We start from the raw sequence: 72089 nt of genomic DNA, 5'->3' as shown, positions 1-72089 counted from the left end.
GTGGTTACCTTAATATTTACCCTATTTTTCTAAGTTTAAACCAGTCTTTTATCTCTTTATATCATTTTGATTGCCTGTCCATATGAAAGATCTATGACTACATTTTTTAGTCCCTCTTTTTTGTTTTGTCATCTTTTACATAATGACATCTGTTTCTGTATTTTCAGTATTTTAGTTTTGATTTATTTTTGTGATTTCCATATCTGGGTTGATATATGGTTGGTCTGTCCTGGGTTCTAGTCTTGGGTTGTTATCTGATGTTACTGATTTTCTAACCAGAGGACTCCCTTTAGTATTTCTTGTAATTTTAGTTTCATTTTTGCAAATTCCCTAAATGTCTGTTTATCTGGAAATGTCCTGATGTTGCCATCACATTTGGGAGACAGTTTTGCTGGATATATAGTTCTTGGCTGGCAATTTTTTTCCTTCTTTTTATATGTCATCCTATTGCCTTCTTGCCTGCATGGTTTCTGATGAGTAGTCTGAGCTTAGTCTTACTTTGTAGGTGGCTTTTTGTGTTATCCCTAGCTGCTCTTAAAATTCTCTCTTTGCCTTTGATTTTAGTAAGTTTTATTATAATATGTTTTGGTGACTTTCTTTTGGGATCTACCTTGTGTGGGGTTCGATGAGCATCTTGGATAGATACCTTCTCATCTTTCATGATATCAGGGAAGTTTTCTTCCAATAAATCTTCAACAATTCTCTGTTATTTTCTGTTATCCCTCCCCTCCCCCGCTCTGGTACTCCAATCACTGATAGGTTATTCCTCTTGATAGAGTTCCATGTAATTCATTTTTTTGTAATTGTTTTATCTGACTTTTCCTCAAATATGTTGGTGCCAAGTGCTTTATCTTCAATCTCACTAATTCTGACTTCCATTGCCTCAATTCTGCTCCTATGACTTTCTATTGAGTTGTCTAATTCTGAAATTTTTTTATAGTTAATCTTCTGGATATCTGTTTGCTGTCTCTCTATGGATTCTTGCAGCCTGTTAAATTTGTCATTATGCTCTTTTCTAATCTTCTTAAGTTCCTCTATTGTTTTGTCTGTGTGTTCCTTGGCTTGTTCTGCATTTTGCCTGATCTCCTTCCTGATCTCTTGAAGAGTTCTGCATATTAATATTTTGTATTCTACCTCCAATTCCAGAAAATTCTCTTCATCTGGAAGATTTCTTGAATCTTTGTTTTGGGAGCTTGCTGAATCCAACATGCTCTGCCTCTTTATGTGATTTGATATTGACTTTTGTCTCTGAGCCATCAATAAGTTATTGTATTTATTTTATGTTTGCTGTGTCCTAGCTTTTTGTTTTGTTTTGATATGCCCAAATAGGCTGCTTGTGTGAGCTAGTTTGATTATTGGCACATTTGAAGCTCTAACATCCTGTCACTAGGTGGTTAGAGCTGTTAATAGGTATGTGAGCCCAGGAGTCATTCATTTTTCTTGTATGGATTCATCTCAAGTGTTCAGGTGGTCAGTCAGTCACCAAGTGTGTGATGCATGCTCTCACCTACTGTCCTAGACAGGCAAGGGTGATTGGTGTAGGCACAGGTGTCTGGATGCTGTAGGGGGTCATGCACTGAGCAAGGCAGGGGGCTGACAGCTGCCCGAGTGTCTTGGAGGAAAAAAAAAAAAAAAAAGGAGGAAAGCATGTCCTTTATCCCTTGGACCCCTGTTGCAGATGGCTAGGTGGTGTGGGTGGAGCCACCAGTCCTCAGGCCCCTGATGTGGGTAGGTGAGGTCCCTGCTTGATAGGCAGAGTGGTGTCAAATGTCGTGAACTTGCCACAGCTGTTGAAATGGGACCACACAGTTTTCTACAGGGGTGAAAGGTATTCAGAGTCTGTGGAGCCCTGATGCCTGTGCCTAAGCAAAGGAGCTGTTCCTGCCCAGAGTTCCCAGGTTAGGTGAGCTGGCAGATTATTTTTTCCTGTTTGTTAATTTGTTCCCTCTCCAAGGCTGGAGAATGGCTCAGGGCATATGGTGGGTTGTACTTCCTGCCCAGGGGATGTGACAATCTTTGAAGCTGGCTCAGACTCAGTGCAGAGCAGGAAGGGGGTAGGCAAACGGGAGAGAGGTTTTCCCCAAAGGGGTGTTTTTTGATCTGTGTAGTAGGTCAGACACATGTATTATCTTCTGCGGATTAAGCACTGCTCTTCACTGGTTCTGGAGGTATGATTTCTCCTGATGTGGAAAATGTATCCTGAATGCCACTGTTTATATCAACACACTCATGCCAGTGGATCCAGTCTGCTGGGTGCCGGTTCCTGCTGGGTCAGGTCTGACAACTCCTCGCTGCTTCTGAACCATCTCTCCCTCCCCCTGCCACTCAGGCCAATTCCTCAACTTTGCCTTTCATGTTCAGGGGTCCTAGATTGTCATATAAAATCGATTCACTTGTTTTTTTTCGGGACTTTGTATTAAGAGTGACTACAGGAAGCATCTGACTACTCCGCCTTCTTGGCTCCACCTCCCCATTTCTTCACTTTTTGACCCAGTGTCTCTTCCAGTGCCATGGGAACCCCCTAAGCCTATATGCAACTGCATCCCAGAAGTGTGGGGGACTAATAGTCTCAACCAATGGGTTCGGGGCTGGTGACCAAATACTCCAGCTTCCAGTCCTTCTGGTGGACAGGAGGTCTGGTCCTGAAATCAAGCCCCAGGTACCCAGGATGGCAATCTTGATAATATACCCTTGAATTGGATTTTCTTTCTTCCCTATCTCATCCTCCCCACTCTCTCACTCCTACTTCCTGGGGTAGTCTGGCCTTTGTTAACTGTCTTAAAACCCCTGAAAAAGAAGAGTCCGGCACAGATCAGCCAACTCTCAACTTAGGGTACAATGTGAAAACAAAAGGCCTCTCCGGCAGTGTTTAAAGAGACCATAATCTCCTCAGCCACAGGGCAGCTGTGCTGAAAAACTGGCCCATAATTTAACTGTAAATCAATTAAATCAGGATGAAAATTAGAATTTAATTGTAAGGGTAGAAGAGCTGCAAAGGAGATGAAATCTGCAGCTTCAACAAATCTCCTTTTCCTAAAGTTAGGGTCTTGATATCCAAAGAGTGAGATCTGGAATGAGAAAATTTGGGTGAATGTGGTTGAATAGCTTTAATTCTTGGTTTCCTCTGAACTCTTCATGCCAGCCAAAGTGATTCTTTCTCCCTTAACCAGAGACCAAGCAAAGTGTTCACCTGAGGTTGTTATTGGGTGCCGTTGAGTCAGTTGTGGCTCATAGCGACCCCATGCACATCAGAACAAAACACTGCCTGGCTCCGCACCATCCCATAATTGTTATGCTTGACCCACTGTTGCAGCCACTGTGTCAATCCAACTTGTTGAGAGTCTTCCTCTTTTTCTCTGATTCTCTACTTTACCATGCATGATGTCTTTCTCCAGGAACTGGCCCCTCCTGATAACATGTCCAAAGTATATGAGACAAAGTCTTGTCATCCTTGCTTCTAAGGAGCATTCTGACTGCAATTCTTCTAAGATGGACTTTTTTGTTCTTCTGGCAGTCCCGGGTATATTCAATATTCTTCTCTAACACCTTAATTCAAGGGTACCAATTCTTCTTTGGTCTTTCTTATTCATTGTCCAGCTTTTACATGCATATCAGGCAATTTAAAACACCATGGCTTGAGTCAGGTGCACCTTTGTGACATCTTTGCTTTTTAATACTTTAAAGAGGTCTTTTGCAGCAGACTTGCCTAATGCAGGAAACCCTGGTGGTGTAGTGGTTAAGAGCTATGTCTGCTAACCAAAAGGTTGGCAGTTCAAATCCACCAGGCAGTCCTTGGAAACTCTATGGCACAGTTCTACTCTAGGGTAGAGTATGAGTCAGAATCAACTAGACGGCAATGGGTTTCTGGTTTTGTCTAATGCAATGCATCATTTGATTTCTTGATTCCTGCTTCCATGGGTGTTGGCTGTGATCCAAGTAAAATGAAATCCTTGACAATTTCAATCTTTTCTCTGTTTATCATGATGTTGCTTACTGGTCCAGTTGTGAGGATTTTTGTTTTCCTTATGTTGAGGTGTAATCCATACTGGAGGTTGTAGTCTTTGATCTTCCTCAGTAAGTGCTTCAAGTCCTCTTCATTTTCAGCAAGGTTGTGTCATCTGCATATCGCAGGTTGTTGATGAGTCTTCCTTCAATTCTGATGCTGCATTCTTCTTCATATAGTCCAGCTTCTCAGATTATTTGCTCAGCATATAGATTAAGTATGGTGAAAGGATACAACCCGGATGCACACCTTTCTTAACTTTAAATCACGCAGTATCCCCTTGTTCTGTTTGAACGACTGCTTCTTGGCCTAAGTACAGGTTCCTCGTGAGCACAATTAAGTGTTCTGGGATCCCCATTCTTCGCAATGTTATCCATAATCTGGTATGATCCACCCAGTAGAATGCCTTTGCATAGTCAATAAAACACAGGTAAATGTCTTTCTGGTATTCTCTGCTTTCAGCCAGGATCCATCTGACTTCAGCAATGATATCCCTCATTCCACATCCTCTTCTGAATCTGGCTTGACTTTCTGGCAGTTCCCTGTCGATGTACTACTGAAGCTGGTTTTGAATGACTGTCAGCAAAATTTTGCTGCCTGTGATATTAATAATATTGTTCAATAATGTCCACCTTCTGTTGGATCACCTTTTTTTGGGATGGGTACAAATATGGATCTCTTCCAGTTGGTTGGCCAGGTAGCTATCTTCCACATTTCTTGGCACAGACAAGTGAGCACTTCCAGCGCTGGCTAATAAATACTGGTAGGAAGCTGGAGTAATATGTGGGAATAGGTCTTCAGCATGCTGGATGAGAGAGGCAGAACATAAGACTAAGTAGAGGAGAGTTTATTGACATGGAAGCACTCTCCAATGACTCAAGATTTAAGATCCTCATTAAGGACACATGGAACTAGTCTTAACAGGCTGTTGAAATGGTATCTTAAAAAACTTGGTTATGATGATGGCCTACAGTAAATGAGGCAAAGATGCTGGAATTACTTAGTTAAAGTATTGAAGAAGAGGTCAGAGGCTCAGTGAGGAGGGAATGTTACAATGGATTTATTTCATGTGTCAAGAGGATAAGCTTGCTGTTTTCCCAGGAAGGGTCCAGACAGCACTCTTTACTAAGGTCATACAGAATGTACTAACAAGGGTGTCACTTTGGGGACTAACGTATGCTTGACTCAAGCCATGATATTTTCCATTGCCTCATATGCATGTGAAAGCTGGACAATGAATAAGGAAGACTGAAGAATCAACGCCTTTGAATTACAGTGTTGGTGAAGAATATTGAATATACCAGGGACTGCCAAAAAACCAACACATCTGTCTTTGAAGAAGTCTCCTTAGATGTGAGGATGGAGAGACCTTATCTCTCGTACTTTGGACATGTTATCAGGAGGGGCTAGTCTCTGGAGAAGGACATCATGCCTGGTAAACAGAGGAACACCGAAAAAGAGGAAGACCCTCAATGAGATGGACTGATACAGTTGCTGCACCAATAGGTCAAGTACAACAACAATTGTGGAGATGGCGCAGGACTAGGCAGTGTTTCGTTCTGTTGAACAAAGGGACACTAAGAGTCAGAACTGACTCAGCAGCACCTAACAACAACAACAATGAGGATGTCCATAACATCTTTGAGAAGATCAGTGGTAGCTCTATTCTGTAAGCTAGGATTCACAGGAGGATATGATATCATGGAATCAGACTCTCTATATTAATTGAGATGATGTGTTGAAACTGAGATGATAGGATTCCATAAAGGCAGAGAACAGGTATAATGGCAGAAGACACTTTGCCTCAACCATTAGAGGCAAAGTGGCAGCAAGGTTGAGATGGTAACCAAGGTTCCTCAGGTTGCAGAGATCTATGGTGGTGTCTGGTACACCATGGTGTACTTGGTGCCCAAAGTAGACAGGTAGTAGATTAGAAGGTAGGTTTATTTGTATAACCAGAAAAAGCAAGAGATGGTGAGCAGGTTGATGTCAGCTGCTACAATGGAAAACTATTATAACAATTATGTTCATCAATTGAAACGCAGGCCAAAGCCTTTTAAAGAGTGCCACCTATGCCGTCACAATTATGTACAATAAATGATTACACCATCTTTCTCCAAAGGGCCTTAAACCACTTATCAAAGTAAATAAACACTGCAGAAAGGGGAATACTCAGTTATTTCAAAGCTTGTTGGATACAGGATTGAGCTAACTTAATACCAAGTGACCTAAGATGTTATCATTGCCCCTAAGTAAAGACTCACGGAGACTAGGTAATAAATGCAGCACTGTTTCCAGTCCATCTCACAGCAGTTTCAAGGGGTCGAGATGGGTCCCATGATTATTGCCCTGGTCCGAGTGCATAAGTGGGAGAGCTATTCTTAACAGACTCACATTGGTTCCCTGACCTATGGAATAAAATCCACTGTGGTAGGGAGAATAAAGTGGAAATCCCTGAAATTGCATCCCCTATTCCAGCCAGGAGTGATTTTATCCCAGCCAAGACAGTAAACCAGGCACAATATAGAATCGTGAGCGGAATCAGAGATCAGCATCACCTTCGAAGATTTTAAGAATGAAGAGGTGGGAGCAAGCACCCTCTGCATTCACCTGTATGACACCTGCTAAAACCAGATGGACCATGGTGGATGACAAGGACAACCATAAACTTAACAAAGTTGTGGCATCAACCACAGCTGCTATGCCAGACATGGTACCTTTCTTGGAAGTGATCGACACAGGCTCTGGCACTTGGAATGTGGATGTCAATCTGGCAAACTTGTTTTTTTTCCCCAAATCATTAAAAACATCAAAAGCATTTATAAGGAAAGGATAGTAATGTGTATTTACCATCTTGCTGCATGGCTACGTTAACTCTTCTGCTCTCTCACAGTATAATCTCCAGGGACCTTGTTCATCCTGACATTCCACAGATCATTGTGCTGGTCCTCTATATGGATAATATCAGGATAATCAGATCTGATGGAGAGCAAGTTCTTGGTGCCCTATAAGATAACATACAAGCCAGAAGATGGAAAATTCAAGGCCCTGCCACATTGGTGCAGGTTCTAGGAGTCCAGTGGTCTGGAGAATGCTGGGACATCCCCACAAAGGTAAAGGACAAGTTATCGAACTTAAACTCTCTACCATTATGAAAGAGGTACAGCATGTTGGGCACTTCTTTGGCTTTTGAAAGTATCATATACTTTCTTAGAAACAGTGCTCTGACTCATTTATGGGATGACTTGGAAGGCTGCCAGTGTCAAGTGCAGTGCAGAGCAAGAGAGGGCTCTGCTGCAGGCTCAGCTGTGATGCAAACTGTCTTCTGTTTGAACTACATGACTCAGCCTATCCATTGAGCTAGAATATCTGTGGTAGATAAGAACGTTGTGTAGCATCTCTGGCAATCCCCGATAGATTCTTGCTCCTAGGGTTCTAGAGCATGGTCATATCTTCTCACTGTTTGAAAAGCAACCCAAGGGATACCTCTGTGCCTGGTAGAAACTGAGAACCTGAACATATGACACCAAGTGATTAACTGGAGCTGCCCACGATGAGCTGGGTGTTATCAGACACCAAATGATAAAATCGGATAGTCAAAGTAACAATCCATCGTTCAGTGGAAATTGTACATCTGAGTTCAAGGCTGAGCAAGTCCAGAGGGCACACGCAAGTTACATAAACAAGCGACCTAGATTCTCAAATCATTTACCTCTCCTGCACTAATGCATCTTCTTCAACCTACTCCTACGATGTCATGGGGAGTTCCCTATGATGGGCTGTGATCAGTTATTTATTACCACAATAATGCTGTATAATAAGCAACCAAAAATATCTTAATGACAATCAACAATGAGCATTTATTACTCACACATTTACAACCAACTGGAAATTGGCTAAGCAGATTTCCTGATCTTGGCTGGGCTTGCTCACATGTTTTAGAATTGGCCTGTGGTGACCAGGGCAACTTGGCTCTGCTCCACCAGTTCTTATGTCAGTGGCAGAAGCACAAGAGAGGGCAAGACCAATCACCCAACCAATTTGTAAGCCTCTGCTTGGATCACATTTGCTGAAATTCCACTAGCCCAAAGCAAAACACGTGGCTGAACTAGAGTTAAGGGGTGAGGCAGAGTGCCCCACGAGAGTGGGCAGGCAATGTAAAATTAAGTGGCAAAGGTCATGGATATAGGAAGAAGTGAAGAATCAGGGCTATTTTTTCCAATATTTGCACACCAGCTGACAGAAGAGGCAAAAGTGGACCTTGTTCATGGATGGACCAGCTTGATATTTGGTGTGAGCTAAACATGGCTGCCTACTATCATCTCTCTCAGAGGTGGCCCTAAAGGTTAGTGATGAGGGAAGAGTCTTCCTGATGGACAGAGCGGCAAGCAGTACACTTGGTCATCCATGTTGATGGAGAAAGACATGGCCTTAGTTAAGAATACACACAGACTTCTAATCAGTGGCAACTGGCTTGACTGGTTGGTCAGGGGCATGGAAGGAGCAAGACTGAAAGACTGGAGAAAGATCTGAGGATGAGACATGTAGACAAAACTATGGATATGTGTACAAAGTGTAAAGATCTTTGATCACAGAATGCCAATAAGACAGCAACCATCAGAGGAGGCAAAGGTTAGGTGAACAGGGTGATTCCTTCAGTAGATGTCAGCCAGCCTTGTCCTTGACCACTTCTGGCTTATGCAATGGGCCGTGAATGGAATAATCATGGTGGCAGAGAGAGATGGAGGCTATGCATGGGCCCATCAGCTTGGATTTCCTCCCACTAAGGCTGATTTGGAAACCCTGGTGGTGTAGTGGCTAAGTGCTATGGCTGCTAACCAAAAGTGCAGCAGTTCAAATCCACTGGGCACTCTGTGGAAACTCTATGGGGCAGTTCTACTCTGTCCTATAAGATCACTGTGAGTTGGAATCAATTCAGTGGCAATGGGTTTGGGTTTTTTTGTTAAGGCTGATTTAGTTACTACCACTGCTGAATATCTGATTTGTCAGTCCAGAAAAAACGCAGTAACCCAGTGTCGTTGTCAGCAGCAGAGACTAATGCTGAGTCCTTGATTTCACACTATTCCTCTAGGAGTTAACCAGCCACTAGATAGCAAGTTGTTTATATTAAATATTTTCTATGCAGAAGAGGAGGCAATTCTTTCCTATAATTAATTTCTACTCTGAATATGAGCTTGCTTCCCTTGCAGCAGTACCCCTGTCAGCATTACTATACGATAGCCTACAGAATGTCTATTACCAACATGGTATCCTGCATTACAAGGGGCCATGGTGGTGCAGTGGTTAAGTGCTCAGCTACTAACCCAAAGGTTGATGAATCGAACCCACCAGCCACTCTAAGGGGGAAAGATGTGGCAGTCTGCTTCCATGAAGATTATAGCCTTGGAAACCCTACAGAGCAGTTCTATTCTGACCTATAGGTCACTATGAGTCAGAACTGACTCAACAGCAGTGGGTTCAGGTTTTTTTTTTCTAATCCTGCATTACAGTGCCTCACACCAAGACAATTTTGCAGCAAATGAGAAGCAACAATAGATGCATGACCATTAGATCCTAACCGAAACCAAACCTGTTGGCATCAATTCCGACTCTCAGAGACCCTACAGGACACAGCAGAACTGCCCCATAGGGTTTCCAAGGAGCGGCTGGTGGATTCTAACTGCCAACCTTTTGGTTGGCGGCTGTAACTCTTAACCACTACACCATCAGGGCCCCATTAGGTCCACTGGTCCCATTACTTAACAACTGTCCAGTAGAGCTGTGGCTGATGACAGAAGTGAGCAAGGGCATGTGATTATGAGGCAAGATAGCCATGGATAATCAGCATTATTCGGAAGCAGCCTACCTAACAGAACAATGAAATGACCCATTAAAAGCCCAGCTAGGGCACCACCTCAGAGATAACACCTTGCAGGGTTAGGGTGCTGTTCTTCAGGATGTAGTATACGTACTATACCAATGGCTAGTATATGATGCCATGTCCCCGACTGCTAGAATAGATGAGTCCAGGAACAAAGATGATAGAAGTAGTATTGGACCTTCTTATCACTATTCCCAGCGACCCAGTTGCAGAATTGTGCTTCCCATCCCTCCCACCTTATGCTGTGCTGGATTGGAGGTTCTGGTTTCCAGACAGGGTAGGCAGAAGGAGCTGGCACACTTCCACCAGTGAGCACAGTAAAGGCTGCATTAAACTGAACCATCTCTGCCAATTGGTCACTTTGGGTTAATCATAAAGGAGAATGGACCAAAAAAGGTGTTAATATGTTGATTAACATGAACAGCTAGGGTTGCGACTATTAAATGGAATAGGGAGTATGTCTGGAACTTGAATGATTCATTGGGACATATCTTAGTGCTTTCATACATGGTGTAAACAGCACACAGGCAACTGTGACAATCACAGCTTAAAAAGGACAAAGTAGCCAAGGCCTTAAACCCTTTACGGGATGAAGATCTGGGTCACTCTACCAGGCAGCCAACCTAGATCAATTGAATTTCTGGCAGAGAACAAGAGAAATCTAAACTGGGTGATGGAGGAAGGAGATGAAGAATATCACTTTTGGCTTTGGATTCAGTTGCAGCAACAGGAACTGTAGTTTGTCTCACTAATCCTCCTGTGAAGTCTTTTACAGAGACCGTGCCTGGTCATCACCTTAAAGACATGGTGACAGGGTAGATTTAACATATGGCTCACACATTTCTGAAGAGTCAAGGGGTTAAAAAAAAAATCCTGTTGCCATTGAATTGATTCAGACTCATAGCGACCTTATAGGACAGAGCAGAACTACCCCATAGGGTTTCCAAGGAGCAGCTCATGGATTTGAACTGCTGACCTTTTGGTTAGCAGCCGAGCTAACCACTGTGCCCTGAAGGTTCTCTTGCCCCACATAATCACATCCCCTTGCTCACATCTGATATCAGCCACAACTATACTGGACAGTTGTTAAGCGAGCACATATTGTCTTTTGCTAGTGAAATCCCACCACAACCTTGAGTCTTGTTCTGTCTCAAGGGCTTCTCAACATTGGGGGAGCCTACTTTTCCACACATAAACATGGCCCAGAAGTGAAGGGACAGATAATGCCCCTGAGGGCAACTTTCAACTACACAAATAACACATACCTTATATATTTTTTGCCACCCGCACCCTCCCCCTATGAGGTATTTTCATAAGCACCGCTAAGCCAATTTTTTTTACATGTTGCTGTAAAAAAATTAGCATAGTGTGCTTGTGAAAAGTCTGGGAGGCGGGGTGGTGAGGGCGTGGCTGGCAAACAAATGTAGAAGGTACGCATTATTTGCGTAAAAATAATGGGGGTAAGAGGGGATGGAAACCAATTAAAAAATGATCCCATCTCTGTCCTTAGAACCTTAGCTTTTGGAAACCCTGGTAGTGTAGTGGTTAAGTGCTACAGCTGCTAACCAAGGGGCTGGCAGTTTGAATCTGCCAGGTGCTCCTTGGAAACTCTATCGGGCAGTTCTACTCTGTCCTATAGGGTCGCTATGAGTCAGAATTGACTTGATGACAGTGGGTTTGGTGGTTTTTGGTCTGTCCGTTAGGTAGATGAACAATTCTGGGAGGCATTCTGTAAGCTTCTAAGGTCTTGGAGCACTTAAGCTCACAAAGGCAAGCTTGATAATACACATTTATACTGGTTTCTCTCTCTCACCCTCCCTGTTCTCTAACTCCTGCTTCTTGGGATCACCTCACAAACAGCCTGTGGACACCCAGTCCTTTTCTCAGTCTCTACTTTTCGGTGATCTAAACTGAGTATCACCATTCAAACACATTTGTATATCTGTTATGGATTGACCCTCCCAAAAGATACACTGATGTCCTAACCCAGGTACCTGTGAACGTGACCCTGTTTTGAAATAGGGTTTTTCTTTTGCTGTCAGGTAAATTAAAGGAGGACATACTGGAATAGGGTGGGTCCTAGTCCTAATCCCTTTTGAGTGGTGTCTTACAAAAGGGAAGAACAGACACAGGAACACACACACACACACAAGGGGAAGGCACCACATCTACAAAGATACATCTACAAGCGAAGGAACACCAAGAAACACTTGGGGCTACGAGAAGCTGAGACAAGGAACGATGTTCCATTTGAGCTGACACACAGGGCTATACTCTGTGGATGCCTTGAATTCGAACTAGCCTGCAAAACTGAGAAACAATAAATTTTTGTTCCTTCAAACTACCCACTTTGTGGTATTTTATTATGGCAGTCCTAGGAAATATTTTTGTATGTATTTTAATGACTTTCTAACTATATGCAAATAATTATTTATGAAGTATTATTTGCAAGATGAGGTGAGAAAAACATTTTAAACCTGTGCATATTAAATTTTTTTTTCTGTTTAGGCAATAGTTACTAGTTGACGACAATGATGGTTGCCCAGTCTGACTCATACTGAAACTACCTTCAATTTAATTTCTACCTGATAATAAATATAATAAAAATACCTGACTTTGATAATATATCTACATGAACTAATGGCCAAGTGGTAAAAAGCTCTATATGCTAATAAATACTATCAGTAAGTTCCATATTCACAATATATAACCTTCAAGTTTTCAGAGAAAATTTCAATCCAATCTTATTCTCTGCTAGAAATTTCTTTAACAAGTCTTAGGATATGAATATACATACTTTTCATGCTAAAATATTCACAAAAACATTGAATGATTCACTTAGCCATTTTACTTTTTTTAGACTGAGTGATCAAAAGTTTACTTATTTCAGGGATATTTCTGGGATACAACGAGCATTAAAAATGAAGTCAGTTTACTTTGAGTTTAGTGATCAAAAGTTTACTAAACTCAAAGTAAACTGACTTCATTTTCAATGCTCGTTGTATCCCTGAAATATTTCATCTCAGTCTTTGTAACATTAATTGTACTTAGGTTATTTTATTTTTCAGCTTAGGGCTCTTTATTTTGGTAATAAGACATACTGCCAGGTTATAAACATTTTATTTTTAGAGAAAAAGCGGTGGTGGGTATGTGGTCATTTGATGTTTTTATGACTAAGAGTTTGAGTTTAGGTTCTCTCTCTTATAGAATGTAAATGTACACGTACACACGTATATGAAATTCTTATCAAAATTAAGCTTAGTCACTAAAAGAAGATTCACTATCTGAACTTTCTTCTGCATTTTTTTCACCTTCACCATCAGGCACTGGAGCATCTGGTCGCCTGAAAGAGAAGAAGGAAAAAAATTTTAAAGTTTTCCAGTTGAAAAAAGCACTTACTAACTGTAAATTAAGTTCATCTTAGAATATCGCTGCTAATAAATCAGCCAAGTCTGCCGTCCGTAACTGAGGGAGTCTCCCGCTCTCCACCACGGCATCGTTCTCTCTGGCTTCTTCAGCGTCATGGGGATTAAGTGCAGAGGCCAAGACACTGTTTTCTCTTGCCAGTTCCTGCATACTGTGCTACTTCAGCACTTTCTGCTGCTTGTTACCATGGAGACCTAACTACAGACAGAGATGTGATGTGTAGAGGCTGGCATGACAAGTGCTAAAACCCTGCAGCCTCCAAGGGCAGATGAGGTACAGAGAAAGGAAAGCTAGAAATGGAAAGAAAAGGAAAACTTTGATGTTTAGGAAAGCTGCAGGGAGAAATTCAGAAGAGACAGGGAGCTCAAGAATGGCTATTAAGAACCAAAGGCAATACAGAAATTTTGAGGGGAAGGAGTGTGTCAGGTCAAAGCAGGTTCTTAATGTTCACTGATTGTTTTCACTTACATGTTTTATCTTTAGAGAATGATAAGGAAAAAGTATGAGGACTACACAACTGAGTTGGTAAAAATACTGCTCCAAGATTCCCAGGCACAACAAGGAGGTATGAGAATGGTGAAACTACAACTTTACGTGAAGGTGCTCTAATAAACCAAAATGAAATTTTAATGTCATTAAAATAGTCAATTAGATGGGCCTAATAGAGTTTGTGCCAGTAAATGTTTAATCAATACAGTAACACACTCGGCCTCTATTTACTCTTTCCAAGAAAGCTGAATTAAGCAAGGAAAATATGCTTTTGGGGAAGCTAAGAGGAAAAGGAGACATTATAGTTGCCATGTCTTAATAATTAAAAACTACCAGATTTTTTCTCCCCTAGGCTCCTTGAACGTTATTAAAGATTTAGGGCACTCAACAAATAAAACTTCTTTTTTGCCATAAATACAAATTACCATTACTTAAAATAAGAAAATACACAGTCTACCATTTACTTTGAGTTATTAAAACTATGGCTTATTTTTGGCTTTTATATATATATATTTACTGTGGTAAAAATATATATAACAAAGCATTTCCCATCTCAACATTTCTTAAGTGTACAATTCAGTGATGTGAGCTATGTTCACTATGCTGTGCAATGATCACTACTATCAGTTTCCAAATTTTCCCATCACCCTTAACAGAAACTTTGTGCCCCTTAAGCAATGACTGGTTTATATTTTTTATATCATATTTGACATGTGACAAAAAAAGGAAGAAATGCTGGCATTGCTCTCTAGCTTTCAAATATAAACCCAATTCTCTGCTGTACAATTTTAGATTATACCTATGAGGAAACTATAGGGACCCAAAACAGTAAATTTTAAAACTGAGTACAGCATGAGTGGTTTCTAGGTTTTGACTCATACTCCATCTGCCCAAAATACTAACATGGGACCATAGTCTTCACAGGTCTTTGTAGAAGCAATAACCCCAGAAGTAGTAGGCATAAATACCTAGCACATTTTCCTCAGTAAATTTTGCTTTGCTATATAGTTGATTTCTTACTGTATCCATCTTAAGAAAAAGGAAAAAATTACCAGAGGGAATTATTTGAATATCACCATCAACATTACATTAGTATCTATGGCAACCCAAACAAATCTAATGGACACAACTCCCAAAAAGCCATCCTAGTTAAGAAAAGGGTAAAAACAGCTTAGGTTTAAAACAAATTAAAATTATAAAGTTCATTAATTTATGTGTTTAACCATTTATTGATATATGTGATACTGTATAGCACTATGGTTAAGAACACAGACTCTGGAGTCATACTGCTTGGGTTCATATCCAAGCCTTGGCACCTACTCATTGAATAACCTTGAGAAAGTTAGGTAATCACTTTGTGCTCAACTAACTGGACTGTCATGATGATTAAATGAATTAATAAATGCAAAATTTCTTGAGTAATAGCCGGCATATGGTAAACACTAAGTAAATCTTATCACCATCATGCACCTACTATTTGCTAGGAACTGTGTTAGCTATTGGGGATATAGAGATGGATAACAAGTAGTTCAGCTAGTAACAGCTGATATTTTAGTGGAGAAAACACAATTGCAAAGAAATTATTGTCATACAATGTGATATATACTATGCTGGTATGATAAGAAAGAGGAATCAACTCTACTAGGGTTGATTAGAGAAGACTCCAGATAGGTGAAGATACTTGTGAAGGGTTTTGAGATATGAATACAAGCTTACCAGGAAAAGAAGAGGTGGGATTAAGTGAGGATGAGAATATTCAGGGTAAAGAAAAAAATGTGAATGGTGTGGCATGCTGCTTTTGGGAATTATAAGTCATTTGGTAGCTGGAGTGTAAGATATTCGTTAGGGTGTAACAGTAGATGAGTTTAGACCAACTGTCAGGAGCAACAAGGGGTAGGTGGGAAGTTCTATGAAATTGTTTTCATTGAAATAGCACAACTAAGCTTGGAGCTCCTTTCATTTATTTATTTTAAATGAGATACAGCCCATATACCATAAAATTAACCATTTTAAAGTGTACAATTCAGTGATTTTTAGTATATTCATAAAGTTGTACAGCCATCACCATGATCTAATATTAGAACATTTTTATCAAGCCCAACAGAAACCCTGTATCCATTAGCAGTCACTCTCCATTTCTCACTACCCCCAGCCCCTGGCAACCACTAATCTACTTTCTGTGGTTATGATTTACCTATCTGGACATTTCATACAAATGTAACCTTTGTGTTTGGCTTCTTTCACTTAGCATATATTCTCAAGGCTCATCCATGTTGTATCATGTATCAGTACTTCATTCTTTTTTATAGCTGAATAATATCCCACTGTATATCCATACCACATTTTGTTTATCCATTCATCTCTTGATGAACATTTTGATTGTTTCCACTTTTTGGCAGTTACAAATAATGCTTCTATGAACATTTATGTACAAGTTTGCCTGGGAACGTATGCTTTCAATTTGCTTAGGTATATATTAAGGAGTGGAATTGCTGGATCATGTGGTAATTCTATGTTTAATCTTTTGAGAAACTGCCAAACAGTCTTCTACCTGGCTGCACCATTTTACATTCCCAAGAGCAGGGTATACCAATTTCCACAAATCTTTGCCAACACTTCTTATTGTCTGTCCTCATTCATTTTAAAATAAATTCTATGCTATTTGAATTGGAATCACTATGTGAACAATAGAAAAAAATACACACTAGTTGTCTTAGGATATTAAAAAGAGAAAAACTTTAAGAAACCATGAGGGTCAAATGAGGTAATATATAGAAAAGCATCTTATAAGTTATAAAGCCTTAAATCCACTGCCATCAAGCTGATTGCAACTCATAGCTACCCTACAGGGCAGAGCAGGACTGCCCCACAGGGTTTCCAAGGCTGGAAATCTCTAACTACTGTGCCACCCCCTGACACAAATGTTAATGGTAATACTAAAACTCACAACAATACCATCATTTCCAACCTGGATATTTACTCTCTGGGGAAACAGAAATTTGCCTTTTTATGTTATGATCAGAGTGCTCTTATTTGTTCCTACATATAAACCTTTTAAGATTTTTTCATGGAAATAAGTTTGAAAAGGTTGCTACTGAAAACCTCTTAGAAAGGAACAGAAGAAGGACTAAGTATACACAAATTAGTACTTTTTAGCATACCAGATGCTGTGGGCATATGATATTTCTGGCAGACACATCCTTCTCCCATTTTATGTGGATCAAGTAAAGTTGTCAACCATAATCCCTGTGGCCCTCACTCCTTCCCTACCCGCTTCCTTGCTGCAGCCACATGATCCTGGCCTGGACAATCACTGGGATCTCTTCCCCTGGAGAGAGAGATCCATTCAAAGGAAGGCATATAACCCAAGCAAGGCAATTCAGAATGTTTCCCTAGAGATGAGCTGTGGATTATGGAGATCTCTTTCACTTGGGGGTTGCAAAATAGGCAATATTAAAGCCTTTAATTGCTGGAGGCTACATTCCCTAGCTTTAGAGAAGAAGCCTAGCAACAGGAAGAGAGACTTAGATTATTACAAGAAGGAAGTAAAGGTGAAGTGAGGTGGTAGGGAGAAAGGGAAGAGTGAAGTGAGGTGGTAGGGAGAAAGGGAAGTAGAGCACCAGCCAGCCAGCCCTGATGACATGGAACCCCCAGGTCTTACCCTACTTAGACTTCTCAGCTATATGAGTTAATAAGTTGTTTTTTTTTTTTTTTTGCTTAAGCTAGTCTGAGTTGGTCTCTGTGATCTGGAACAACAAAAGAGTCCCAAAATACAAATATTATTGCTTTAGTTTTTCATTAAATGGAGATTTATATTTGTGCTTAAACCCTTAGCCATTTTAAGGATCCAAAAACCATATAAACATTCTTCAGAAAAACATTTATTTATGTAGGTAAATAGTTTAAAAACATTTTTCATCTGTTTTAAACTTAAAACAGTTCAATTTAAAACAGATGAAGTACCAAAAACTTTGTTAGTAAAAATATTGCTGAGCGGGGGATGGTGGAGAGGGTGCTGTGTTCATCATTCAAATCACTTTCAGTGTCAACTAGAACATATACTAAGGTTATTAATTTATATTTTAAAATAGTAAAACTGTAAAAATGAAACGGAAGAAGTACATTTACTTCATTAGGTATATTAACCCACTGCTGTCGAGTCGATTCCGACTCATAGCAGCCCTATAGGACAGAGTAGAACTGCCCCATGGGGCTCCCAAGGAGCGCCTGGTAGATTCGAACTGCCAACCTTTTGTTTAGCAGCCCTAGCTCTTAACCACTATGCCACTGGGGTTTCCTTAGGTATATTAGGGTTGAATTAATATCTTAATATGTGAATATTAATATAATATTAATATCTTAATATATCTGTAAGTAGTACACACATTTACAAACATTAGAAAGCAGATTTGGGGAAAGAAGACAAGTATCACATGACATCATTTTTGTCAATTAGTGGTGTTTTGTCAGCTCTACGTGATGGCGACAGGTGTTAAGGAAAGAGCAAAACACTACGATTTCTGAACACAGACTGTATTAACTACATAAGGATCTCTAGGGAAGTTATAAATATAACAATTTCAACCTTGAAATTATAGTAGCTGAGTCCCTGGGTGGTATAAACAGTTAATGAGCTTGGCTGCTAACAGAAAGGTTGGTGGTTCAAGTCCACCCAAAGGTGCCTTGGAAGAAAGGCCTGGCAATCTACTTCCAAAAAAATCAGCCACTGAAAACCCTATGGAGCACAGTTCTACTCTGACACACCTGGGGTTGCTATTAATCAAAAGCAATTTTACAACTGGTTTGGTTTGGGTATTATAGTAGCTAATTTATCATTACACTTAAACTATAGATGCTTTGGCTTTTTCTCTTCTGAATGCCTATCAAGATGGGTATATCCTGTTCCTGTCTTGGTAAGTGAACTCTTGCAACCAGGGAAATAATTTAATGCCTAATATCATAAAGAAAGAGAAACCAATCTATCCTAGGAAAGACTGGCATCTGCCATTGAACTTGGGAGCCTCTGTTTCCCAGAAGTTCTGCTATCTCTTCGCTGCTAGCCATTGGGAGACCATAACTGCTTTTTTAACACCACCTCTTTGATATTTGTATTCTCTCTCTCTTGTGGTCAAGGTTCCCAATCACAGTTTTCCAATCACAATTTTTGGCATTGTTTTTACCTGTACAGTAATTTATAGACAAGGTTTGCCAGCTAGTGGTTGAGGACTGGGAGTTACATTGAATGGGAACCCAGGTCAGCAAGAACTAAAAAAATGGGGCCAATAATAACTGCGAATTTTCCAGTTGGGGGATTGAGGTCTACTCTATCTTCAACCAGCCAGAAACCAACCCTTAATCTATTATGTCGTTGTGTATTGGGAGGTAGACAAATATATATGACTAGTAGATAAGGAATTTCCTTAGAGTGCAGGAAAATCCTCTGTACATGTTTTAAGTTACAGTCAATAAAGTTTTCCTGCTTTCCACTATCGTTTTGGTCAACCCTAATAAAGAGGAGTCTCGTCTCAGAGATAAGTAGGCTGAGGTGCTTACTTTTATTTCTGGCAACCACAAGAGTGATCACTGCACAGCTTGGGAGAAGGGTATAAATATCTTTTGGTACATACCTCCAGGACAAATGTCATTTGGGCTGGTTCTGTTCAAAAGCCTGAACAGTACTTTGAACTCAATGACATGCCTTCTTCAGCTAAATCAATGTGCTGCAAACCGCACCCTCCCACTAAGATTGTGACCAGCTGAATTTCAACGTCAGAAGTCTGTTCTTTACTATGAAGCTGAAAATACAGATTTTCAATTTAAGAATACAGAATATAATTTAAAAGGATATTTTGTGCACGTTAAATATGTCTTTGTTGAAATCACAATGGTATATGGGCGACCACAGAATTATAAACAAATTGTGATTTAAAAGCTTGGTAAATCCATTGTTTAGAACTTGTTAAATATTCCTCCATTAAAACATTCATAAATCACAACTAACATTTATTGAACATTTACTGCTTGTCCAGAGCTGTGCTAATTGCTTACATCATTTTCTTACTTAATCTGAACAGCTCTATGAGGGTTGAACTCTTCTATTTCTCATTTTAGGCATGGGAAAACTGATGCACACAGTAGGTTAGCTAATTAATTCAGAGTCACACAGCTAGAAGGTGGCAGGGCAGAATCTGAACCCAAGCAAGCAGAGTATCTCCAAAGTCTGCCTTAGTCTGAAGCTTAACTATCCTGAATCCAATCTCTTGTTGACTGGCAGGTCCAGAGGCTACTTGTCCCAGAGCAGTAAAAGCAGTCATTACTAGCTAGTAACAGTAATTTGAGTCCTGGAACATGAATTCAAGAAGAAAACTTTTTTCCCTGTTAAGGAAATCTAGGTACTGAATGAATGAATTTATAAGGCATGATTTACCTGGTCTATATTGCTGAAAGCAAAATTAAAACAGATTAACCTTTAGACAAATTAAAAATTTTCATTTTGTTTTCCCTTAAACTCCTTTGAGTTTGCTGGTCACAAAAGTGTCCCTTCACGTACCTTTTTATTTCATTGACAATGGAAACCTATTTTGTATAAGCTAACGAGGACTTAATTCTTGATTATATAAAAATGATTCTTACTTTTAAAAACTTGGATTTTTTAAAAGAATTAAACCACCACTTAGAAGTATCAAACAAATACTATTTATTTGGTAGTTATCAGGCATTTCTTCAGTTTTATAGACTTTCTAAACTTCTTTGATAATTATTTTTCTAGGAAATTTCTAGGTTCTTTCCCACCTTATCACGTAAGTTTTCTTAGTTTCAAATTTTGTACTCTTAAATTCTAAAATTTTATTTTCAGATAGGCCAATCAAATAACAATGTATTTTCTGATCAGTATTTATTTCTAAATCAACCTGAGTTCTGCTCTTTGCTCAGTGCAGACAAATCTAAACTATTTCTTCCAAGAGTTGTATGAGTTTGTCTTACTACCTAAGGTTAATAAAAAGAATGTGTACATTTAGACTTTAAAAAAGAAAACAGAATAATCTTTACGGAAACTTCTTCGCTGAGGTTTAAGAGGTACCTAAGGCTCTAAGTAAAATACTTAGTGCCTCCTTCAGATGGCACATTTTCTTCTCTTCCATCATCATACTTTTCTGCCAAAGTGAGACGCCATAACTTTAAACATGATTTCAAAAGTGCCAGAATTCCTCTGTTAACAAGGCGATTGATTTTACTTATCATATCTTGCTGAATGTAGTTAGAGCTGGTTTGCTAGTAGTGGTGATAGGTTACAGTGAGTCACCCTGACTCCAACCAGTGCCCCCGGTGACCAATGGCTTGTACTTATGAGGTAATGGGTCAGAATTCAGGCTCCAAGCTGTGGTTGAGGAGCAGCTTTTCTGTAAGACAATGTTAACTGTTACTGGAATTCTACCCTAAAACTTGGCACCACCTTGCAACTGAATGCTTCCCAACATTTACAGACAATGACATACCCTCAAACTTGCTAAGTGAGACCCATCAAGGAGCATTAGGGGTGGTGGGGGTCCTCCCTAGTAATCACCCATGGACTTCCTAAGATGGTGATACCTAAGGGAAGTCTTGAAGAATAAAAAACTAGGCAGGCCAATAAAATGTGGGAAGGGAGTTCCACGCATGCAGAGGAAAGAAAACATTCAAATTCACCAAAGGGAATAAAAGAATGAACCGTTCACGGAACTGTAAGTAGTTTGTATGACAGACACGTGTGGAAGAGTAGGAAGGGATGAAGCTAAAGAAAGAAACTGGGTCTTGATAAAAGCACTTATATACTGAAGGCAGTTGAGAATCAGAGAAAGATGTGATGCAAGAATGAAGTATGAACAGATCCTCTCAGGCTTTAATGGATGGATTGAAAGAGAACAGGGAAATCAATCATGAGGTTACTATAATAATTCTGGTGAGAAATGATGAAAGCCTCAGCTAAGCAGCAATGGATATGGAGGCATGTGGTCAGATTTGAGAAATATTAAAAATGAGGGAATAGTGACTGACGTAGTGGAAGGTGGGGAAGAGGGCAGAAATTAGGACAGCTTCCAAGTTGCTAGTGTGGGTAGTTGGTTGAAGTAAAGGATTATGAAGCAGGTTTGGGTTGAACAGGGGATGAAATAAAGCCAGTAATGGATAAAGGGACTGGATAGCTAACATATGCTGACACTTATAAGGCTGTGAGTTTTCCATTTATTACACTTTCTCTAGAGAGAAAGATCATCATTTTAAAGGTCATTATAGCCCTCTGTTATTATAGAAGGTGTACTGTGTATTTCCAGAAGCTAAAATGAGGATGGTCAATGTTAAATATAACATGTACTCCAACGAGTACCAGAATGGATTAAACCCATATGTTCAATTCACATTAAAATATATGTCACAATCCATCTGCTTTTATGTCTGCATCAGAAACAATTTCCAGAACAAATGCCAAATATGCTGGTGATTCTTTATTTCAAACTACCAAGCCATGCCATTGTACTTGAACTGTTTGATACTTAGATAAATATCGAATGTAGAGTTAGGCTGGAAATCTGTTCTTGCAGAGTTCTAAAAAATTCTTAAATTTCATATTTTAGAATATAAAAGAAAAAGACTGATGGTATTTTACTCCAGAATGCTCACTTCTTCTTGAGAGGTTGAGCACCAAGAAAAATTCCAAAATATACGGCTAGTAGAGTATGATTACCCAGACAACACAGCTAAATACATTGGGATGAACTAAAACCCAAACTGGAAAGACTATAAGTATCTAGATACTTGCAAAACAGAATAATTCTGAAGAATTCATTAAGATATATTTTACCCTGGATGAACTATGACGATATATTTTAGCCAAGTTTACTTGGGTGGAATGAATTATTGTCAAATTTCTGAGCCACAATTTTTTAGCATTCCTCAAGAAATATTTAATAAAACTCATACAAACCAGTATCTATTTTCGTAATAACTATTAATGTGGACCTAGAGTAGCTTTACCCTATTTACTTATCAATCTGGCTCAACCAAGACCATGACAGAAGCAAATTCCAACATTCTAGGGTTTTTATAGTGTTTAAAAAGCAGAGATGTCACATTGAGGACTAAGGTGTGCCTGACTCAAGCTACGATATTTTCAATCACCCCATAGACATGTGAAAGCTGGACAATGAATAAGGAAAATCAAAGAACTGATGCCTTTGAATTATGGTGTTGGTGAAAAATACTGAATATAATCCTATGGTCTGCCAGAAGAATGAACAAATCTGTCTTGGAAGAAGTACAGTGAGAATGCTCCTTAGAAGCAAGGATGGCGAGACTTCATCTCATGGACTTTTGAACATGTCATCAGGACGGACCAGTCTCTGAAGAAGGACACCATGTTTGGTAAGGTTGAGGGTCAGCAAAAAAGAGGAAGGCTCTCAACAGCATGGACTGATACAGTGGCTTCAAGAATGGACTCAAACATAGCAACAATTGTGAGGATAGCGCAGTGTGGGTAGTAGTTCATTCTGCTGAACAGAGATAGAACAGACTCAATGGCACCTACAACGACAACGTCTTAAATGAAAAGTTAGTAGGTAACAGAAGTACTAAGAAATGACCCTGCTTCTCATAAATACTGCACCCATGCCACGAAAACTGTCATCAAATTCCACCTCCTTTGAACATCCAGATTCATCAATGACCTAAAATGTGCTATGGCTGGTTTTAGTAACAGATTTTTTTAAACACAGTAGCAACATTATTTAGGAAGATGGTTTCCTCAACCATAAAACACTGTATAGAAACATATGTGTGTGGGTATTTAAAGTTACATGTTAACTTTATATTGTTTATAACTTATAAATTCAATATCTTGACCGTAATATTATATTAGAAGAATGACTTACTCAATAAGATCCGGGTCTAGTCCTTCAGATATCATTTTGTTTCTTATTGCCAACACTGGAACACCCTAAGCAAAAGACACAATAATAATTAGATCATTAAAAATGCTTCCTTTATACGTCTCTGTATAAGACCCAAAACAAGACCTTTAGATGCCTCATTATTTAAAATAGTTTTTATTTTGTCTTTATATACGTGTACAGCACTTGAATAATAAGGTACACATTTTACACTGACTTAATGGGATTAGTGGTATATGCAACACTGCATAAGTAAAAAAAAAAAATCATAAGGCACCAGAACAATGAAAACATTGGTAACTCAAAGACTAAAGTGCTTGAGTGGCATCTATGAGTACTTATAACAATATGAATAAGATATCTTTTTATAAAGATTTCAGGGCTTTCTACTCTTTAAATAGCTATGTTTAATAAGCATATGGTCCAATTTTATTTGGACACATTAGGCATAAAGGGTAAAAAAGAATTCAAGAACCTTCTTGGCACTATGTATCTTCCCTACACCAATATAAACACTAAAAAAAAAACCAAAAAAACCCAGTGCCATCGAGTCAATTCCAACTCACAGTGACCCTATAGGACAGGGTAGAACTGCCCCATAGAGTTTCCAAGGAGTGCCTGGCGGATTTGAACTGCTGGCCCTTTGGTTAGCAGCCGTAGCACTTAACCACTATGCCACCAGGGTTTCCATATAAACACTAAGTAATAATAATTCTAGAAGTGTACAAGTTGCAAAAACATTGAGAACATGTGAATTTCAAAGTACTGGTTAAGAACATCAAGATAGAAGAAAAGGATACATCAGAAATAAATATATATTTTCTTGAGAAGGGAATGGATCTGATGAATGAACATTCATTGAAAGCTCACTTGTAAAGCTCTAGGGGGAAAAGGTGCAATCAAGTCTCTTTGTCAACTCTCCCACTTCTCACCATCTCAACACTGAGGAAATACAAATTTGACCAGTTAAATTTGGGGACACTGATCATATCACCTTCAAAAGCACGTATGGGCCGCTGTGTGTTATATCTCTTCATCCCATGTGACAGAAGGGGTAAGATAAGCCGGGGCCCACGTGGGACAAAGACCAATCACCTCTCTTTTTTTGTTGTATACTCTTCCCTTTGGTCCTCTCATGCCACTAGCAGTTGTGACATTCAGTATTGAACTTGAAGATACAGAAGCGGCCCTTAGGAGCTCTGATGCTCCAGTCCAGTTTCTCAGAGCACCTCCCTGAAATTTCTGGGCACCAGCCCTGCTAATTTTTCTCTGCTTTCTTTTGCAATTTTTCCTTGTGTTTTCTGGCCTCAGGGATCTTATAGGGTGGTTAGCAGTACATTTACTGTGGTTAGCAGTAAAATTCTGATTCATCAAAATCCCACAACTCAATCTTTAACATCACCGTGGCAGCACAACAATTTATGCTAAGAAAATAAACACATAATTGGCCCTTGCCTTCAGGGAGCGCACAGTTTAACAGACGTGCAAACAGATGATTATGACACAATGGCAACATTCTTAATAGAGGCCTGCACAAAGGGCAATGTTAGACCAGAGGAAAGGCAGGCTGGGCTTAAGGACCAGTGAAGAACTGAGCTGAGTCTTGAAGATAGGAGTTTGTTTAAAATGAAAAACATGAAGACTTAGAAATATACACAAATCTTTAAATAGTCTATCACGTATAAGCTCAAAGGCATTTCTTTTAAGAATAAGTATATACATGTCCAGATATTCCCTTCCCCAAAATGCTGATTTTATTTTACATTTCACCAAAAAAAAAAAAACACCAAAAAACGGAGTTTAAGTCTAAGCAAGCACATGTACAAATATGAGAGCCAAATGGATTACAAATTCAATATAATGTCTTCAAAGTTAATGACCATGTATCTGTCATAGAATGCTGATCATGTCAAATTAAGTTTACATCATTATTAACCATAATTTTTATTTATTAAATAAAAATCTTATTAAAAATTAAATTCCTATTTACCTTTTTTTCTTATTTGTCCAGGAAAGACAGTTATAGAAGGAGTTAGGAGATGCTTCCTACAATCATAATCTCCTATTTTGACTACGGAGGAGAAAAAAAACGCAAGTCCTCTTACAGCTTGCTACATTAAAGGAGGATGGGAAAGCAATGGCTTTCTTTCAAATTTACAGGTTACTCAGAAGAATCTATTTCATGAGAGGCAATAAAAGCAAGGCTGTCACATACAGGCCCATTTATACATTTATCTCCATAACCATCGTGTATTATAAATTAGTAAAATTTAATCTGTAAGACTCAGATAAGAATGGATACTTAAATGCATCCTAAATGTTGCTGTTGTTAGTTGCCGTCAGGTCGACTCTGACTCATGGTGATGCCATGTACAACAGAAACGTTGCCAGGTCTTGCACCATCTTCATCATCACTGGTATGCTCAAGTCCATTACTGCAGCCACTGTGTATTTTGAGTGCTTTCCAACCTAGGAGACTCATCCCCTAGCACTGTACCAGACAATATGCTGTTGTGATCCACAGGGCTTTCATTGACTAATTTTCAGAAGTAGATCGCCAGGAGTTTCTCCTTACCTAAGTCTGGAAGCTCTGGTGAAACCTGTCCACCATGGGTGACCCTGCTGGCATTTGAAATACTGGTGGCATAGCTTCCAGTATCATAGCAACACTCAAGCCACCACAGTACAACAAACTGACATCGATGGGTGGTGGTCCTAAATATTGGATGGATGAAAATAAATAGCACCACAATAGAATTCTCCTCAAAATTATGCCCCTGAAAGCAACACTTTTCAATGGGGACAATCTTTAAGGTGTTCTGAAAAGTGAAATACGGTAGGTTTGGAAGACAAAGAAGGTGGGAGATAACATTTTTGGCAGTTTGTTAAGTATTAAGTTCAAGGACAAATGAAGAACAAAAAAGCAGTTACTTGCTTAGGCACATCCAATCTGAACAGAACCCTCATGTTTGGAATAAAGTAAGCACGAGATTATAAAACTAGTACCACTTTTAAAATAGATTACCTTGGGCTAAGACATGAGCGTATTAAATACGTTTAAAAATAAAATTTGCTTAATAATTAATAATTTTATTTAATTTTAATACCAGAGGAGAAAATTAACTACTTGAATGAAAAGGTTGGGCATTTCACTTGAAAATTAAATGCCATTCAACTATTTAGGATAATGGGAAAGCTAGGGGCTTGGCACATATTAAAAAACACTGAAGTGCTAAGGAGAAAAGGAAAAAGAGCAGAGTTAACATCATACTTCTTTAAAAAGACCTCTCAACTTCTATTAACTATGGTTTGATGGTATACGGTCTTTCTGCAAACTCAACTATGTGATTTATTTTGACTTTAGCATAATCCACAGGATGTCGTTGGAAAGGTTATACAAATAAGTTACAAAACTTAGAAAACAGAAGATAGGAGAATCGGGTGGTTGAAAAGTTTCCTAAAATATAGCAAAGAACATGTGTATGGAGTAGGGATGGGGGGTGGGAAGGAGGAATGGGGAACAAGGAAGTTAGATTAATGGAATTGGTTATAGTACAAGACTAACAGAATCCTCAATCTCTAAGCTTCATATTTTACCTTAGCTTCTTGGAACTGGTTACAGCACAAGAGCATAAATATGCTTCAAATTTGGTGGGTCTTTAGTCATTTCTGTATATGGATATAAAGGAAAAGATACACAACTTCTAATGCTTTATCCTATTAGAGACTTTACTATTATCGTCATCACCTTGATACCAAAGGAGAATTTGGCCCATGTTTCAAAGGATGCATTCCAGAGGGATTTGCTGCTATGTTTCCAGTGATGCTGCTTAGACAATTTGTTGTTTTGCTATATTCTTCCTCAGAGGTCAAGGAACAGAGTCTGGTTTTGTTGAACATCAAAAAGAAGTGTCCAATTTCTGATCTCCCAGGGACAAAGCTACTGGTGGTCTAAAGAGGACATGAGAGACCTCAAAACTGAAGTCTACTGAACTGTGGGATTTTTTTTGGCAAGTGATAATGATAGTTTGTCCAACATAAGTAAAGAAGAAGGGAGAAGGCAGCCATAAGTCTGATGTTCCAAAAAATCACGTCTGTATTTGCGTCACTGGAGAAAGTGTGTAAAGAAGCCACACTAATGAAATTATGATGGCAGCACTAATAGTCAAATGCTAGTTTCTTATATCACAAAAACTGTTTGGAGGTCTATAGGCCTGCCAATATTTACACGTGTTTATTTGTATTAATGAAAGCCAAGCTACTAAATTCCTTTATAAGCTATGTTGAAATTTTTCTAAAGTTTTAGATTAGAAGGAAAAAAAAAAAACAAAGCAAAACCTCTTACTCAACAGAGATAAATGACTCTCCTTTTAAAAAATAACACAAAAAATACTCCTTATATTTTAGAATTTTTCCTCTCCATTTATGAGCTTGAATTATAACATTTTAGTTATGAAAGATGAAATAGGAAGTTTTCTTTTCCCCCTCCTAGGGCAACAAGAAAGATCTATTGAGTCGATAGGTAGATAGTGTCTTTTTAATTTGCACGAAAGGCAGGACAACCTAGAAACTGAAAGGATGCTATGGGTTGGAAAAAGGCAGCCAAGCCAGTCCTCCAGTCCAACTCCTTTTACTTAAATTTTAATTAAGTGAAATGGTTCAACTATTTCTTTGCCTTTTCACTTTCAATACTGCTATCTTTAAAATGGAGTCCTGGTGGCGCAGCGATTGAGAGCTCAGCTGCTAACCAAAATGTTGGCAGTTCGAATCCATCAGCCAATCCTTGGAAGCCCTATGGGGCAGTTCTACTCTGTCCTATAGGGTCGCTATGAGTCAGAATTGACTCAATGGCAATGGGTTCATCTTTAAAATAGCTATACTATATTTTATTAAATATATAAGCAGGGTATTATATTTAAGATAAAATTTCAGATGAAATATTCTATATGATAATATAGGTTTACTGAACAAATCATAACACAAAAGAAAATACATGATTTTTTCTCTTTCTGGAAGCTTCCAGCAAAAAGATACAAAATGAATTCAAACAAACCTCTTGTTAGGTTCTAAGGAGCACTCTGGCTGTACTTCCTCCAAGACAGATTTGTTCCTTCTTTTGGCAGTCCATGGTATAATCAATATTCTTCGACAACACAATTCAAAGGTGTGAATTCTTCAGTCTTCCTTATTCATCGTCCAGCTTTCACATGCATATGAGGCAAGTGAAAATATTATGGCTTGGGTCAGGTGCATGTTAGTCCTCAATGTGACATCTTTGTTTTTTAAACACTTTAAAGGTCTTTTGCAGCACACCTGCCCATTGCAATACATTGTTTGATTTCTTGACTGCTGCTTCCATGTGTGCTTGATTGTGGATCCAAGTAAAATGAAATCCTTGACAACTTCAGTCTTTTCTCTGTTTATCATGATGTTGCTTATTGGTCCAGTTGTGAGGATTTCTGTTTTCTTTATGTTGAGGTGTAATCCATACCGAAGGCTGTAGTCTTTGATCTTTATCATTAAGTGCTGTAAGTCCTCTTCATTTTCAGCAACCGAGGCTGTGTTACCTGCATATTGCAGGTTGTTCACGAGTCTTTCTCCAACCTTGATGCCCCATTCTTCTTCATATAGTCCAGCTTCTTGGATAATTTGCTCAGCATACAGATTGAATAAGAATAGTGAAAGGATACAACCCTCATGCACATCCCTCCTGAGTTTAAGCTACCCAATATCCCCTTGTTCTGTTCGAAAGACTGCCTCTTGGTTTATGTACAGGTTCCTCATGAGCACAATAAGGTGTTCTGGAATTCTGATTCTTCACAAGGTTATCCATAATTTGTTATGATCCACATATAGTTGAATGTCTTTGCACAGTCAACAAAACACACATAAACATCTTTCTGGTATTCATTGCTTTCAGCCAAGATCCATCTGACATCAGAAGAAACAACAAAGTAAAAGACTGGAGCAGAAGATTCAAAAAGTGGCTCAAGAAAACAAAGTAAAGTATTATAATGACATGTGCAAAGATTGTGAGATAGAAAACCAAATGGGAAGAACATGCTCAGCATTTCTCAAGCTTAAAGAAATGAAGAAAAACTTCAAGGCTCAAGTTGCAATATTGAGGGATTCTACCAGAAAAATATGGAACGATGCAGAAAGCAACAAAAGAAGATAGAAGGAATACATAGTCACTGTACCAAAAAGAACTGGTCGACATTCAACCATATCAGGTGGTAGTATTTGATCAAGAACTGATGGTACTGAAGGAAGAAGCCCAAGCTGCACAAAAAATAAGGCTCCAGGAACTGACAGAATACTAATTGAGAGGTTTCAACAAATGGATGCAGTGCTAGAGGTGTTCATTCACCTATGCCAAGAAATTTGGAGGGCAGCAACCTGGCCAAACGACTGGAAGAGATCCATATGTGTGTCCATTCCAAAGAAAGATGATCCAAAAGAACGCGGAAATTATCGAAAAATATCATTAATATCACACAGAAGTAAAACTTTGCTGCAGATCATCCAAAAGCAGTTGGAGCAGCACATCAAAAGGCAGTTGCCAGAAATTCAAGCCAGATTCAAGAGGACATGGAAGGAGGGATATCAAGCAAACTTCTTAATCACTGTAAAGTGAATATGGCAATCTCTATGGCAACTAACAACAACATCTAAAAAAAAAAAGCTTTATTTGTAATGGCTTGTGCATATCTAAATTTGTACGTATTCAGAAAATGCTAGACTCTGATATTAACTCTGCTATTGTTACCGGAAACTCTGGTGGCATAGTGGTTAAGTGCTACGGCTGCTAATCAAAGGGTCGGGAGTTCAAACCCACCAGGTGCTCCTTGGAAACTCTATGGGGCAGTTCTACTCTGTCCTATAGGGTTGCTATGAGTCAGAATTGACTCGACAGCACTGGGTTTGGTTTTTTGGTTTTTACTGTTGTTACCAAAGGTTGTTAACTTCAACCTAAATATATGGATTAAAAAGAGGCTCACAAATTTTGACTAATAGTGTATACACAGTGCTTTCTCTGAGACCTAATATTAACTTATTCATTTTACAAGAATTACTTCAAGAGGTCAGTTTCACAGTAAGAAAGTATGGCTCTCTGGCTGCCATCAGACATCTTTAAAAGTGAAGGCAAAAATCACATGTTAAAATGGACAAAAATGACACTGGTCATGACCAGGGCCGCAGGAAGTTGGTAAGGCTGTTACTTTATTCATAAAACGAATACATGCTGGAAGCTCCGCAAGTGCTTTTTAGGGATGGGAACTAAGGTTAACCAAAATGCATAAGAAGAAAACACTTCAGGGAAATTATTTTAAAAAATGAAGAATCTACTGTTAGAAGACAATTCAAAATACAGCTGCATCAATTTCCCCATGTGATTTGACTTTTTTTCCTGGGAAAACACTCTTGTAACACGATAACCAGTAGGTGTTTCGTGACCAAAAGAAGTGCAGAGCATTTTCTTTGCATTTTGTAGCTACTCACCTATTTGTGGATTTAAGGGCAATTTGTTGCTATTATAGTCATCCCTTCAATAAATATGCAAAGAAAAACAAACAAGAGTTTGGTGCTGTAGAAGATTCATTTTCCTCCCTTCATTATAACACACACACACACACAAATATCTAAAATTTAAAGATTTGCTTTGTTAAGCTAATTAATAATAGAACTCCATTATGAATACTGCAGCTATATTACAGCTTTGCTAAACCTCATTTCATTCAAATAGTACTTGTTTGCTGAAAGAAAACATATTAATTAGAATTTTCTAAATTTAATTACACTTTTACCTTATAGGAATAAAAAGTCTAAAAGAATCTTTATAGCAAACAACTTTGGAATTTCCTACCTAAATTGTAAGTGTAGTAAGTTCAGATTTTCTCTTGTTCACTTTTTAAAAGCCAATATGGTGATGTGTTTGAACTTATGTACTATTATTCTCTCACTCAATGCCCTTAACAGTCCATAAGCAGCAATTTATAGAGGAATGGCCAGGATTAGGCATGCCTCGCAGCTATAGAACAACAAAGGTCCCTGAATCTGACAACAGTGTCTCATGAGCGTATGCTCTAACCAACCAACTGAATAAAAGTCATTCCAGAACACGGGCTAGAAAAAAAGGTAAGAAAAAAGTTGGGATACTGTATTATATCATGAAAAACTTCAATAAATTCTATTTAAGTCTGGAGATATCAAAAAATTTACAGTATTAAGATAAATAAAAAGATACAGATATCTTCAGGTAGAGGAATAGGTCATTTTCATTCAATAGTTTTTCCTAATAAAATTCAATATTCTGAAATCTACTTTATTTCCTTTCAAAACATACAATTAACATCTTAGCATTTCCTCCAAATTGTAAAATAATCATCACCAAAAGACTACCTTACAAATGAATTATGTCAGTTGTCCCATCTTACATGCTGTGACCCACTCAACACAAATTATCTTCTGCACCAGGACCATCTACCCCATTACGAATGCTTATATTATCTGAGATCCTTGTCAGAAAAAGGTGCTAAAAATACCTTCCTCAAGGTGAAGGTCTCTAAAACTTCTAAGGCACTTCTCTCCCTTCTGGGGTGAGCCCTATTTTTATAATAGCTCATTTGCTCCTTTGGTACTCACTTTTTCTCCTGTTACTTAACCACAATCTTAGACAAAGACATTTATACTTAAAGTCAGAATCACAGCATATCTAAAAAGTAAATCTAAATTACTACTTAATTTACATGACTGTTATTTCCTCCTCACCAATTTGGAAAACCTTTATGTGAGGGCCCCTCTGATTTCCGTGATAGTGGGAAAGAGACGGTCAGTGTGAAAGAAGATAGAAGGGCACTTAAAAACCAAAGTTCAATAAATAAAAAATTATAGTTGCATCAGAATAAAAGACCTATACCGCACAATTCAGTAAGCATAAAAACTTGTTAATGTCTATCTCTAAGAGCCTCCTATGAGCCTTAAGAGTAAAATTCAGTTCCTTTGGTCAAAACTTCTAAAATAAGAGGTAAGGAGCTGTTTAAGCTAGTTGGAATGAAAGATATGGAAGCTGAAAGTTAAAACACTTTCCTGCTAAATGCCCTAGTCTTTGTTGGTTACCATTTCCCCTCCCCTGTGTTTACTGGCCTGCATGTGCTTCTCCATCTTTGTTTTTCTTTCTTTTGTAGGGAGGAAGGTACATAGGTATAGTGTTATAGGGGATTTATGGCAGATGAGCTGAATTTTATTGGCTCTTAGCAAAACAAACGGAACTGAAATCAAGAATTAAAGATTTTAGCTTGGAAGGACTGTTTCAGACAAACCATCCTACACATTACCTGAATTATTTAATTATAATACCAATGACACAAAAATATGATATGGAAAATAAATTCTTACAGAAATATGTTCTCTTCAAACACATTTTTCTACTTAACAAAAACTGATACAACATACTTAGCATTCTAAATTTATTACCTTCAATTATTTAAAACTTAAAAAACGTAACTTTGCACAAGTCACTTACTCCCCTCGTTTTTAATTAAAAATTGATTTCTATAATGATCTGGTATGTTACAAAAAACACAGAACTCAAGTACATAGTAGCCAAGTATTCTTCTGCAACTAGAATGAAGAGTGGCATCTGTGTACATCAGCTTATTATGTGTAACTACTTTTTTAAATATTCCTGAGAATCCCAAACCCTCCTAAGGTTCACAGCCCAAAATATATTTCCCAGAGACTGCAAGTACTATAAATAAAAATAGATGTGGTAAACATCTAGCTCCTAGAAACAAATTATTACCTATTAAGGTAAAATTAACACTTTCATCGCAGTTGCATGCCACCTAAGGGTAGGTATAATGAAAAAAATAGTTGATATCAGTATTAAAATATTCTGAGCTGTATGAGTATGTCAAGTATAATTAAATATTTATAATTATGATTATATTAACAAAGAAGAATTGATGGGAAATAGATAAAACCAAGGGGGACACACATAAAACTACCAAATGGTTATTAACAATCATATAACTTAGTAGTATGTGTCCATGACACAACTTTCCGTCATTCTTCTAACTTCATCTTACATGAGGACAAATTTAAAATATGAGCTTAGCGATATCATTGCTCAATGGCAATGGGTTGGGTTAGCAACTACATAAAAGAAAAATAAAACAGCAAGAAATAAGCAAAAGGACAAATACATCATTTAAAAAAATACCTCTAAAGATTAAATTTGTGTGTATTACTGGTTCTGAACTCCCTTTCATGGCAACTTGAGGAGGGTTTAAAAGGCAGCTAAAATGATACAAAAACATCATCATCTGTAAAACTGACATAATAATTATTCCTTAGAGGCCAGTTCACTGACTTTCACAGAGAATAAGTAATTTTTATAGTTTTTTTTGCCAAAAATATGACAAAAAGTAATCTGCATCTAGGTCTCTGGATACCCAGGCCGTGGCAAAGTACAGGCAACACTGCAGAGGCTTCTACTTGGTGGCTAATTGCCATGCTTTTCTGCCTTCGGAAAAATCTCAATCCAAACCTTCTTACATCTGCGATAATACAGAATACAGAGGAAGGAGGATTAACTATCCAAAGCCACTTGATTTCCATTTATCTCTACTCAAAGTTACTACTCAGACAGTCTACCATTCTGCTAAGCTTTGCTTCTTTCTTTACTTGTAGTCAAATAGACCTGTCTGGCCATTTAATTGATGGGACGGATAACCATTTAGTTAACAGGAGATACAAATATTTTTCCCTTTTCAATTCTCAAAGTTGGCTAAATGATGCAATTAATTGAATAAACAATTGTTCCACTTACTTTCTTTATCCGCTCTCATGTGTGTGGGAAATCCAGGCATTGGACATGCAGCTTTTATCTTCAGCGAACACTGCAAAGCTAAAATACCCTAAAAAGTGGCCCCCCTCAAGCCTTCACATCCTTAAAAAACACTGACCTTGATATTGATTATTAAGCTTTAGGTATTATAAAAGAAACAAATACATATTAATATTATAATACCTACACAGAAAAAATGAAAAAAGAAGTAATAAACTAAATCCATACCAATGTTTTTCACAGTTGTGATTATGTTTGAACCAGTAGCTCCTACTCTTGACTATACTGTTTATTAGTCAATGACCAGGAACCTACCCTGGAGCTATCCAGACCATGGACAGCCACACTGAGATCACGTCCAAAAAAAGGTTTGTAAGGACTTTAACTACCCTTAAATAACTACATCCTGCTTGATATCTGAAGAGTAATCAATTTCATGCTTGATTAGTTTCACCCAGTCCAAGGTGCATAAGCTCTTGATGAACGTCTTTAATTGTCATTTGGAGCCTCTTCATCCTTAGGTAATGGAAGTCACATTTCTCTAGGCCAACATCCACTGCTGGCAACAGATGCATCAGAACCACCGTAACCAAGGAGATTATTCAATTCACATTTAAACCAGCCAAAAAAAATAGAACTTTAAAAAAGTCTAAGTGTCCGAAGAGACTGTTTTGGCAAATATGTTTAAAAAAAATACAAGTCATTAGCTTCTTAATGTAGAAGTCGGACTTTCCCAATGCACAATTTATTACTGGCAAAAGATTCACCAAGCTCTGCCAGTAGAAAGGGGAGAATTGTTGGAAAAGTGATCTATGCATACAATTCCAGTTAAGTTATAAAAGCAATACGTAATTTAGTAAAGGCTTCTGCTGTACTATTATGACAACAAACATTAAATCAGAATCAATTATCTGCCACATTTGGAACATAACTGTATTACTCACTGTATAAAATTTCCCTTAAGAAGAAAGAAACTAATCAGAGAATGCCAGCAGGTATTCCAAGAATATTCATTAATAATGAGATCCAAATTTGGGGATCAATGAATTGATCATAAATCTGGAAGGAACTTGCGATTTCATTTTATGGATGAGGGCACAGAGGCCTTGAAAGGTGACACATTCTGAACATGGGCACACAAGGAGTATATGAAAAAGCTAAAAAACTATACTATGGTATACCCCTGAAGTATATATGGTAAAGATCCGGATGTCCTCCTAGGTATGCAAATTGTCTCACATAGAAAAAAGTCTTTTCTGAAACTCTAATCATTCTTACATCTCAAAAACCCTTTGCCATCAAGTTGGTTCCGACTCCCAGCTACCTTACAGGACAGAGTAGAACTGCCTCATAGGGTTTCCAAGGTTGTACTCTTTATGGGAATAGACTTCCACATCTTTCTCCTGAGGAGCAGCTGGTGGGTTCGGATTGCCAGCCTTTCGGTTAGCAACAGGGGTTTAACCACTGTGCCACCAGGGCTCCTCACAAAGGGTGATACTAATTCAGGAGTGGTAGAAAAAGGTACAGAGGTCAAAAAGCAAGGTAGTGCTATTACTCTGTGAACTGGTACTTGTGACAAGCGAAGGGTTCTGTGGCTTCTGTTCAAAGGAGTTTATACTAACTGAACAGTTTTAATTACCTACCTCTCAAAAGGCAGGTAATTACAAGTGTGTGACAAAGTGAGTAAATACAAATATAAAAGCAGTACATTTCAGAAGATAGCTAGGGCCCAGGAAGAGTAAGTTTTCACAGCAGCTTAGGGAGAAAGCCACCAAAGATTACAGTTCATCCTGAGATCCTGGAAGCCTTTAAAAAAAAAAAAAAACTGCTTTTGTAACCTGTACAACTTTCTGTCTTCCTATCTGAAGTCAGTGATCACCACGTGGGTATTCTGCAGATTCATGCTTTCTACATACTAGAAAAGAAGCTGAAAGGTCTTGAGGAACATTTGTCTACATTCTATCTTATTACAGAGGACAAAATGAAGGGAATTCAGAAAGGAATCCATGAAAAAAGATTATAAGAGAGTTGAGGGACTATTAAGAAAAGATGCTACTGAATGGAAGAATATTACACTTTAGAAAAAGAGAAACTCAGCATAAGTAGAATTATAGGTATAAGATTCTGCTTATGGAGCAGCAACTCATATTTTTAAATGACAAGAACTAAAGGCAACTGAAAATAAAAGAAATTCTATTATCCCCAAAAGGTGAGACAGCTTATTAATTGCCTAATGAGGCTAAATAAAACAAAAACAAACCTGTTGCCGTCAAGTCGATTCTGACTCACAGAGACTCTACAGGACAGAGTAGAACTACCCCACAGGGTTTCCAAGGCTGTAATCTTTAAGGGAGTAGACTGCCAGAGATTTTCCCCACCGAGCAGCCAGTGGGTTCAAACTGCCGAACCTCCTGTTAGCAGCCAAGCACTTAACCACTGCACCATCAGGGTTCCTTCCATTTAGGTTATACCAAACCAAATTCATTGCCATCGAGTCGATTCCGACTCAATAGGCTATAGAGATGACTATTTTTAGGATCTTAGGAATACATTTTTATACTGTTAGTATAAATACAGTGGTTTTTCCAGAAAAACAGTTTGTATTGAAACCATGCTACCTACCCTTTTGTTAGCACAAACAATTCTTTAAATTCCTGAATGTAGACTTCCAAAACCTGTAGGAATGGGTACCCTGAGTGGTAAACTATTCAAGATCCTATCAATAGGCAAAGTATAAGTCATTTGATAAATTATGCTGATACTGGTCTTTACAATAACAACTAAAACTAAATTTTGAGTGATGGGTAAGTAAGGAACACCTTCTGAAGTCAAGAAAAATTGGGTATTTTAATAAAAATCTATAATCTTGCTGGGGAAGGACACTTTTCACTATTGATAAGGCAATCTATAATGCATCTGCACTCTATACAATTAGCTGGGATTAGGCTCCTGCTTGTAGGAAGTGGTTAAGCTTGTTTTTCTTTCTATCTATATCCTTCCATATCCCTGTTTGTTTTCAATCACACTCAAGGAACTGAGCTACCTTAGCAGCATGAATAGCCAATTAAAAGAGTGACACAAAAAATAAGAAAGCACACAACATCTTGAAGTAAGGGGATACAAAGCTACCTAGATTCTTCCCACAATGATGACAGAAACTGAATAATTCCATGATACGGACTGTAAGGAGACTCTAATGACTCCTCTTCATTTCTGATGATTCAATGATAGTGTTCAAAGGAATGTCTAGGGGAGACAAGGTATTTTCTAAAGCAGGTGTTCTTCCAGTTAAAAGTTGTAGCTTTGTAATGGAATGGACACAGGAAACACAACTAGCTGTGTAGATATTGCTGAAGAACAATATTTTAGGTGATGACTTATGGCACTATAACGATTGTACTGCTGAAAAAGTGCTAAATAGTTCAGAAGAACCAAAAGATAACGCTTAGCAAGACCCATAGGTATGATTAAGAAGACTTTAAACTGAAATCAAAGGCCAAAAAATTCTCAAAGTTGTAAGACTACATCTATAAATAACAATAATATGATGGGTGGAAGAAGAGAGTGGAACAACTAGCAGGTAATTATTAGGAGTAAAAGTGTAAAATAAAATAAATCCAACAGCCTAAAAAAAAAAAAGTGTCTGTGTGTATACAGCAAACCTCAAATTTTATAATAAGTAAATTTCAGAAACCGTTAACACTTAGTGGGAAGTAACTCATGAATGGGAACTGGCATTTGAGAAGACTGTCTTAGAAAAACTTTGTTTTAAAGTTTACAAATAGAAGAAGGAAGATAATTATAAATGCATATACACATACACAGAAATTTTTGAACCCAAGATAAAAGAAACTCCCAAGTAAGGCTAAAAGAAGGTAAAAGTTGGAACATAATTTTTGGGCATCTGACCAGATGGTACACATGGGGCTTTCCTAAAACATGTTGCAAACACAGAGATAAGGAGACCTCACCTATTTTGCCCAGATCAGAGTATCTGGCAAGTCCCTAAGTTCTCTTGCTGAAAATTTCATCCTTCAACAGATAAAGAAAGCAACGAAGGGAACTGATTATTTAGTACTCAGCTTCAACAAAAAGGAAGAACTGAAGGATGGTGCAGAATAGATGGAACTCTGGTAGTGACCATGTAAAGGCACTACAATCCTGGGCATTATCAAACATGTAGCCTACATTTGTGGTTGGACATTTTCACAAAGTTACTTCAGATATACCAGAGAAACAGGAGAAATGGTGGATTTACAGATGGTTAAATAAGCATAATAAAAAAAGACTGGCAGACTTAGGTCAACCTTGAGGAATGCCTCTATTTGATCTATTCTTGATTTGGTCCTACAAAACAATAAAAATCAATACCTTGAAGAAATGGAAGGCATACTTACACAATGCCAGGTGACACAAAGCTGGGAAGGAGAGTTAAGGGGTAGGATTAAATAGTCCACTAAACAATTATTTATTGAGCACCTCTGTAGGTAAGGTGTTAAGTGAAAACAAAGATGAATCAAAGGTAAAGTTCTTCCTCTCTTGGTTCCTTTTTCAACAGGGGGGATAAAAATATGTATAAATAATCACAGAACAAGGTATGAGGTGATAAATTCCATAAAGAACACAGATAAAGTGGTTGGAAAGGTCAATGAAGGTAGATATTAGTTCTAGCATTACGTATTGGTGGGTCCAGAATCTGGGATGATTTAGTGGAAATGTTCATAGGAACATGTTGAAGGAGGAGAATTTGGATATGTAGTAATGAAGAGAAGGGGAATCTAGATTCAGAGGTGGAAAAGCACGGAGCTTTATGGGGAAGGGTTTGTGGTTTTGTCTGACTGCAGGGTGGAATGCAGGACAGGGAACAGTAGGAAATAGAAGTTGGGTAATATGATTCTGGGATACAGGTTGGCATAATAAACCAAAAACAATAAAATCAAATTTAATTTGGATGAACTTCCAAGTTTTAGGATGTCAGTGTGAAGATGTTGCTCCCTATTTCTTCTTAAATATCACCCCCAACAATAAGGTGAAAAGAAACAGAACCTGACCTCCACTTTAATGACTAAGAAGCATATATGAACCACAATACATGAAAATTAAAAGCAGATAGAGGAATGATTGATGACTTAGCATAACAGAGGAAGGCCAAGTCCATGTGCCTACAGAAGGGGATACCACAAAGAAGCAAGATGATTTGCCTTCCAAGAACCCTGGAAATGCTTAGGAATTAGAAGGACCAGTACCAAAGGCAGGAGGGAGGCACAGGGCTGAAAGCAGGGAAATTGGGCTAAAAACAGTAAAAGTCAGAGGCAGAAGAAACTGAACCCCTGCTCATACTCAGAGATACCAAGCAAAAAGGCTAGGCAGGAACTAAGTGCTAGAACTGTTAGGGTGTTACATATTTTATTTTTTAAAGGAAACTTATTTATTTATTCTTCCTTCAATGTTTTTAATAAAAATTATTCTAATGTTATAACATAGGTTCAAATATTCTTTTCTAAATTTTATTTATTTTGTTGTTGGTGAGAATATACACAGCAAAACATACACCAATTCAACAATTTCTACATGTACAATTTAGTGAGATTGAGTACATTCTTCCAGTTGGGCAATCATTCTCCCCCTCCTTTTCTGAGTTGTCCCTCCCTCATTAACATAAGCCCAGTGCCCCCTAAGGTTCCTATCTAATCTCTCGAGTTGCTGTTGCAGTTTAAAATGTTTTTACACAGCTCTTAGTTGGAAGAGTTTCCCCCCCCCAAAAATACATATGCTAAAACTCCAAATCCTAATCCCAGAGATTCTAATTTAGTAGGGTGGGGCCCGGATACCTGTATTTTGACAATTTCTCAGTCTGAAAACCACTGTGCTAATGTAAAAATGAAATCTATCTTCAAAACCCATAAAAAGATAAAACGGCATAGAGAAAATATAGGCATTTTCATTCATAAGTAAATACTATGTACCAGGTATTGTTCTAGGGACTAAGAATAGTACAGTACACAAAAAATTCCTTGCCCTTATATAGAGGAAGAGATACAAACAAAATAAATACCTAAAATATGTACTATGTTGGAAGTTGATATGAAGAAAAATACAGCAGGGAAGGAATAAAGGGAATGGGGTCAGAGGAAACTGCAATTTAAAATAAGGTGGCTAGGGAAGGCTTTACTGAGAAGGTAATTTTGAGTAAAGATTTAAAGAAAGTGATGGAGCAAACCATGAATGTATGAGGGAAAAAGCATTTCAGGCAAAGAGAACAGCTAATGCAAAGACCTGAGGCAGAAAACTGTCCATATACTGAACGAACATTAAGGACGCCAGCGGAGCCGGAGCAGAGTCAATGAGGATATGAGATTAGAAAGGTAACTGAAGCTGAAGTGTGTAGGGCCTCATGACCCTATGAAGGGCTTTGGCTTTTACTCCTAGTGAGATGGTAAGCCATATGATTAGAAAACTAAATATTTCATTTAAAGGGTAATTAAAAATATACATATATGCGTGTGTGTATGTATATAAGTTATCTAAAAAACAATGAAACTTGTCTAAGTAATTAGTAACAAAAGTAAAAATTTCAAGTGGTATCTGGAAACCTTAGCTGGATAGATTAATGCAGACAAGACCTAATATAGTATCTTAAATAAAGTGTTGAATAAATATTCGTGGAACAAATGGATGTGGATTTATACTGAAAGGAAAATGAAGTTTTTAAGTTCTTGGAAAATCAGAGACAATGTATCAGAAATATAACAGTTATCCTAAGAAACAGTTTTTATCAAATATATCAGGGCATTCTTACACACATCAGCAAGTTGATTTCCCTATTTAATATTTTATATACATCAGGCAAGAAGAGATTAACGCAAAAAGCCTTCCAGAGTCATTTCTGAAGCTTCTCCTCTTTTGTTTGAGACACTAACAGATTTTGATGGTCTATCTTTCAACCTTGAGCTTTCCTCACTTCCAACTTTAAAAATTTATCATGATTCATAGTCCAACTGGTTCTACATTATTCATTAGTTAAAGAACTTTCTATATTTTCACCCCCAAAGTCTGATTTATTTTTTAATTAATTTCTATTGTGCGTTAAGTGAAAGTTTACAAATCAGGTCAGTCTCTCATACAAAAATTTAGATACAGCTTACTGTACACTCCTAATTGCTCTCCCCCTAATGAGACAGCACGCTCCTTCCCTCCACTCTCTCTCGTCGTGTCCATTCAGCCAGCTTCTGGCTCCCTCTGCCCTCTCATCTCTCCTCCAGATAGAAGATGCCAACATAGTCTCATGTGTCTACTTGATCCAAAAAGCTCATTCTTCACCAATATCACTTTCCATCCCATATTCCAGTCCAATCCCTGTCTGAAGAGCTGGCTTTGGGAATGGATCCTTTCTTGGGCTAACAAAAGGGTCTGGGGACCATGGCCTCCAAGGTCCTTCTAGTCCCAGTCTGACCATTAAGTCTGGTCTTTTTATGAGAATTTGGGGTCTGCATCCGAATGCTCTCCTGCTTCTTCAGGGGTTCTCTGTTGTGTTCCCTGTCAGGGCAGTCATTGGTTGTGGCCAGGCACCATCTAGTTCTTCTGGTCTCAGGATGATGCAGTCTCTGGTTTATATGGTCCTTTCTGTCTCTTAGGCTCATAACTACCTTGTGTCTTTGGTGTTCTTCATTCTTCCTTTCCTTGCTCCAGGTGGGTTGAGATCAATTGATGCATCTAAGATGGCTGCTTGCTAGCACTTAAGATCCCAGATGCCACTCTCCAAAGTGGGATGCAGAATGTTTTCTTAATAGATTTTATTATGCCAATTGACTTAGACATCCCCTAAAGCCATGGTCCCCAAACCCCCACCCCTGCTACGCTGGCCTTCGAAGCGTTCAGTTTATTCAGGAAACTTCTTTGTTTTTGGTTTAGTCCAGTTGTGTTGACCTCTTCCGTATTGTGTGTTGTCTTTCCCTTCACCTATAACAAAACTTATCTACTATCTAATTAGTGAAAACCCCTCTGGCTCCCTTCCCTTCCCCCTCTCGTAACCATCAAAGAATATTTCCTTCTCTGTTTAAACTATTTCTCCAGTTCTTATTAATAGTGGTCTTACACAATATTTGTCCTTTTGCAACTGATTAATTTCACTCAGCATAAATGTGTTCCAGGTTTCTCCATGTTATGACATGTTTCATGGATTCATCATTGTTCTTTATCGATGCATACTATTCCATTGTGTGAATATACCATAATTTACTTATGCATTCACCCGTTGATAGGCACCTTGGTTGCTTCCATCTTTTTGCTATTGTAAACGCTGCTGCAGTAAACGTGGGTGTACACATATTTGTTCATGTAAAGGCTCTTATTTCTCTAGGATATATTCCAAGGAGTGGGATTGCTGGATTGTATGGTAGTTCTATTTCTAGCTTTTTAAGGACGCGCCAAATCAATTTCCAAAGTGGATGTACCATTTTATATTCCCACTGGCAGTGTATAAGTGTTCCAGTCTCTCCACAACCTCACCAACATTTATTATTATGTGTTTTTTGGATTAATGCCACCCTTGTTGGAGTGAGATGGAATCTCATTGTAGTTTTGATTTGCATTTCTCTAAATTTTTTTTTTTTAATGGCTAAGATCATGAGCATTTCCTCATTGATCTGTTAGCAGCCTGAAAGTATTCTTTAGTGAAGTGCTTGTTCATATCCTTTGCCCATTTTTTTAATTGGGTTATTTGTCTTTTCGTAGTTGAGTTTTTGCAGAATCATGTAGATTTTAGAGATCAGGCCCTGATCGGAAATGTCATAGCTAAAAACTTTTTTCCAGTCTGTAGGTAGTCTTTTTACTCTTTTGGTGGTCTTTAGATGAGCATAGGTGTTTGATTTTTAGGAGCTCCCAGTTAACTGGTTTCTCTTCTGTATTTTTAGTAATGTTTTGATACTGCTTATGCCATGTATTAGGGCTCCTAAAGTTGTCCCTATTTTTTCTTCCATGATCTTTATTGTTTTAGATTTTATGTTGAGGTCTTTGATCTATTTTGAGTTAGTTTTTGTGCACGGTGTGAGATATGGGTCTTGTTTCATTTTTTTGCAGATGGATATACAGTTATGCCAGCACCGTTTGTTAAAAAGACTGTCTTTTCCCCAACTAACTGACTTCGGGCCTTTGTCAAATATTAGCTGCTCATATGTGGATAGATTTATGTCTGGATTCTCAATTCTGTTCCATCTATGTATCTGTTGTTGCACCAGTACCAGGTTGTTTTGACTACTGTGGTGGTATAATAGGTTCTAAAATAGGCCTTCCATTTTGTTTTTCTTTTTCAGTAATGCTTTACTTATCTGGGGTCTCTTGCCCTTCCATATGAAGTTGGCGATTTGTTTCTCTATCTCATTAGAAAAAGTCATTGGAATTTGGATTGGAATTGCATTGTATCTATAGATGGCTTTTGGTAGAATAGACATTTTTACAATGTTGAAGTCCTCCTATCCAAGAGCAAGGTATGTTTTTCCACTTGGTTTCTTGCAGTAGTGTCTTGTAGTTTTCTTTGTATAGGTCTTTTACATCTCTAGTAAAATTTATTCCTGAGTATTTTATCTTCTTGGGGGCTACTGTAAATGGTATTGATTTGGTGATTTCCTCTTTGATAACCAATCCGGATGCCCTTTATTTCTTTATCTAGCCTAATTGCTCTGGCTAGGACCTACAGCACAATGCTGAACAAGAGTGGTGATCAGGGGCATCCTTGTCTGGTTCCCATTCTCAAGGGGAATGCTTTCAGAATGTCTCCATTTAGGATGATGTTGACTGTTGGCTTTGTATAAATGCCCTTTATTATGCTGAGGAATTTTCCTTCTATTCCTATTTTGCGGAGAGTTTTTATCATGAATGGGTGTTGAACTTTGTCAAATGCCTTTTCTGCATCAACTGAAAAAATCATGTGATTCTTATTTATATGGTAGATTACATTAACTGTTTTTCTAATGTTGAACCATCCCTGCATACCTGGTATGAATCCCACTTGGTCATGGTGAATTGTTTTTTGATATATTGTTGAATTCTATTGGCTAGAATTTTGTTGAGGATTTCTGCATCTAAATTCATGAAGGATATAGGTCTGTAATTTTCTTTTTTCGTGGTGTCGCTACCTGGTTTTGGTATCAGGGATATGCTGGATTCATAGAACGAGTTTGGGAGTATTCCGTCCTTTTCTATGCTCTGAAATACCTGTAGTGGTAATGGTCTTAATTCTTCTCTGAAAAAAAAAAAAAAAGTTTGGTAGAAATCTGCAGTGAAGCCGTCTGGGCCAGGGCGTTTTTTTGTTGGGAGTTTTGTCGGAATCGACTCAAAGGCACTGGGTTTGGTTTTTTTTTTTTTGCTTACCTCTTCAATCTCTTGTTATGGGTCTATTTAGTTGTTCTACCTCTGTGTTCGTTTAGGTAGGTGGTGTGTTTCTAGGAATTCATCCATTTCTTCTAGGTTTTCAAATTTGTTAGAGTATAATTTTTTATAGTAATCTGATATGATTCTTTTAATTTCAGTTGGGTCTGGTGTGATATCGTCCATCTCATTTCTTATTCAGGTTATCTGTTTCCTTTCCTGTTTTTCTTTTGTCAGTCTGGCCAATGGTTTATCAATTTTGTTAATTTTTTCAAAGAACCAGCTTTTGGTCTTGTTAATTCTTTCAATTGTTTTTCTGTTCTAATTCATTTAATTCTGCTCTAATTTTTATTATTTGCTTTCTTCTGGTGTCTGAGGGTTTCTTTTGTTGCTCTCTTTCTATTTGTTCACTTTGTAGGGGCAGTTCTTTGATTTTGGCCCTTTCTTCTTTTTGGATGTGTGCATTTATCGATATAAATTGACCTCTGAGCACTGCTTTCTCTGTGTCCCTAAGGTTCTGATAGGAAGTGTTTTCATTCTCATTCCATTCTATGAATTTCTTTATTCCATCCTTCATGTGTTCCTTAATCCAGTCTTTTTGGAGCAGGGTATTGTTCAGTTTCTAAGTATCTGATTTCTTTTCCATGCTTTTTCTGTTATGGATTTCTACTTTTATGGCCATATGGTCTGAAAAGATGCTTTGTAATATTTCAATGTTTGGGATTTTGCAAAGGCTTCCTTTATGACCTAACATGTGGTCTATTCTAGAGAATGTTCCATGTGCACTAGAAAAGAAAGTATACTTTGCAGCTGTTGGGTGAAGTGTTCTTTATATGTCTATGAGGTCAAGTTGGTTAACTGTGGCATTTATATCTTCTATGTCTTTATTGAACTTGTTACTAGATGTCCTGTCCTTCATGTCTTTATTGAGCTTGTTACTAGATGTCCTGTCCTTCACCGAAAATGGTGTGTTGAAGTTCCCTACTATAATTGTGGAGCTGTCTATTTCACTTTTCAGTGCTGTTAGTGTTTGTTTTATGTATCTTGCAGCCCTGTCACTGGGTGCATAAATATTTAGTATGGTTATACCTTCCTGGTAAATTGTCCCTTTATTCATTATATAGTGTCCTTCCTTATCCTTTGTGGAGGATTTTACTTTAAAGTCTATTTTGTCAGAAATTAATATTGCCACTCCTGCTCGTTTTAGATTGTCTGCTTGATATATTTTTTCCATCCTTTGAGTTTTAGTTTGTTTGTGTCTCCAAGTCTAAGATGTGTCTCTTGTAGGCAGCATATACCTAGATTATGTTTTTTTATCCAATGTGCAACTCTCTGTCTCTTTATTGGTGCACTTAATCCATTTACATTCAGTGTAATTACAGATAGGTATGAGTTTAGTGCTGTCCTCTGGTTGCCTTTTTTGTGTGTTGTTGACAGTTTCATTTTTCCACTTACTTTTTTGTGCTGAGAAGTTTTTCTTTGTAAATTGTGTGTTCCTCTTTTTCACTGCAGCTGAATTTGTTTTTGCTGAGTCTTATATTTATGTTGGTTTTTGTTTTGAAGTATGGGATTGTTAGTCTTCTTTGTGGTTACCTTAATATTTACCCCTATTTTTCTAAGTATAAACCTAACCTGTATCTCCCTATATTGCCTTGATTTCCTCTCCACATGGAAGGTCTATGTGTACTGTATTTAGTCCCTCTTTATTGATTATTGTCATCTTTTACATGATGACATTGGTGATTCCCTGTTTTGAGTGTTTTTTTTTTTTTTAATTTTTATCTTATTTCATTTTTGTGATTTCCCCATCTAAGTTGATATCAGGATGCTCTGTGCCCTAGTGTTGTGCTGATATCTGACATTATTTATTTTCTAAGCAGAGAATTCCCTTTAGTATTTCTTGTAGTCTTGGTTTGGTTTTTGCAAACGCTCTAAGCTTGTGATTATCTGTAAATGACTTAATTTCAGCTTCATATCTGAAAGACAGTTTTGCTGGATATATGATTCTTGGCTGGCAGTTTTTCTCCTTCAATGCTCTATATATGTCATCTCATTGCCTTCTTGCCTGCATGGTTTCTGCTGAGTAGTTTGAACTTACTCTTATTGATTCTTCTTTGAAGGTGACTTTTCGCTTATCCCTGGCTGCTCTTAAAATTTTCTCTTTATCTTTGGTTTTGGCATGTTTGATGACAATATGTCTTGGTGACTTCCTTTTGGGATCTACCTTGTATGGTGTTCGATGAGCATCTTGTATAGATATCCTTTCATCTTTCACGATGTCAGGGAAGTTTTCTGCCAACAAATCTTCAGCAACTGTCTCTGTATTTTCTGCTATCCCTTCCTGTTCTGAAATTCCAATCACTTGCAAGTTATTCTTCTTGATACAGTCCCACATGATTCTTAGGGTTCCTTCATTTTTTAAAAATTCTTTTACCTGGTTATTCGTCAAATATATTGGTGTCAAGTGCCTTATCTTCCATCTCCCCAATTCTGCATTCCAATTCCTCAATATTGCTCCTCTGACTTTCTATTGAGTTGTCTAATTCTGTAATTTTATTGTTAAGTCTTTTGAATTTCTGAATGCTGTCTCTCTATGGATTCTTGCAGCTTATTAAATTTTTCATTATTTTCTTGAATAATCTTTTCAATTTCTTCAACTGCTTTTTCTGTGTGTTCCTTGGCTTTTTCTGTACATTGCCTGATTTTGTTCCTAATGTCTTAAAGCATTCTGTATATCAGTCCATTGTATTCTATACCTGGCAATTCCAGGAATACATCTTCATCTGGGAGAGACTTTGATTCTCTGTTTTGGTAGTTTGTAGAAGCAATCACGGTCTGCTTCTTTATGTGGTTTGATATCAACTGCTGTCTCCAAGCCACCTATAAGTTATTGTAATAATTCATTTTATGTTTGCTCACTGTATCCAATCTTCTTGCTTTGTTTTGTTTCAATATACCCAGATAGGCTACTAGAGTGCACTAACTTGATTATTGGAGCTTTTGAAGCACTAATGTCCTGTTACCAGATGGTTAGAACTGTTACCAGGTATATGAGCCTATGAGTCCATTCACTATTCTTGAATAGATTCAGCTCAGGTGTCCTGATAGTTGGTCAGCTAGTGTGTGGTATAGGGTCTCACCTACTTTCTTAGAGGAGTAGCGGTGATGGCTGTATGCACTGGTTTCTGGTAGTGGCAGGGGGTCACACTCTGAGGAGGGCAGGGTGCTGACAGGCTTCCCCCACGTGTCAGTGAGGAAGGAGTGTCTCTGTTCTCTAGAGTGCTCTGGTGTGTGGGCTCTGCAGCTGTACGTGAGGCACCCAATGCTTATACCTGTAAAGACTGGTAGGCACCACTATCCTAACACCCCTTTCGCGGGTGACTAGGTGGCATGGATGGAGCCTCAGTCCTCAGCTCCCTGCTGTGGGTAGGTGAGGGCTCTGTTTAATAGGTGGAGTGGTATCAGACCTCCAAAAACTGCCTCTCCACTGCTCAGGGTTCGTAGGTTGTCATATATGTAATCAATTCATTTTTTTTGGGTCTTTGTTGCAAGAGCGTTCAGCACAAGCTTCTGGCTAGTTAGCCACTTGGCCCCACCCAGTCTGATTTATTTTTTTCTGAGCTTAATGCCTAGGATGCTGTCAATCCAAGAATTTTGAAAATGACAAGTCAATTTCTGACAGCTATGGAAAATGAATATATTTTCTCATCTCCACAGGCACCACTGTAGTTTTTAAATATTGTTGTTGTATGCCGCGGAGTAGATTCTGACTCATAGAGACCCTATAGGACAGACGAGAACTGTCACATATCGTTTCCCAAACTGTAGTCTTTACGGGAACCGATCGCCCAGTCTTTTCTCCCACAGAAAAGCTGATGGGTTCAAACTGACAATCTTTCAGTTAGCAGCCGAGCGCTTAACCATTGTACCACCAGGGCTCCTTAGTCTTTAAATGAGCCAAGAGAAAGTATTACAATGAAATGTGCAAAGATCTGCAGTTAGAAAATCAAAAGGGAAGAACACACTCAGAACGAACTGAAGAAAAAACTCAAGCCTCAAGTTGAAATATTAAAGGATTCTATGGGCAAAATGTTGAATGACGCAGGAAACATCAAATGAAGATAGAAAGAATACACAGAATCACTGTACCAAAAAGAACTGGTCAATGTTCAACCATTTCAGGGGAAGCATATGATCAAGAACCGATGATACTGAAGGAAGAAGTCCAAGTTGCACTGAAGGCATTGGTGAAAAATAAGGCTCCGGGAACTGATGGAATATCAATTGAGATGTTTCAACAAATGGATGAAATGCTGGAAACACTCATTCATGTATGCAAAGAAATCTGGAAGACAGCTACCTGGCCAACTGATTAGATGAGATCCATATCCATGCCCATTCCAAAGAAAGGTGATCCAACAGAATGTGGAAATTCTTAAACAATATCATTAATATCACATACAAATAAAATTTGCTGAAGATAGCTGCCATACATTGACAGGGAACTGCCAGAAATTCATGCCAGATTCAGAAGAGGACACGGAACAAGGGATATCATTATGTCAGATGGTATTAGTCAAAAGCAGAGAATACCAGAATGATGGTTACCTGTGTTTTCTTGAATATGCAAAAGCATTAGACTGTGTGGGCCATAACAAATTATGGATAACATTGCGAAGAATGGGAATTCCAGAACACTTAATTGGGATCAAGAGAACCCATACATAGATCTAGAGCCAGTTGTTTGAACAGAACAAGGGGGTACTGCATGGCTTAATATCAGAAGAGGTGTGTGTCAAGGATGTATCCTTTCACCATACTTATTCAATCTGTAAACTGCGCACATAATTCAGGAAGCTGGCCTATATGAAGAACACAGCATCAAAATAGGAAGAAGGTTTATTAATAACCTGCAATATGCAGATGTCAGAATCTTGCTTGTTGAACTTGAAGAAAAATTGAAGCACTTCCTGATGAAGATAAAAAAAAACTTCAGCCTTGAATATGGATTATACTTCAACATAAAGCAAACAAAAATCTTCAAAAATGGGCCAATAAGCAACATCATGACAAATGGAGAAAATATTGAAGTTTTTAAGAATTTCATTTTACTTGGATCAACAATGAATGCCCACAGAAGCAGCAGTCAAGAAATCATCAAAGGACATACTGCATTAGATAAATATGCTACAAAAGACCTCTTTAGAATCTCAAAAATCACAGATGTCACTCTGGTGAATAAGGTGCACCTGACCCAAGCCATGGTATTTTTGATCACTTCATATGCATGTGAAAGCTGGACAATGAAAAAGAAAGAAGAATTGATCCATTTGAATTACAGTGTTGGTGAAGAATACTGAATATACCACGGACTGCCACAAGAACGAACAAATCTGTCTTGCAAGAAGTACAGCCAAAACGTTCCTTAGAGCGAGGATGAGGAGACTTTGTCCCGTTTACTTTGGACATGTTATCAGGAGAGACCAATCTCTGGAGAAGGACACCATGCTTGATAAACTAGAAGGTCAGCGAAAAAGAGGGAGACCCTCAATGAGATGGACTGACACAGGGGCTGCAACAATGGGCTCAAACACAGCCACGATTGTGAGGATGGCACAGGACCCGGTAAAGTTTTGTTCTGTTATACACAGGGTCACTGCAAGTTGGAGCCAACTCAACAGCACCTAACAGCAGCAACAACAACATTCTTTCTGCTTATCAGGGATTATTGGTTTTTAAATTTTTCTGGTGATAAACAATGCCATGAAGAGCAAAACAAATCTGTTCTACTTTATTATTGGTAGTTGTTTTGTCTGATAATAGAATTTTATATATGTATTAACTTTTTGATTAATAGAAAAAAAATGGACATACAGTTCCTTCAATCACTGTAAGAGGACTCTATAGAAATGAAAAGCAATTAGCTTCTACTGTTACAGATAACTGCAAATATTTTTGATATCATGCCATGTTATGATTCCTTAGGAAAAATATGAATTCTGATGTCATATAGTATTAAACACATTATTTTACATAGCCGAGGGACTTATGCTTCTTTCTAGAAACCAAATCATTGGTTGATGAACATCAGAATGGAAATACAAAAAACACATTCTAACTCACAGAGACCCTATAGGACAGAGCAGAACTGCCCTATAGCGTATCCAGTGCAACTGGTGAATTCGAACTGCCGACCTTCTGGTTAGCAGCCGAGCCCTTAACCACTGTGCCATCAGGGTTCCTTATTTGTGCTTATATATGGGAATTAAGTTAAAGTACACGATTTACCAAATGAACAGTCCACTTTCATTCCTCTTTCTGATACATCCAAGATTTGCATTGATAGCTTTGGGTAAAGCAAAAAAAAAATCACATAAATCTATATTAAATCAAAAACTATGTTAATTTGAAATGTGAAATCAATTTTAATTAGAAAGATTTGACTTCTGGTTACTTTTTATTAGGGTAAAATTAAGCACAGGAAAGAAGAGAGTAGAAACTTGGTTGCTCAGTTTAGCAGTTTTCTCAGATTGAAAAAACAACAATAAAACTTCGAGGGTTAAGAATTTTAAATGAGGCTGCTAGACAGAGAAGACAGACCAAATTCGCTTACCACTTGAACCATTTTGAGATATCTGGCATATCTTGGATCCTTGGCTACAGTTAAGATATTTTCTGCTGCTACTTCACCTTCCCGTGGTCCAGAGTCTTGTACACTGTTCTGCTGTAGAGAGTACTATGTGTAAATCTTCAGACAATTCACAAAAGAAGTCCATCATGTTACTTAAAAGGGATATTTCTTTTTATAACTCTAAAGCATTCAATATCAGAAAAAAATCATATTCTAAATTTGAGTACCAATAATTTAATTATGGAATACATGTTTCCAAATAGCTACAAATGCTTAAATATTACCTCAGAGGAAGCTACATTTACTATCAACACTACTTGTTCCTTAAAACGCATATATTCATGGCAGTAAAAAAATTAAAATCCTGCTTTACTTGTCCCCAGAGCGCTGGTATAAAACATGAACTACAGGTGGACATATTATCTAAAAAAAACCTTTAATAAAGCTAATCAAACCATTTAGTTTACACTTAACAGGCAATGACTGATTTCCTAGGTATCTACCAGACTTAACCTCTCATTTATTAAATTATCTTAATCTAAGTGGGCATGGCTATTCTGACTTCTTAGAAAGCAATGTCTGCAGAATTTTTAGAAGAGAAACCTATTTCTCAACAAAATGATCTATTTTTTAAAATTTCAGCTGCAGATGGAACTCTTAGTGGTGACACTGTCCAATGAGTGGTGAAGATTAAATACTAAGTACTACTTACAACAAAGAATACTGAGGAATGGTCTTTTTTGATAAAAATGCTTTTGTATTACAAGCAGTCCTTATTTTGCAGAGTATGGTCTTAACTGAAACTTGTCGATATTGGAACTGTGCCCTTGCTTAAGTACAAATCAAGGGCTGTCTGTATACAGTACTTGATTTTTCTAACGAATTCAGCACTTATAATACATTATAATACATAACATAATACATTTGTGAATCTCACTCAACATCTGTGTATCAGCATTAGGAGGAATTTCCTTAACAGAATGAAATCGATATTATGTCTATTATCTATACTGCAATGTAGAAAAATCAAGAAATATCTTAAAGTCTTCACAGTCTTTAGAATATGAATGCAAATTGTAGCTGTGAAGATTTTTCCTCAGATAATTCAAATATAAATTAAATATGTCAAAAATTCTGAAGCAAATAAAAATGCAAAAATCTTTTAGATTTCTCCTCCTAATATGATACCATTAAGTATTTCAAAACTGAGTATATATATATTACACATAAATACAAAAAGTCCAAGACATTGTTAATTAAATAAAAAAGTTTAAACTAGACCCAAGTACATTACTAAAAAATTTATGAGCAATAAATTCATACAACAGCACAATGGAGCAAATGCAAGTTATATATACTGGCCTAATGGATTTCCAACTTTCAACTGTTAACTCTTCCTTATAACCAGACCTCAACAAGGTTTAATTACGACCCATTAAATGCTTTATCATATCTCTCAACTGTCCTTCATTTTATTCTCAAATTAGTATCAACCGGTACAATTAGATCCTCTACTGTGAATAATGATAAAATCTGAACCATGAATTAAAGTTGCAGAAAAATCAGTATACAAACCTTAAGTCTTTGACTCATATACAGGTTACAGGTTGTGATAAATAATTTTTTTTTAAAAAGTGCATTATTACCCTTTATCTGATAATTGAATTGACGGTAACGTCAATGGGAACTCTGTGTTAAGCAAATACTTAAGTTCATTTCAAAACAATGACAGATAATATACCTATTTATAAACAATGAAGAAGAAACAAGATGTTGATTTATATATTAAGAACACGCTGAACAGTTATTTTCACTGAGCTAATCAATAAAGAGCTTTACCATAAAAACTTGGGAAGTCAACAGGATTTCATCAATCCTCCAAGTGAATTAATATACGGTTTTTACATAAGCGCTTGCCCAGAGATATACCCGTTCATTCTAAATTTGCAAGGCAAGTTATAAAATTCAGCGTGATTAGTGGTAATCAATGTTTTGGGGCCTTAAATAGGCAAAGGCCAACACAACTGCATAAATTAGGTTTTAAAATACATATAGATGGCATTCATAAGAGCACCTGGAAAATTAATATTCAAAGCTAGACAGATATCACTTAAAAATTTTATAGAAACATTTTATGACAACTAGTGTCCGACAAAGAATAACTACTAATGCAAAGACTTTCTTAATATCCTTTACAGATATCTTGTTTTCAAAGAAGGGTGTCCTTTAGATTTGCTATGTGTCAGAATCAACTGGATGGCAATTTTTTTTTTTGTATATTTAATTGAAAGAATCTTCTAAAGTTAAAATTCTCAACAACATCTGGATTTCCTCTTACATATTATATATACTTCAGCGGCCATCATAGTGGAATTTGCTATATTAATTATATGAATACTAAATTTTCTAATATCTAATTGTTAAGTGAATAATCATCTAATTCATCCCCAAAATACATACTATATCTAAATATACGGCTCCTCTTACAGGGTCTTGCACCGCATATGTTCAGTATGTTTAATAAATTGGACACAAGCACTGAAGACAGTGTAGTTTAATGTTGTCAAGTGCAGTGTTTTGTGTAGTGTGGTGTGTAAGTGCGAGGACTATTGGCACCAGACTGCATGGGTTAAAATTTTCACTCTTACAGTTACTGTTTGACTTTAAACAAATTCTAAACTTTTTTATACCTTATTCTGGCAAGTCCTGGTGGTGTAATAATTAGGCGCTCAGCTATAACGGAAAAGTTGGAACCCATCAGCCACTCCAAGGGAGAAAAGACCTGGTGACCTGCTCCCGCAAAGATTTCAGCCTGGGAAACCCTATGGGGTAGTTCTATTCTGTCCTATAGGGTCGCTATGAGTCAGAATCGACTCCATGGCACACAACAACACGCCTCATTTGACGTACTATCTATAAAGTAGGAGTAATAGTATAGTACTTACCTCATAGGGCTGTTGTGAGGATATGAGTTAATTTATGAAAAGCAACTATAATCATGCCTGGGACTTAGTAAGCACTCTTTAAGTGTTAGCTATTTTCATCATCATTAAACCTAGAAAATATCTGGTGAAAAGTACCTCTATATACAAATGCAGAATTCCACACAGATAGGAAGGTTATTTGTTTAGTACTACTTTGTTTGGCCAGCATTTTAGTGATTGTTTTTATTTGAATTTTAATACCTCGTTGAGACATACTAGAATATCTTCTCAAACAATGAAGCCTTTTTTATTTTCTTGAGGTTAAAAAAAATAACTCAAATTTCTACAGAAGCAGAAATGAACATGAAGACATAATGAAACCCAAACCAAATTCACTGCTGCGGAGATGATTCCAACTCATAGAGACCCTACGGGACAGAGCAGAACTACTCCACAGGGTTTCCAAGGCTGTAAATCTCTATGGAGGCAGGCTGTCACATCTTTCTCCCCGAGAGTGACTGGTGGGTTTGAACCACCAGCCTTTTAGCAGCCAAGTGTTTTAACCACTTGCTTCTCAAGACATGATAACCAATTGTAAAGCATGGCCTTTACTTTACTTGGATGCTGAATTAAACAAATTAGCTGTAAAAAGATACTTTTTAGAGAACTGGTATATAATAGGACATTACTTCTCAAAGTTCAAGACCCTATGAATCACCTAGGGGTCTTGTTAAAATGTAGACTCTGACTCACAGGCCTGGGGTGAAGCCTCAGATTCTCATTACCAACGAGTCCTCAGGTGATGCCAAAGCCACTAGAGGATACCAAGGAATTACTGATAATTATACTGTACATAATAAAGGCACTGTGGTTATATAAGAAGAGGTCAAGCCTTTTCAGAGCTATTCACGGAATTATACAAGGGTGAAATGAAATGTTGTCTGGAATTCACTTCAGTAGGGACAATTTGCAATTGTGCAAATCTTAATAACTGATGAATCTGGGTAATTGGTATGTGGGTGTTCACTGCACTATTTTTGTATATGTTCAAAAATTTTATGGTAAAATATTTTAAAGTACATTTCTTACAAGAACTTGGAAAATTTCCATAATAAACTTGAAGGAAATAATTATATTTAACTTTTCCCTAGTCCTGTATAAATCAAGTTTATGAATATTAATTTCAGGAAGCCCTGTCAAAATAACAAACTAAAACAGCTAATTTTTTTCAAACTTCATTTTCTATCTTACTTAAGATTTTAAATTTTTACTATTAAAATTTTTACATTTTTAGTTTTCTTCCTTCCTTCCAAATCTGCTGGTTGGGTCCATCAAGCAACCAAGAAGATGTGCTTATGTTTCCTGGAACTTAAACACTTACCCGTGATTGCACTGAAGTGGCTTCAGACTGTGGTCCATTTTTGACACTATTGACACTTACAGCAGGTACTTCAAATGTGACATCATCTAATCCTGGAATAGATGACAACTGAAAAAAAAAAATTAGTGTTAGAATATGCGAGTGAAGGTAGGTTCATAAATAAACACTATATGTTTCTAGGTTTGTTATTTTCAAACAGCTGTCTTATATTAAATTTGAAGCCCCCAGGAGATGTAGTTAAAGTGCTTGGCTGCTAACAGAAAGGCTGGCCATTTGAGTCCACCCAAAGGTGCCTCGAGAGAAATGCCTGGTGATCTACTTCCAAAAAATCAGTCAGTGAAAACTCTATGGAGCACAGTTCTATTCTGACACACGTGGGGTCCCTGTGAGTTGGCAGTGTCTCGATGGCAACTGTTTGTTTGCTTTTTGTTTTTAATTATGGTGAAAACATACATACCAAAATATTCACCAGTTCAACAACTTCCACATTTACAATTCAATGACATTGATTACATTTTTATGTTGTTCTACCGATATTGTTGTCCTTTTCCAAAATACTGCACCACCATTAGCATAAACTCAATGCCCCCAAACAAAAACTTTCCTTTTCCCCTCCCTCCCAATTCTGGTAGCCATTTAATAACCTTTGGTTTCTATGTACCTAATTTTACGGAGATAACACGAGCCCTCTGTGTTTGTTTGCCAGCTACGCCCTCCCCCCACAAGTCACCCTCACAAGTGCTGCCATGCCAATTTTCTTCCACATAATGCTGTAAAAAAATTTAGCACAGCGTGTTTACAAAAATGCCTCAAAGGGGGAGGGCGAGGCTGGCAAACAAATACAGAAAGTGTGTGTTACCTGCGTAAAAATATGGTATTTACTCATTTCATGTGAGATCATACAGCATCTGTCCTTGTGCAACTGATTTATTTCACTCAGCATAACGTTTGAAATTTGAGAAGTACTGTTCTATTAATTACCAGCTGCCTAAGAAGTGCCTTTTTAGAGCTGAATTGTTTGATTCGGCATCCCAGGTTCATCTATGTCAAGGTCCATCTTTATTGTGGCATGCACCAGAACTTCATTTCTCTTTACAGTTGCATAACATTCCATTATATGTATATACCACATTTTGTTTATTCATTAACCTGCTGATAGACATTTCAGATGTTTCCATCTTTTGGCTACTGTAAAAAGTTCTGCAATGAACACTGGTGTACAGGCTTCCATTTGTGTTCCTTTCTTCACTTCTGGGTATATACCTAGGATTGGGATTGCTGGGTCACATGGTAGTTCTATGTTCAACTTCTTGAGGAACTGCCGAACTGTTTTCCATAGTGGCTGCACCATTTTACATTCCCATCAGCAATGGAGGAGTGTTTTAGTTTCTCCAAAACCTCACCAACGCCTGTTGTTTTCCATGTTTTTTAATCATTACCATCCTTACGGGGGTGAGGTGATATCTCATTATGATTTGATTTGCAACTCCCTAACTGCTAATAGGAAACCCTGGTGGCGTAGTGGTTAAGTGCTACAGCTGCTAACCAAAAGGTCAGCAGTTCGAATCCACCAGGCGCTCCTTGGAAACTCTATGGGGCAGTTCTACTCTGTCCTATAGGGTCGCTATGAGTTGGAATCGACTTGGCGGCAGTGGGTTTGGTTTGGTTTGGTTAACTGCTGATAAGAAACCCTGGTGCTGTAGTGGTTAAGTGCTATAGCTGCTAACCAAAGGTCAGCAGTTCAAATCCACCAGGTGCTCCTTGGTGGATTCCGAAAATTTTCTCCCAATTTGTAGGTTGTCTTTTCACTTTGTTAAGCACTCTGAAATGTATAAAAGTATTTAATTTTTATAAGGTTCTATTTATCTATTTTGTCTTTTATTGCTCAAACTTTTCTTGTCATATCTGATAATCTATTGGTAAACACCAGGTTCTAAAATATCGCCCCTACATTTTCTTCTAAGAATTTCATGGTTTTAGTTTTCATATTTAGGTCCTTGATCTACTGATTTTTTATGCAAATAATGTGCACCTTCTGCATTTGTTTGCCAGCTGTGCCCTCCCCTGGCAAGGTAGTTTTCTAGGTGCACTACACTAATCTTTTTTTTTTTTACAGCAACGTGTGGAAGAGGATTGGCACGGTGGTGCTTGTGAGGGTGCCTTGTGATGAAGGGTGCTATAGGCAAAGGGATGCAGAAGGCGTGCATTATTTGTGTAAAAACACAGTATCTTCAATTGGTTTTTGTGTATGGTATGAGGCATAGATCTTCATTCTTCTGGATGTGGAAATCCAATCTTCCCAGCACCATTTATTTATTTATCGTACTTTAGATGAAGGTTTACAGAGGTAGCTTCTCATTGAACAGTACACATATCGTTTTATAACAGTGATTAACAACCCCACAACATGTCAACACTCTCCCTTTTCCACCTTGGGTTCCCTATTACCAACTTTCCTGTCCTCTCCTGCCTTCTAGTCCTTGCCCCTGGGCTGTTGTGCCCCTTTAGTCTCATTTTGTTTTATGGGCCTGTCTCATCTTTGCCTGAGGGTGAACCTCAGGAGTGACTTCATTGCTGAGCTAAAAGGGTGCCTGGGAGCCATACTCTCGGGGTTTCTCCAGTCTCTGTCAGGCCAGTAAGTCTGGTCTTTTTTTGTGAGTTAGAATTTTGTTCCATATTTTTCTCCAGCTCTGTCCAGGACCCTCTATTGTCATCCCTATCAGAGCAGTCAGTAGTGGTAGCCAGGCACTATCTAGTTATACTAGACTCAGTCTGGTGGAGGCCGTGGTAGATGTGGTCCATAGTCCTTTGGACTAATCTTTTCCTTGTATGTTTAGTTTTCTTCAATCTTCCTTGCTCCTGAAGAGGCCCAGCACCATTTATTGAAGAGATTCTTCCTTCCCCATTGAATGGAGTTACCAACCCTGTCAAAAATCAGTTGACCGTAGATGTATGGATTTATTTCTGGACTTTTAATTCTATTCCATTTGTCTATATGTCTATTATTATACCAGTACTGTGCTGTTCTAATTACTGTAGCTGTACAGTATGTTTTAAAATGAGGAAGTGTGAGTCCTCCTACTTTATTCAAGATTGCTTTAGCTATTTGGTGTCCCTTAGCCTGTACATAGGTCAAGAGACAGTTTTTATCCTTCGGTATAAATTTGAAGAATGGTTTTTCCATTTCTGCAAAGAAAGCTACTTGAATTATGATACGGACTGCACTGAATTTATAGATTGCTTTTTTTTTTTGGGTAGTACTGACATCTTAACTATATTAAGCCTTCCAATCCATGAATATGCAATGTCCTTCCATTTATTTAGCATTTTTCTTTTTTGTTGTTGTGTTTATTGTGTTTTAGATGAAGGTTTATAGAGCAAATTAGTTTCTCATTAAACAATAAATACACATATCGTTTTGTGACAATGGTTGCCAACCCTGTGATGTGTCAACACTCTCCCCTTCGCGACACTGGTTTCCTCATTTCCATTCACCCAGCTTTCCTGTCCCCTCCTGCTTTCTCATCCTTGCCCCTGGGCTGGTTTGCTCTTTTAGTCTCATGTACATGGTTGAGCTACATGTATTATTGTTTGTTTTATGGGCCTATCTAATCTTTGGCTGAAGGATGAACCTCAGGAGTGACTTCCATATTGAGTTGTAAAGGTGTCCTGGGGCCATACTGTCTAGATTTCACCAGTCTCTTTCAGACCAGTAAGTCTGTTCTTTTTTCGTGAGTTTGAATTTTGTTCTACGTTTTTCTCCACCTATGTCCAGGGCCCTCTATTGTGATCCCTGTAAGAGCAGTTGGTGGTGGTAGCTGAGCACCATCTAGTTGTGCCAGAGTCAGTCCGGTGGAAGCTGCGAGAGTTGTGGTCTTTTATTCCTTTGGACTAATCTTTCCCTTGTATCTTTGGTTTTCTTCATTCTCTCTTGCTCCAGATGGGGGTGGAAGCAGTGGAGTATCTTAGACGGCCACTCACAAGCTTTTAAGACCCCAGACGGTATTCACCAAACTAGGATACAGAACATTTTCTTTATAAACTATTTTATACCAACTGAACTAGATGTCCCCTGAGACCATGGTCCCCAGCCCTCAGCCCAGTAATTCAGTCCCTCAGGGGGAGCTTCTTTAATTTCTTTTAGTGCTGTTTTGTAATTTCTATATATGTCTTCACCCTCTTGGTTAAATTAATTCCTAGGTACTTTATTCTTTAGATATTATTGTAAATAATGTTTGCTTAATTTCTTTTTCTACTTGCTCACTGCTGATATATAGAAACCTAACTGATTTTTGCGTGTTGATCTTGTGCCCTGCCACTTTGTTGAATTAATTTCCTAACTCCAATAGGTTTCTTCTATATTCTTTGGGTTTTTCTATGTTTAGGATCATGCCGTCTGTGAAAAGGAATAGTTTTACTTCCTCCTTTCCGATTTGAACACCTCTTATTTTTCTAACCTAACTGCTGGCTAGGACTTCCAGAATGATGTTGAGTAGCAGTGGTGAGAGTAGGCATCCCTGTCCAGTTTCTGATCTTAATGAGAAAGCTCTTGGTCTTTCCCCATTGAGTATGATGTTAGCTGTGGGCAACTGGTTTTTATATTAAGTTTTATGACTATGGAAATAGGTCTATAAAACCTCAAATTTGGTGTGGGAAATTCTCCACGCCATAGATATTTAAAAGTGAAAGACATTCAGAAACAAAATACTTTAAGAATTTATCAAAAATATAATTTAATTTATAACCACTCTTTTTCCAGAAATTATTTTTAAAATACATAGAATCATACTGTAAGGATCGAGAACATGGGCTTTGGAGTCAAACTGCCCAGGTTTAAGCCCTACTTCTACCTCTCATAAGCTGTATGACCTTGTACCAACCTCCCTATGCCTCAATTCTCTCATCGGTAAAATGGAGATAAGAAAACTTACCTTATAAAATTGTTATAAAAATATTTTTTATCAAAAGTGTTCTGTAGCACATTTTAAGTCTGAATTATCTGGTAAATTACACAACTCTTGACTTCACATATTAATGTATGACTTTTTACTTTTTTTCAAACAGTCCTCAATGGAATGTTACTGAAACGTGTTGTTTTTCATACAGAAAAGATGGGCATGCTGTCAGTGGTTAAGCATTTCAGTTTGGATTTGCCAGATCCATGCAAACCCTTTCTCTGATTTCATACTGATATCCAAATTATGCTGTCAAATAATGTTTGGCTCAGTTTAGGGGTTAATGCTATGGGCATGGAAATGACTAAGGTTAACTTGTCTATCTGGTAACTTCACTTATGACCTTGGACTCTAACTTGGTCCTCAAACATTAAAATGAGATACATACCCATAATAAAGGATAATGAAAAAAACCAATGGTAATAAGCTCTCAAGCAGCAATATTCATTGAGAACTGTTGACTGATGACAGTACTTAGACAATGGCTATGGTCCAAATAGTTTCAAGTGGGTATAACTGGTAGAAGAATATCTTGAAAATGTTCAAGACCAGGTATCCTAATTGTTTTCAGCTAGAGAAATATTCTGAGAAAAACACAGTTGCTCAAGTCCACAAGGAGATGTACAAACTAAGTATTTGGTTCTTATTCTAAAATATTAATGTCATTTCTATTCCTCACAGTCAATAAATATTTTTTCAAGTCATTTTTTTTTTTTTTTTTGGTAAAAGGACAAAGTCACAAAAATATACTAGTGTGTCCAGTACATTATAAATAGGAAAAACACAGGTATCAAGTTAAATCTAAGTATGTCACTGTTATTTATCAAAATCTTTTAAGTTTTCAAATCAAAAAACCTGTTTTTCCTAATTATTGCTTTCAGCTTCTGACATCAAAACCTGTTCTCTTCATTAGCATTTTAACGTATCTGAAAAACAGCTGGTACTGTCTCCAGATTTTTATCTGGAGATATCTAAATTTAATGTAATTTTCTTACTGTGTTATCAAATGATAACTACTAAAATAATTTTGAATTTCCCATCAAATGAAGTAAACTATGTAACAGGTCAATTTGTTAAAACATTACTCACATTACACTTTTGACAAGTAGTGAAAGAAACCTCAATCCATCTCTATATTTTTTAAAACTTTATTTACTTTTTTATTGTGGTGAGTATATACTTAGAAAATTTGCCATTTCAACATTTTTAATATGTATAATTCAGAGGCATTAATTACCTTCATCATGTTGTTCAGCCATCACCACTATCTGTTTCCAAATTTTTCCATCACCCTTAAGAGAAGCTCTGTGTCTCCCAAGCAATGACTCTTTCTTTTCCCCTCTCTTCCACCCTTGGGTAACCACTAGTAGACTTTGTTCTCTACATATTTGCCTATTCTAGATATTTCACATAAGTGGGATCATACAATATTTGTCCTTTTGAGATTTACTTCACTCAGCATAATGTTTTCAAGGTTCATCCATGTTGTCGCATGTATCGGGACTTCATTTCTCTTTAAGGCAGAGTAACACTCCATTATGTGTATGTACCACATTTTGTTTATTCATTCATTTATTGAAGCATTTAGGTTGTTTCCACCTTTTGGCTAGTGTGACTACTACTGCAACGAACACTGTATCCATGTCTACATTTGAACAGGCTCAGTTAACTGTTCATAACGAATACCATTTCCTTTGTAATTATAGTGAATTTTGAAATAACAACCACAAGTGCCACCTCATGCATGCAGAAAAAAAAAAAAAAACCCACTGCCGTGAAGATACCCTGAATTCACTCTCAAATGCAATTAAAGTTAAGTAGGATTGAGAAAGTTGGTATACGCACAATAAAATTTATACTATAAATTATTCAGGAATACAAACCTTTGCATCTAAAATATTGAGAGTTGTTTCAATTTGTTGGATACGAAGAGAAAGGTCTGCCAGTTTCTGAAAAAGAAAGATTAGATACATCAGAATAAAGTCTCTGATTAAAATAAACCGTTAACAACAAAGGACAGATTTGAAAATAATAAAAACTGTTGTATATGTGGATAACCTGGTGGCGTAGCGGTTAAGTGCTACAGCTGCCAACCAAAAGGTCAGTAGTTCAAATCCACTAGGTGCTCCTTGGAAACCCTATGGGACAGTTCTACTCTGTCCTACAGGGTCGTTATGAGCTGGGTTTGGTTTTGGTAGTATATGTATTTATCATTTTTTAATACACTACTTCTGTTATGTACTTAGGTAGGAATGGGAACTCGAGTGTTCTACTATCTTCATTAGCATGCTTCACAGTTATTTTATTAAATTGTATTCACAGAAAAAAAAGTTGTAATTTCATTCTTATCAAACTCATTATCAGAGCAATAAATAATCACTGGGACCAGAATGTGAACTCCCTGAGTACAGAGTCTTTTGTTCATTGCTGTATCCGAGTGCCCAGAACAGTACCTGACAGTTAACAGGAGCTTAATAATTATTTTTGATGAATGAAGAAATTCTTCATAGAAAAGCAAGAGAAAGAATAAAAATTAGCCAAAGACAGTCTGGGACAGGATCTGCCTTTATAAATTACTTAAACATAATGAGCATATACAATTGGTCTCAAATTGAAACTTTTTAAGTTTGAAAAGCAAAAGGGATGAATTGGAAGATGAGTGGTTCATGTGAGAAAGAATTAAAAGACAAAAAATTAAAATGAGTACTGAAAAACCAAAAAGAAGCAATCTACTATCAAAAGCCGAGATAAACCAGAATGAAGAGTTTACCATGCTCTAGTTACTCTGAACAATTAAGTAATCTATAGATAGATAATTTATAGATAGAGATATACGCGCACATACAAATAAAAGAAACAAAGTATTTATATAAGAACTTTTATTTAAAAGCCCTATTCCTAAACACTATTATACTCAGTCCCACAGTCCAAGAAGCAGTTAGCCAGTTTATGAGTTGGCAGATGAGCATGCAGCATTCTGACTGCTTTCTGGGATATTAACAAAATCCTGACTAACGCATAAACAGAACTTTAACACCCTGAGGACAGTCATTTTGCCAACATTAAGAGGGGGAAAAACTGAAAAAAACCCAAAGTAGTCAGTGCTCCTTCACAGGACACTTATTTTTAAGATGAGCATGTTGGTATCTACGAAGAATATAATTTAGAAATAAAACATCAGAATCTAGTTTTAATGGCATTCAAAGTGAACAATCAGGCTAAGTTTAACTTTGACATCCAGGATTTGTTCACACAAGGTTTATGGAAACATAAAAACAGGTTTATAAAACGTAGACAGAGGAATTCCTCTCTAAATTATAGGAGTATTACTGAAAACCATGGGAATAAAATTTAGGCAAATTTAATCAATCTTTTAATTCATTAAAGTAGCTTAGAAATTGAAGAAATCCTACAGCAAATTTGTAAAGTGAATGGTAATTTATAATTTGTTTTAAAAATGCACACATTAGTTTGATTAAAGTTAAGTGAATACAGAAAAAGGCAAAATTGAATTTTTAAAAAATCAATTTTTGTCTTTACATGCCTATGTCAGTATATACTTTTAAGCAATAATCATCATTGAAACATTTGAGCATTTACCTTACACGCTATCCTGTACACGCAACGTAATAATTGAATTCTCACACCAAATCTATGAAGTAGGAATATATGCTAATCTTAAAGATAAGAAAACTGTATCATCACATAAATTAAATAATCTGAACTCAAATACTCCAACTCCACAGCCAATACTCTTCAGATGCTACTTTTGAAACAATGTTACATTTTTGAAACATGATGGAAAATTCCTGGGTATTGCCTAGGCACAAATTTTGTTATTCAAGGCCAACAAATAATCAATTTGCTTCTCATTAAGACTAAGATGCTACTGTGCTAAATACTGAGAATCAAATTTTTCTGACCGTGGTAAATCTCCTAACACAGGTGTTGTTTTTCTGAAATTATTTTTAAAAAATGGCTTAAAAAACATTTCAGGGTAATAGCATAAAACTAACTTGTCCCTAATTCCAATGGGCACTCAATGATTCAGACAGGGTAAGACTGAAATACAGATCTTAGTAAATAAGAACTAAGGATGAGAATGTTTATTTGGAAAACTATGAAAATTTAAAGAGGCTTGGAGAAATAAGTTATACTTTCTAGAGCAGTGATTCTCATATTTTGAGGGGTGCAGATTAGTCTGGTATAACTATTTTTTTGCTTTGCCACTCACCTTACCTATTTTCATCCACCATAATAAAAACCTCACCAAAATGAAATGACTTTATTTTTTTTAAAAATCAAGATTATATGAATGATTTAACTATGTGAGACATGAAAGATGCTGATTTATTGTAAACATCAATATATTTTAATTTATAAAACATTATCTAAATATCCTTGATACTGGTTTGAGAATAATTTTTTTTTTTAATTTAAAGTAATTATAAGGATTGGTATTTTAAGCAGTAGCTTTTTGCTTCATACTGCTACTATCACCCTATTTTATAATGAGATTGACAAATGTAAAGAAGATTTCAGGAACAAACTGAGTTTTATAATATGTCCAAAATAGTCTAATTGTTAATTTACAAATTCTTGTAGGGATGCTGGGTATGTTATGCAATGATTTTCAAATGTTTCAATACGTAACATTAAAAAAAAATTTTTTTTTTTTTTTAGGATGTATTTTATATTTTCAGATAACACATTTAATATTTTAGAACCTCAAAAACCAGCTCTAGAGAACATGGATAATGCCTTCATGGATAATAAAATAACAACACAATTTATTACAACATAGATCTTCCCAAGCCAAGAGGAAAGCCTGTTGTTGATATGATTTTGAGAAAATCACCTACCCAGTCTTTCTAAACCTGGGGTCCATGAACCTGGCTGGGTGAAAAAAAACTACATCTCTATTTTTATTTATCTCTGACTTAAATTTAGCATTTTCTTCAACTTTAAACTTAATCAACAGGATTACAGTAGTATTAGGACATATAGCTTTGTCACCCATAGAAATCACAGATTTTTTTTATCACATTACAATTGCTGCAGATTTTTCAATTATTTACATTTGTCATAATTCACAGTTAGTCATTATTAGACACGCCACTCACATATTTAATGCTTTAATAAAGGATGTGTTACCATAATTTTGAGTTTTTAAAAGTATTTTGATGATATTTCATCGCTTCTTTTGTAATCCTACGTATTTTATTTTATGCACTTAAAAACAGTAATTTGGCTTTACTGGACTGCTAAAAGGTCCACAGCACAATTCAGAACCTCTGCTCTTCAAAGATAATCCAGCATAAACAAATGGTTTTGAGCCCATTTCCATGTAATCACCTCTATCACATACATGAATATATATATTTCTTCCCAGCCAAAACCAAACTCACTGCCATCGAGTCGATTCCAACTCATAGCGACCCTATAGGACAGTCGAACTGCCCTGTAGAGTTTCCAAGGAGTGCCTGGCGGATTCGAACTGCCAACTTTTTGGTTAGCAGCCACAGCACTTAACCTCTACTCCACCAGGGTTTCCATACATATTTCTTAAAAAAAGCTATTATCAAATGACAATGAGCCTGGTTTCATTTATGGGCTACTGACGTTCATTTCTAAGATGTTTACGCCTTCTTCATTTTCCTTCTGCAACTCCCAGATCCCTCTAATGTAGAGTTTCTTAACCTGGGCTCCACTGACATTTTGGACTGGTTATTATTTGTTGTGTGAAGCTGTCCTATGTACTGTAGGATGTTTAGCAGTATGTCTGGCATCCACCCACTAAGTGCCTGTAGCACCCCTCAGTTGTGACAACCAAAAATGTCTATTAAAAAAAAAAAAACAAACAGTTTGACTTGATTTGTAAACGTTCACTTGAAGCTCAATAAAAGTTAATTAAAAAAAAAATTTTTTTTTATAGACAATGCCAAATGTCCCCTGGTTGAAACCACTGTTCTAAAGTATGAATGACTATGGATATGGTATAAGTAACATGATCAATGATAGTAACTGTCCCCACCCCTGAAAGTTTTAGCAAACAGGGAATGGAAAGGTAATGGTCTTTTCCATTACCATCCTTTCATTTCTGGAATAATTTGAAATAAATCTGAAATGCCTTGGCTTGGGATAACGGGCAAAACTACAATGTACCTGAAATTTTTCAGATAAACTGAGAACTTCTTGATTTATCACCTACCTATTTCTAAGGCAAAACATTTTATTAAAGTGAAAAAGAAGACAAAAGGAAGAAATATGGAACCACTAGTTGAACATGGAAAGAAAAATAAAGAGTGGTTTTTCAGGGTCATAAAATATCCAGTTTGCATATCTACGTCTCTAAAAGAGAAACCATATTTTTAAATAATGGATCTCTTGCTATACACCACTGGGTTGTATATGTCCTAGAAACCAGAACGGAAAGCAATCAACAGTTTTGTTAAGCTTCATCTGACACTTAAGCTCAGCAGTTGTAAAATATGTGGCAGCAAACAAGGGTTTTAAGAAAAACATTATCTGGTTGAAGGTTAAGTCTGATGGCTGGCTTAAATACTGGATGTAGACGATAAACCAAAACCCACTGCCACTGAGTCAATTCCGACTCATAGCGACCCCATAGGGTTTCCAAGGCTGTAAATCTTTATGGAAGCACACTGCCACATCTTTCTCCAGTGGAGTCACTGGTAGTTTCGAACCGCTGATGTTTCAGTTAGCAGTCAAGCACCTTAACCACTGCGCCACCAGGGCTCCCTGCCATAAATATTTTCAGTTCATGTGAGAATTCACAGCACTTTTCCCTGTACTTGAAGATTTTTGAAAAAAAAATTTTAGAATATTAAAAAACGATTAAAAGTCCAGTATGCTATGCATGTTACAAGTCTGAGTCATAATAGCACATCTGACTGTGATCTATTTAGAGAGTATCTTTGACTTTACAATTCACCAAACTCAGTTTTACCTGCAATAGCCATAGAGCTTGTGCTACCCTCCATTTTGTAAATTTGCAGTCCCAGTGGAAAACCATAAGATTTTACTGACTAGGGTCAGGACACAAGTGCTTACTAGGATATTTGTGAAGGAAGAAAAGATGACCCTAAGTAATTCTGTAACTTGCATCTGATTCAACTACTTTCCCTTCTCTGCCTTCTAACCTTTCTACTACTCTAGTGCCTGTCATTAGAAGAGTGACAAAGTAGCACAGTATAGCATGCATAAAGTATAGAAAGTTTAGATCTTCAGGGTTTCTCCTTATTATAGAACTCTAAACACAGCACTATTAATGAAGAAACTGCTCTAGCAATTTGTTTCAAATTCAATTCCAGCATGAGTTTAACTGCTATAGTTTTGGTTTGGTTCAAACCAAATCCTGTGAGGAAAAAAGTTTTTTTTTTTTTTCGTAAACCCTCTGACCCCTCTGCTCTCCACCAATTCAAAAAATAAAAGTTGACATTCATTTTTTGAGGAGGGAAACATAGTCATTTTGGTTCCTGTTTAAGGTTTTAAGTAAACAAGGACTACAGGTCGTAACGTTATTATCAACAAATTAAAAATCATTTTGAAATACCATATTGATTCTAGCTCAGGAGAAAATGGCACTTTATGCTTGAATACATATATCTTTGGAATTTATCGTATCAAAAAGATGTTACATCAAAAAGACAAGACACAGCAAAGAAAAGTAACCTTAAAAACAGATTATGAAATAACTATAAAGAAAGCACTGCACTCTCTCACTGAAAAATGATGCAACCAAACTTCTTTTTCAGAACAGAAGGTATAATGTAACCGGGTAGTAAGATGTTTTTGGCTTTTCAAGTTAATAGACCAGAGATGGAATCCCAGCTCTGTTACTTTCTAGCTGTGTGGCTGTGGGCAAGTTATACAGCAGCCAGTGATGAATGAATGAATGAACAAACAAATGAATAAATGTCTAAGCAAATGATTTAAGCCTTTCTACAGCTCAGTTTCTGTATAACTGGGATAACTGAACCTCTCTCAAATGGCTGGGCTGTGATGATGATCACGTAAAGCACTTAGTACAATGCCTAATACAGAATAATCACATGATAAATATTAGTTATTGTCTTTACGGAAACCCTGGTGGCATAGTAAAGAGCTACAGCTGCTAACCAAAAGGTTGGCAGTTTGAATCTATCAGGTGCTCCTTGGAAACTCTATGGGACAGTTCTACTCTGTCCTATAGGGTCACTATGAGTTGGAATTGACTCGACAGCAACAGGTTTGGTTTTTTCCTTACTGTCATCACATTGAGCAAACATATCTATAACTGACACAATTATCCAAGCCTCTAAAGTGAATTGTAAAATAGACTTACAATCAACCACAGGTTATCATCCTTAGGAGAAAGAGGCAAACTACTTTAAACTTATTGAGTTTTTGGTCAATAAGCTTTTTCTCAGAGTTCACGAAGAACTAGGAAGTAGTGACATAGCCAAAACAGTTGGGGGAGAAGCTGAGAGAGGAACAGATGGGGGAAACTTGTGAAGCATGAGGCTTAAAAGCAATCAGTAAGTAAGTGATGATTATTGTTATCTTTGCTTTAGCTGTCAAACAGACAACACTCTCCAGGCTTTGAAAATTGTTAGGTACTACAATGAGGAGGGGTTATCCCTGCCTTAGAGCAGCTCAATCAAGTTGCTTTCACAAGAGTGTTTACTTCTTGTTTTGTTGTTGTTTATTCTATTTTTTAATCTGGTGATGAAGCATATAGGGATGGAGTATCTGCTCCTCTCTATTAACAATCCTGAGATACTCCCCACCTAGATACTTCACCCTACTCTGGTATAAAAAGTGAAGGGCTAAATCCTTGGCTTACTGCTTTTTATTCAGTCAATTCTATCTCCAATTAGAAAGGCACAGTACAAAATAAAATACATGGAAGCAAGCACCTAGGCTCTGGACCTGCTGTTAGATAAAACACACTGTTTTGATCCCCTGACTCTATCAACTGGCATATCATACCATACTTTATTTTCTTTTGTCTTAATGAGACGGTAAAAAGATTTTGATAAGTAGGCAAAAACAACAGCAGGAATCTTATCCGCTGAAAACAGTTTTCCTATCTCCATAAAAATTGTAGTAACAATAATACACGTAACACTCTACTAGCTAAGGCTATTTACCTCATATGAAACAGAATGAACTTCAAATTGTTTAATCAATCAACTCACCTAACTATCTAAGCCCCAGTGAATTATCTAATCCCCCTGATTTACCTCTCTCTCTTCTTTCTTAAACTTAATTTCAAGCCATGTTTCCAATTTGCCTTACCCATCTTTTTTTTAAGAACAAGAATCCCTGGATTTGGTACCTACTCCTTAATCTGGTACTTAATCCTCACTTATGAGTTATCTGCAGAAAATATTCTTATTTCCATAATGACATCTGATGCCAAAGTTAGCTTTCTAGGCTACCTCTCCAGGGCATCTTTTGGATCAAACCAAACCAAACCTGTTGCTGTCCAGTGGATTTAGATTGATGGGGACCCCACAGGGCAGAGTAAAACTGCCCCATAGGGTTTCCAAGGAGCAGCTGGTGGATTTGAACTGTTAACCTTATGGTTAACAGCCAAGCTTTTAACACTGCACCACCAGGGCTCCAGTTTGGATCAAGGAATGTAAAACAATTTGAAGATAAACTGAAACAATATATACTTAAAAATGTAAATATCTGGGTAAGAGCACATGTAACAAATTTCAAAATCACAAGTGTTTTCAACTATGAAATCTTGGAATTCCTTTTATTCTCTTTAATCACAATAAGCTTTTTTTTTTTTTAACCACAATAAGTCTTACTGAACTATCTTCCAAAGACCTTTAAAACACTATTCAGCAGAGGTGGAGTGCAGGACTGACTTTAGCTTAACAAAACAACTGGGTGACAAGAGGCCAATCTGAACAGAGTGATTCTTCTTTAACTCCATTTGCCATCCTCAAAAAAAGCAAAGTGATTTCTAGGCTACTCTATAAACCAACATCACAGGACCTACCTCCTCACAAATTGTAGAAAAGTGGTTGAGGAACTGTACTGTGTGCACCACAAATTGGTTTAGAAATGCCACCGTTCTTTTCTGTTGAATAGCTGGCACCTGTGTTATGTAAAAACAAACATGATTCGTACCGGAGGAACGTACACAGTGCAATTCCTTTGACATATGGGCATAGGAACAGGGCGTCTTGCTGTGTGATATGAGTTTCTTGAAGTATTGACAATCGTCATTAACTTGTTTTCATAAACTGTGAGGTGGGGGGTCCGAAGACGATAGAAGCTACATAAAATTTTGAGAATTGACTCCGGATTCACAAATTTTACAGGTAAAGGCAACACAGGTAAACACACAAAAACACGTGGGGGCCGAATCAAAGAGGTAGGGTTAAGAGGTCGCAACGGGCCCAAGTCGCCAGTCGCTCGTCTCCGGGCACAGAGACACGTTACCCGGGAAGCGAAGGCTGGGAGAGGCACAACATCCCCTTAATCAGCTCTGGAGGGACCCCTTTTCAAGGTGAAAGGTGAAGACTCCCTCCCGAGGCCAGCAGAAGAGGGGCCCGGGGCCAGGTACAAGGTGGGGCCTGGCGAAGTGGGGTCTTTCTGGGAACGGGGCGTCCCTTCCTCGTCCTCCTCCCCGGTCTCCAGAAGTTCAACTCCGTCTTTTACAAACCTTGGTCAAGTCTATGCCCGACCCCATGAGAGGAAGCCCGTCCTCATCCATCTCCTCAGCTGGCGGTGAACCCAGGGCTCTCTTCCAGACCCCTCCCAGACAGGGCCCGCCCAACCCGGTAATAGCGCCCAGACACCTCCACAAATCCCCGCCTCCTCAGCCCTTCCGCCGGAAGAAAATGCCTCCGCTCGCCAATCACTCGGCGACTCCCCGCGAGCCCGCCCCTGAGCTCAGCATTCTGGGATTGGTAGTTCTAGGTCCAGATTGTGACGTCAGACTGGGGGCCGCAGGGTTGAACCAGGCTGAGGTTTTGGTGGTAAAATCTTGAAAAGGGGGCCAAAAAAAAAAAAAAAAAAAATCAGGAATTGCATTCTTACAGTGATCTGGAAAGAGCTTTGCACTCTTGCACACTTAGAAATGAGAGGTGGAAGTGAAGATGGATAGGATGAAGAATACTTTTAAATGCTTATCGTTTCATTGGTTTTTTTGGGGTTCATGTCCATAACTAGTTGAGTATCATCGAATATTTTTAATTGTTGTCTTTCAGCAAATCTGTTGAGTCCCTCTCATGT

At 37.5% G+C, this 72089-nt stretch overlaps 1 protein-coding gene across 4 annotated transcripts; it reads right to left on the bottom strand.

The window, feature by feature from the left end:
* Positions 1–12988: 12988 nt before the first annotated feature.
* WASHC3 (WASH complex subunit 3) lies at positions 12989–71651 on the bottom strand. Of its 4 annotated transcripts, none has more exons than XM_003405295.3 (7): positions 71518–71651; positions 70849–70947; positions 62711–62776; positions 55873–55980; positions 51550–51660; positions 23702–23766; positions 12989–13227 (listed from the first exon to the last, which is right to left on the bottom strand). In XM_003405295.3, the coding sequence occupies exons 1-7, from the start codon at positions 71566–71568 to the stop codon at positions 13143–13145; spliced, it is 585 nt and encodes a 194-aa protein (XP_003405343.1). In that variant the 5' UTR covers positions 71569–71651; the 3' UTR covers positions 12989–13142. The 4 variants fall into 4 exon arrangements, with proteins under 4 accessions (XP_003405343.1, XP_010598028.1, XP_023394659.1 ...); XM_010599726.2 differs by having other exon boundaries at positions 51550–51657; XM_023538889.2 differs by lacking the exon at positions 12989–13227 and adding an exon at positions 17480–21199.
* Between the last annotated feature and the right edge of the window lie 438 nt (positions 71652–72089).

Source organism: Loxodonta africana, chromosome 4 (genome assembly GCF_030014295.1).
Source record: "Loxodonta africana isolate mLoxAfr1 chromosome 4, mLoxAfr1.hap2, whole genome shotgun sequence".
Classification (NCBI taxonomy): domain Eukaryota; kingdom Metazoa; phylum Chordata; class Mammalia; order Proboscidea; family Elephantidae; genus Loxodonta; species Loxodonta africana.
This window is presented reverse-complemented; position numbering and strand designations above follow the sequence as displayed.

Bases quoted from the DNA above. Each gene is read 5' to 3' on its own strand.
- WASHC3 (XM_003405295.3), bottom strand. From the start codon at position 71,568: ATGGATGAGGACGGGCTTCCTCTCATGGGGTCGGGCATAGACTTGACC. The intron at 51,661-55,872 runs GTAAGTGTTTAA...TACTCTCTACAG, and splicing joins CCACTTCAGTGCAATCACGG to CAGAACAGTGTACAAGACTC. The intron at 13,228-23,701 runs GTAAGTCATTCT...CTTCTCTTTCAG, and splicing joins CTAGACCCGGATCTTATTGA to GCGACCAGATGCTCCAGTGC.